Here is a 70,187-nt window from a genome sequence, read left to right on the forward strand (position 1 = left end):
ACTTTTCTTCAGTGTTCACCAAGGAGAGAGGCCATGTTTTTGAGGAAGAGAAGGGGTTACAGGCTAATAGGCTGGAGGAAGTAGATGTTCGGAGGGAGGATGTACTGGCAGTTGTGAATAAACTGAAGGTCGATAAGTCCCCTGGGCCTGATGAAATATATCCTAGGATTCTTTGGGAGGCAAGGGATGAGATTGCAGAGCCTTTGGCTTTGATCTTTGGGTCCTCACTGTCCACAGGGAGGGTGCCAGAGGACTGGAGAATGGCGAATGTTGTTCCTCTGTTTAAGAAAGGGAATAGAAATGACCCTGGTAATTATAGGCCGGTTAGTCTTACTTCGGTGGTTGGTAAATTGATGGAAAAGGTCCTTAGGGATGGGATTTACGACCATTTAGAAAGATGCGGATTAATCCGGGATAGTCAGCACGGATTCGTGAAGGGCAAGTCGTGCCTCACAAATTTGATTGAATTTTTTGAGGAGGTAACTAAGTGCGTTGATGAAGGTAGGGCAGTTGATGTCATATACATGGATTTTAGTAAGGCGTTTGATAAGGTCCCCCATGGTCGGCTTATGATGAAAGTAAGGAGGTGTGGGATAGAGGGAAAGTTGGCCGATTGGATAGGTAACTGGCTATCTGATCAAAGACAGAGGGTGGTGGTGGATGGAAAATTTTCGGACTGGAGGCAGGTTGCTAGCGGAGTGCCACAGGGGTCAGTCATTGGTCCTCTGCTATTTGTGATTTTTATTAATGACTTAGAGGAGGTGGCTGAAGGGTGGATCAGTAAATTTGCTGATGACACCAAGATTGGTGGAGGAGTGGATGAGGTGGAGGGCTGTTGTAGACTGCAAAGAGACATAGATAGGATGTAAAGCTGGGCTGAAAAATGGCAGATGGAGTTTAACCATGACAAATGTGTGGTGATTCATTTTGGTAGGACAAATTTAAATGTGGATTACAGGGTCAAAGGTAGGGTTCTGAAGACTGTGGAGGAACAGAGAGATCTTGGCGTCCATATCCACAGATCTCTGAAGGTTGCCACTCAAGTGGATAGAGCTGTGAAGAAGGCCTATAGTGTGTTAGCTTTTATTAACAGGGGGTTGGAGTTTAAGAGCCGGGGGTTATGCTGCACCTGTACAGGACCTTGGTGAGACCACATTTGGAATATTGTGTGCAGTTCTGGTCGCCTCACTATAAGAAGGATGTGGAAGCACTGGAAAGAGTGCAGAGATTTACCAGGATGCTGCCTGGTTTGGAGGGTAGGTCTTATGAGGAAAGGTTGAGGGAGCTAGGGCTGTTCTCTCTGGAGCAGAGGAGGTTGAGGGGAGACTTAATAGAGGTTTATAAAATGATGAAGGGGATAGATAGAGTGAACGTTCAAAGACTATTTCCTCGGGTGGATGGAGCTATTACAAGGGGGCATAACTATAGGGTTCATGGTGGGAGATATAGGAAGGATGTCCGAGGTAGGTTCTTTACTCGGAGAGTGGTTGGGGTGTGGAATGGACTGCCTGCAGTGATAGTGGAGTCAGACACTTTAGGAACATTTAAGCGGTTATTGGATAGGCACATGGAGCACACCAGGATGATAGGGAGTGGGATAGCTTGATCTTGGTTTCAGATAAAGCTCGGCACAACATCGTGGGCCGAGGGGCCTGTTCTGTCTGTACTGTTCTATGTTCTATGTTCTATGTTCTAACTCATCTGGGAGTGGGTCAAAATATTCTTTCCATATTTATCATTGGTTGCCAGGCTTTGCATCCCTCATCTTTTGCCCCCACCCTCGTCACATGCTTCAGTCCTCTAACTCTAGTGTTTTGAGCCTTCCCTCCCATTGTATCACCAACTCTTGTCCCTCAACCAACATCAAAAGGACAGATTTGCCTCATTGCCAGAAATTGCTGTGCGGAATTTGGTTCATCACTTTTCCCTGGGCGACACGGTGACACAATGGTTAGCACTGTTGCCTCACAGCGACAGGGACCCAGGTTCAATTCCCGGCTTGGGTCACTGTCTGTGTGGAGTTTCCACGTTCTCCCCGTGTCTGTGTGGGTTTCCTCCGGGTGCTCTGGTTTCCTCCCACACTTCAAAGATGTGCAGGTTAGGTGGATTGGTCATGCTAAGTTGCCCTTTACCATCCAAAGATGTGTGGTGGCACAGTGATCAGCATTGCTGCCTCACAGCACCAGGCACCCGGGTTCGATTCTCGGCCTTGGGTCACTGTCTGTGTGGAATCTGCACGTTCTCCCCATGTCCGTGTGGGTTTCCTCCAGGTGCTCCGGTTTCCTCCCACAGTCCAAAGATGTCAGGATAGGTGGATTGGCCATCTTAAATTGCCCCTTAATATCCCGGGATGTGTAGGTTAGAGAGATTAGTGGGGTAAATATGTGGGGTTGCAGGGATAGGGCCTGGGTAGGATTGTTGTTAGTGCAGATCCGATGGGCCGAATGGCCTCTTTCTGCACTGTAGGGATTCTATGATTCTATGACTTTGAAAGTAATTAATTGGCTGTGAAATACTTGAGTTGTCCCACGGTTGTGAAAGGTATTATACTAATTTATGCGCACCTTATCAAATGAACATAAGAACATAAGAAATAGGAGCAGGAGTAGGCCATCTAGCCCCTCGAGCCTGCCCCGCCATTCAATAAGATCATGGCTGATCTGACGTGGATCAGTACCACTTACCCGCCTGATCCCCATAACCCTTAATTCCCTTACCGATCAGGAATCCATCCATCCGCGCTTTAAACATATTCAGCGAGGTAGCCTCCACCACCTCAGTGGGCAGAGAATTCCAGAGATTCACCACCCTCTGGGAGAAGAAGTTCCTCCTCAACTCTGTCTTAAACCGACCCCCCTTTATTTTGAGGCTGTGTCCTCTAGTTTTAACTTCCTTACTAAGTGGAAAGAATCTCTCCGCCTCCACCCTATCCAGCCCCCGCATTATCTTATAAGTCTCCATAAGATCCCCCCTCATCCTTCTAAACTCCAACGAGTACAAACCCAATCTCCTCAGCCTCTCCTCATAATCCAAACCCCTCATCTCCGGTATCAACCTGGTGAACCTTCTCTGCACTCCCTCCAATGCCAATATATCCTTCCTCATATAAGGGGACCAATACTGCACACAGTATTCCAGCTGCGGCCTCACCAATGCCCTGTACAGGTGCATCAAGACATCCCTGCTTTTATATTCTATCCCCCTCGCAATATAGGCCAACATCCCAAATGCACAAAGAATTTGTTTTATTTCATGGTGATGGTCAGTGGGTCGATGTTTGGTATTGAAATTGTACAGAGAATCGGCAGCTATATCCACTGAGTACCCTACAAAGACAAAACGCTTGGACACTCCTGCTGCTGGTGTTAGAGTATCTGATAAAGCTGTGCGTGATGCAATAGTAATTTTGAGTCTGAGGAACAGCAGAGGAATTAGATATGAGGGGAAGTAGTAAAAATGAGAGACAAACATGCATCAGATTGATAGGATAGAACTGTCTTTCAGCAACCTCCCCATGTAGCCTCTTCCTTTTCATTCAAATTCATTTTTTTATTCATTCCTGGCACATGGACGTCGCTGGCTGGCCAGCATTTATTTGGTAGCAAAAGCCACACAAGCTTTCGGAGCCCCAAGCCCCTTCTTCAGGTGAGCATTTATTGCCCATCCCTAGTTGCCCTTGTTCAGAGGTCAGTTGAGAGTCAACCACATTGCTGTGGCTCTGGATCACAAGTCGGCCAGACCAGGTAAGGATGGCAAATTTCCTTCCCTAAAGGACATTAATGAACCAGATGGGTTTTTCCGACAATCGTTTCATGGCCATCAGTAGATTCTTAATTCCAGATTCTTTTTTTCACTCTATTCAATTTCCACCACCTGCCGTGGCGAGATTCGAACCCGGGTCCCCAGAACATTAGGTGAGTTTCTGGATGAATAGTTCAGCAGTAATACCACGAGGCTATCGTCTCCCCTCCCGTACAAGTAAATTTTTCTGCAAGAAATTCTTACTTTCCAAGTTATGTGCATTGCTTAATTAGACTTAGTGAAAGATTCCATTTTTATAGTCTAAATAACAACATTGAGTATTCAAGAATTGACAGTATCACCATGCAATTCATCTTAATAGTAATGGCATCACCAATTTTGCAGAACTATTACACACTTATTCCTGACTGTATTGATTCTAAAGCACGGGTTTCAAACACCTGCCCAAAATTTAATCCTCAAATCCTGACAATCCAGCCTTCAAACCCAGGTAAGTCTTCCCTACCTCTGATTGAACTTCTTAATGGATTGGAAGGTTTGTTTGCTTGATGGATGAATCTGTTCATCAAGACCTATTGCTGTCCGAAACTTTAAACGCTTGCAAGTTAATGGGAATAGAAACATGGCCGGAATTTCCCAGTCATTCCCAGCCCTGTCGCGAGCGAGGATGGAGAACTTGGCACTCAGCCACATCTCCGTTCACCGCAGCGGTGCCAGAAAATGCCGCAAGCGTGAAAATTCAGAAGATTCCGGCCATGATTTTAATGCCGGATCTTCATCCAAACACCGCCACCTGACTTCCCAAGTTAAGCAGCAGCAGACAATTGTTTGACCTGGAGGCTACCTGCAGACATGGGGGATTGGGTTTCAGAGTGCCTTCGTACCAGGAAGGTGGTACGAGTGGAGCAGGGGGAATCCACTGGGAAAGGGAATTGATTGATTTGGTTTATTATTGTTACATGTATGAGCATACAGTGAAAAGTATTGTTTCTTGCGCACTATACAGATAATCCATACCGTTCATAGAGAGGGAAAGAAGAGAGTGCAGAATGTAGCGTTACATAACTAGGATGTAGAGAAAGGTCAACTTAAGGTAAGTCCATTCAAAAGTCTGACAGCAGCAGGGAAGAAGCTGTTCTTGAGTCGGTTAGTACATGACCTCAGACTTTTATATCTTTTTCCCAAAGGAAGAAGGTGAAAGAGAGAATGTCCGGGGAGCGTGGGGTCCTTAATTATGCTGGCTGCTTTGCCGAGGCAGCGGGAAGTGTAGACAGAGTCAACGGATGGGAGGCTGGTTTGCGTGATGGATTGGACTACGTTCATGAACTTTTGTAGTTTCTTGCGGTCTCGGGCAGAGCAGGAGCCAGACCAAGCTGTGATACAAACAGAAAGAATGCTTTCTATGGTGCATCTGTAAAAGTTGGTGAGAGTTGTAGCTGACATGCCAAATTTCCTTAGTCTTCAGAGAAAGTAGAGAGTTGGTGGGCTTTCTTAAATATAGTGCCAACATGGAGGGACCAGGACAGGTTGTTGGTGATCTGGACACCTAAAAACCTGAAGCTCTCGACCCTTTCGACTTCATCCTCATTGATGTAGACAGGGGCATGTTCTCCACTACGCTTCCTAAAGTCGATAATAATCTCCTTTGTTTTGTTGATGTTGAGGGAGAGATTATTGTCGCCACGCCAGTTCACCAGATTCTCTGTCTCGTCATTGTTTGACATCCGACCCACTACGGTGGTGTCGTCAGCAAACTTGAAAGTCTAGTTGGAGGGGTATTTGTCCACACAGTCATAGGTATATAAGAAGTATAGTAGGGGGCTGAGCACACAGCCTTGTGGGGCACAGGTGTTGAGGATGATCATGGAGGAGTGGGGGGTGGATAAATGAGTGTTTTTCTGGTTGGCGATCAGTGACTAGTGGTGTGCCTCAGGGATCAGTGTTGGGACTGCAATTGTTTACGATTTACATAGATGATTTGGAGTTGGGGACCAAGTGTAGTGTGTCAAAATTCGCAGATGACACTAAGATGAGTGGCAGAGCAAAGTGTGCAGAAGACGCTGAAAGTCTGCAAAGGGATATAAATAGTCTAAGTGAATGGGCGAGGGTCTGGCAGATGGAGTACAATGTTGGTAAATGTGAGGTCATCCATTTTGGTAAGAATAACAGCAAAATGGACTATTATTTAAGTAGTAAAAAATTGCAGCATGCTGCTGTGCCGAGGGACCTGGGTTTGTGCAAGAATCACAAGGAGTTGGATTGCAGGTGCAGCAGATAATTAAGAAGGCAAATGGAATTTTGTCCTCCATTGATGGAGGGATGGGGCTTAAAAACAGGGAGGTTATGTTGCAGCTGTATAAGGTGCTGGTGAGGCCACACCTGGAGTACTGTGTACAGTTTTAGTCTCCTTACTTGAGAAAGGATATACAGGCACTGGAGGGGGTGCAGAGGAGATTCACTAGGTTGATTCTGGGGTAGAGAGGGTTGGCTTATGAGGAGAGACTGAGTAGACAGGGGCTATATTCATTGGAATTCAGAAGAATGAGGGGAGATCTTACAGAAACATATAAGATTATGTAGGCAATAGATAAGATAGAAACAGGGAAGTTGTTTCCACTGGCGGGTGAAACTAGAACTAGGGGGCATGGCCTCAAAATAAGGGGAAGCAGATTTAGGACTGAGTTGAGGAGGAACTTCTTCACACAAAGGGTTGTGAATCTGTGGAATTCCCTGCCCAGTGAAGCAGTTGAGGCTACCTCATTGAATGTTTTTAAGGCAAGGATAGATAAATGTTTGAACAGTAAAGGAATTAAGGGTTATGGTGAGCGGGTGGGTAAGTGGAGCTGAGTCCACGAAAAGATCAGCCATGATCTTATTGAATGGCAGAGCAGGCCCGAGGGACCAGATGGCCTACTCCTGCTCCTAGTTCTTATGTTCTTAGATGTTGTTGCCTGTCCTTACTGATTGTGGTCTGTGAGTTAGGAAGTTCAGGATCCAGTCACAGAGGGAGGAGCCGAGGCCCAGGCCACGGAGTTTGGAGCTGAGTTTTGTAGGAATAATGGTGTTGAAGGCTGAGCTGTAGTCAATAAATAAGAGTCTGACGTAGGTGTCCTTGTTATCTAGGTGTTCCAGGCTTGAGTGCAGGGCCAAGGAGATGGCGTCTGCTGTGGACCTGTTGCAGCAGTAGGCAAATTGTAGTGGATCCAGGTAGTCTGGGAGGCTGGAATTGATTTGTGCCATGACTAGCCTTTCGAAGCACTTCATAATGATGGATGTCAGAGCCACCGGCTGATAGTCATTAAGGCACGCTGCGTGGCTTTTCTTAGGTACTGGGATGATGGTTAACTTCGTGAAGCAGATAGGGATTTCAGATTGTTGTAAAGAGGGGTTGAAGATGTCTGCGAATCCCCTGCCAGCTGATCTGCGCAGGATCTGAGTGCTCATCCGGATACCCCATCCGGGCCAGTTGCTTTCCGTGGGTTGACCTTCAAGAAAGCTGCTCTGACATCTCGTGACCGTGCATTGGATTGCACAGGTGGCACAGTGGCAGCTCTGCTGCCTCACAGCGCCAGGGACCCGGGTTCAATTCCGGCCTCGGGTCACTGTCTGTGTGTCCGCAGCAAACTACCCAGCCTTCAGGAGAACAGTGACCAAGACACCACACAACCCTGCCACAGCAACCTCTGCAAGACGTGCCGGATCATCGACACAGATGCCATCATCTCACGTGAGAACACCATCCACCAGGTACACGGTACATACTCTTGCAACTCGGCCAACGTTGTCTACCTGATACGCTGCAAGAAAGGATGTCCCGAGGCATGGTACATTGGGGAAACTATGCAGACGCTGCGACAACGGATGAATGAACACCGCTCGACAATCACCAGGCAAGACTGTTCTCTTCCTGTTGGGGAGCACTTCAGCGGTCACGGGCATTCGGCCTCTGATATTCGGGTAAGCGTTCTCCAAGGCGGCCTTCGCGACACACGACAGCGCAGAATCGCTGAGCAGAAACTGATAGCCAAGTTCCGCACACACGCGGAAGGCCTCAACCGGGATATTGGGTTCATGTCACACTATTTGTAACTCCCACAGTTGCGTGGACCTGCAGAGTTTCACTGGCTGTCTTGTCTGGAGACAATACACATCTTTTTAGCCTGTCTTGATGCTCTCTCCACTCCCATCGTTTTGTTTCTTAAAGACTTGATTAGTTGTAAGTATTCGCATTCCAACCATTATTCATGTAAATTGAGTCTGTGTCTTTATAAACTCTGTTTGTGAACAGAATTCCCACTCACCTGAAGAAGGGGCTTAGAGCTTCGAAAGCTTGTGTGGCTTTTGCTACCAAATAAACCTGTTGGACTTTAACCTGGTGTTGTTAAACTTCTTACTGTGTGTGGAGTTTGCACATTCTGCCCGTGTCTGCGTGGGTTTCCTCCGGATGCTCTGGTTTCCTTCCACAGTCCAAAGATGTGCAGATTAGATGGATTGACCATGCTAAATTGCCTTAGTGTCAGGGGGATTAGCAGGGTAAATACGTGGGGTTACGAAGATCGGGCCTGGTTGGGATTGTTGTCAGTGCAGACTCGATGGGTTAAATGGCCTCCTTCTGCACTGTAGGGATTCTATGAACATAAGCTAATTATGCCAGCTGGTCTATTTTGATAAGCTTCCTTCCCAGTCTCATTACCTCCTCCCACCTTCACCCTACGCCCCTGTGTTGCTCTGGCCTTCATGCACGCATTAACCAACGGTCTCTGTGTTTCAATCCTTTCATGTGACCTCTTGGAGATAGGCATTCATGCGACTGCAATTGATCCACAGACATTAAATCATAAGCAAAGTGAAAAGATAGAGGAAAATTTAACGTTTTGGACCCAATCTTTTATCTTTCAAGAAACCCCTCCCAGATGCTGTTTCAATAAGAGGATCTTACATTTCTGCAGCAACTTTTAATTTAAAAAGCCGTAAGATAAAAGTTAAACATGGGGCTTTTTCCAAGTCTCATTATAATTTTAACTTGTCCATTTATTCACTACTTGCTACATTCTCTTCTCGTAGCAACATGCCAAAGTCTCTTACGTTTTATAGATTCCACTTAATCCATTCCTTCAAACTGCTGCGTTCTCCCTTGTTGAACTAAACACATTCTGAGCTCAGAAGATATATGGCTCCCCTCCTCTTCTTTGCCAAGTATATTACTTTGATCCCAGTCTATCTTCGAACCAGCCAGCTTGCAACACAGGTGTCAAATGTGATGAATGTATTTTCACTGTTAATAAAACAGCGCCAGGTTATTGCTTAAATAAATCAAGGGATATTTCACAAGACAATTTTTAAAAAAAATAGAATTCTAAAAGTGGCCAATTTACACTGTTTCATGGCAGATTTTATGTTTGGTGATATGGAAATGAGTTTGAGCAGAAAATTGAGCGACTAAATCCATTAGTGTAATTTGTGACGGGTTGTCAATTGGGCCGAAAATGAAAACTCTTGACCTAAATCTCAGCATTTCGATGATTTTAATATTTAAAATAAGTCATATTACATGCTACAGAGGGAGTGCAGCGAAGGATACCCTCTGTGAGACCTTGGTGTCCTCGTGCATCAGTTGCTGAAAGTAAGCGCGCAGGTACAGCAGGCAGTAAAGGAGGCAAATGATATAGAAACATAGAAAAAACGACAGCACAAAACAGGCCCTTCGGCCCTACAAGTTGTGCCGAACATATCCCTACCTTCTAGACCTACCTATAACCCTCCATCCTATTAAGTTCCATGTACTCATCCAGGAGTCTCTTAAAAGACCCTATTGAGTTTGCCTCCACCACCACTGACGGCAGCCGATTCCACTCACCCACCACCCTCTGTGTGAAAAACGTCCCCCTAACATTTCCCCTGTACCTACCCCCCAGCACCTTAAACCTGTGTCCTCTCGTAGCAGCCATTTCCACCCTGGGAAAAAGCCTCTGAGAGTCCGCCCGATCTATGCCTCTCAACATCTTATATACCTCTATTAGGTCTCCTCTCATCCTACGTCTCTCCAAGGAGAAAAGACCGAGCTCCCTCAGCCTATCCTCATAAGACATGCCACTCATCCTTGTAAATCTCCTCTGCACCCTTTCAATCTTTTCCACATCCTGTAATGAGGCGACCAGAACTGAAGACAGTACTCCAAGTGGGGTCTGACGAGGGTCTTATATAGCTGCATCATTATCCCCGGACTCCTGAACTCAATCCCTCGATTGATAAAGGCCAGCACACCATACGCCTTCTTAACCACCTCCTCCACCTGCAGGGCCGATTTTAGAGTCCTATGGACCCGGACCCCAAGGTCCTCCTGATCCTCTACAGTACTAAGAGTCTTTCCCTTTATATTGTACTCCTTTATCCCATTTCACCTGTTGGCCTTCATAGTGAGAGGACTTGAGTATAGGGATAGGGATAGTTAGCTGCAATTGTACAGGGCATTAGTGAGGCCACACCAGTTTCGGTGTCCTTATCCGAGGAAGGATGTCCTTGCTATAGAGGGAGTACAGTAAAGGTTTACCAGGCTAATTCCTGGGATGGCAAGTCTACCATATGAGGAGAGACTAAGTCAGTTAGGATTATATTCATTGGCGTTTAGAAGAGTGAGAGGGGATCTCATAGAAACTTATAAAATCTTAACAGGATTAGACAGGGTGGATTCAGAAAGAATGTTCTCAATGGTGGGGGGGGGGGGGGGGGGGAGTCCTGAACAAGGGGTCATAGTTTGAGGCTAAGGGGTAAACCTTTTAGGACTATGGGGAGGAGAAATTTCTTCACCCAGTGTGTGGTGAATGTGTGAAATTCAGTTGAGGTCAAAACGTTGCCTGATTTCGAGAAGAAATTAGATATAGCTCTTGGGGCTAAAGAAGGGATGAGGGGGGTGAAGAGGGGGAAGAGGGAGAGGGGGGAGGCAGGATCAGGATATTGAATTTGATGATCAGCCATGATCAAATTGAACAGTGGGGCAGGCTCAAAGAGCTGAATGGCCGCCTTCTGCTTTTATTTTCGATGTTGACCAAAGTCTATTCACTGGCCACTTAACTGCTGTGTCTTGAAGGCTCCTCATCACACCATTGTATGCTTTAACGTGGCCACTTAAAGTTTACTGAGTGCAGATATTTATGATAATGTGTCAGTCAGTCTTCCCTTGTTGGGTCGTTGCGAATGACCGATAGCCACACCCCGCCACATTACAGTCAACTCACCAGTAATTTTCCGACATGATTCTTCATGCAAGACAAGATGACTCATATAATAGTTTTGCATAATCAGTGGTGTCAGAGACAGTGCAGTTAAGCTCAGTTATCTGGGTATGAAACCTGATCCAAGACGATCATAAGAAAAACCTTATTTTAAAATATTGAATTTTAGATTGTACTGATTGGAAAATGTTTTGGATGAAAGCTTTCTGCACATGTTGCAGAATATAATATTCCATGTGGACATTTTGCTTGCTTGTTAAATGCAAGACTGCAAACAGCCTTTTATTTAAATTGGAGAAAGCCAATCATATTCAAATACATATCACTTCAGGGAATTAAAAATATCCATTCTGCATCTATATTTACCATATGCATTTTCCGATTAAGATTTGTCCTTGGCCAGCAGTCTTTTAAAAAAGATAAAAGCACAGAACTAATCACATCAGGGTTTTACGACCAAAGTGATGTATTTACAATGTGTTCTCCCTGCATGCGCCACAGTGGTTAGCGCTGCCCTTCCAGGGACCATATCCCTCTACTCCCATCCTATTCATGTATTTGTCAAGACGCCTCTTAAAAATCACTATCATATCATCTTCCACTACCTCTGCTGGCGGCGAGTTCCAGCACCCACCACCCTCTCTGCAAAAACTTACCTCATAAATCTCCTTTAAACCTTGCCCCTCACACCTTAAACCTGTGCCCCCTCATAATTGACTCTTCCACCCTGGGAAAAAGCTTCTGACTATCCACCCTGTCAATGCCTCTCAGTCTTGTAGACTTCCATCAGGTCGCCCCTCAATCTCCGCCGTTCCAGTGAGAACAAACCAAGTTTCTCCAACCTCTCCTCGTAGCTAATGCCCTCCATACCAGGCAACATCCTGGTAAATCTTTTCTGTACTCTCGCTAAAGCCTCCACGTCCTGATTCCAGGGATGGCGGGACTGATGTATGAGGAGAGATTGACTAGAGTAGGATTGTTTTTGTTGGAGTTCAGACGAATGAGGGTGGATCTCATCAAGACTTATAAAATTCTAACAGGACTAGACAGGGTAGATGCAGGGAGAATATTCCCGATGGTGGGGGGGTTCAGAATCAGGGGTCACAGCCTGAGGATTCTGGGTAGACCATTTAGGACAGAGGTGAGGAGACATTTAGAATCCTACAATGCAGAAAGAGGCCATTTGGCCCATCGAGTCTGCACCAACCACAATCCCACCCAGGCCCTATCCACATATCCCTACATATTTACCCACTAATCCCTCTAACCTATGCATCCCGGGACACTAAGCGGCAATTTAGAATGGCCAATCAACCTAGCCCGCACATCTTTGGACTGTGGGAGGAAACCGGAGCACCCGGAGGCAACCCACAGACACGGGGAGAATGTGCAAACTCCACACAGACAGCGACCCGAGCCGGGATTCGAATCCAGGTCCCTGGAGCTGTGAAGCAGCAGTGCTAACCACTGTGCTACCGTGCCGCCCCAAAGAGTGTTGAGTCTGTGGAATTCATTACCACGGGAAGTAGTTGATGCCAAAACATTGAATGTATTCAAGAGGGGGTCAGATGTAGCACTCGGGGCGAATGGGATCAAAGGTTATGGGAAAAACAGGTTTGGGCTTTTGAGTTGGACGATCAGCCATGATGGTAATGAATGGCGGAGTAGCTCGAAGGGCCAAATGGCCTCCTCCTGCTTCTATCTTCTATGTTTCTATGTAATTAATATTTGTACAAATTATGTTTCGGTCAAGATAAAATTTGAGACCTATCGCAAACAGCTGAGCAACAGTGAGACAGCAAGGATATCTTGCCATATCACTGGGAGAGTGCTCATGGTGATAAGTAATTGGGCAGCGGATGTGGACATACAAGAGACTTCATAAGAGATTTACAGCATGAAACAGGCCCTTCGGCTCAACTCATCCATGAAACAGAATCACAACTGAATTACAAGAAATCCATCTTCAAAATGTTCTGGAAAAATAAAGCAACGAAGCATGAATCAACATTCGCTGAACTGATCATGTTTTATTCACAAGTCTTTTACAAACATTTTTTATTAAAATTTCAAGTGGGATACTAGAACCGTTCATGGACAAACACGGCGGCACGATGGCACAGTGGTTAGCGCTGCTGCCTCAGCACCAGGGGCCTGAGTTTGATTCCAGCCTCAGGTAACTGTCTGTGCGGAGTTTGCACATTCTCCCCACGTCCGCGTGGGTTTCCTCCAGGTGCTCCGGTTTCCTCCCACAGTCCGAAAGATGATGTGGAATTGCCGGCGTTGGACTGGGGTAGGCACTGTAAGTGATGAAGGGGCAACGCTCCGAAAACTCGTGCTACCAAATAAACCTGTGGGACTTTAACTTGGTGTTGTGAGACTACTGACAGTCCAAAGATGCGGTTAGGTAGATTGGACATGACAAAGGATAGGGGATTGGGGACATGATAGGGGATTTTCACAGTAACTTCATTGCAGTGTTAATGTAAGCCTACTTGTGACTATTAAATAAACTTTACTTTAAAAAAAAGTTGCCCCTTGGTGTCAGGAGAATTAGCAGGAGTTACAGGGATAGAACCTGGGTGGGATTGTTGTCCGTGCAGGCTCGATGAGCCGAATGGCCTCTTTCTGTACTGTAAGGATTCTATGAAATTATGAGTTCTAATGAAAATTTATTGACCTGAAACCTCTCTCTCCTCACAGATGCTGTCAGACATGCTGAGTATTTCCAGCATTTTGCCTTTATTATAGGGAGAAACTTGAATTTATTATAGGACATTCCAATAAGAAGCTAAAGCTAATTTATTAGTGTCACAAGTAGACTTACATTAACACTGAAATGAAATTACTGTGAAAATCCCCTAGTTGCCACACTTTGACACCTGGTCGGGTACAGTGAGGGAGAATTTAGCATGGCCAATCCACCTAATGAGCATGTCTTTCGGACGGTGGGAGGAAACCGGAGCACCCGGAGGAAACCCACGCAGACACGGGGAGAACGTGCAAACTCCATACAGACAGTGACCCAAGCCAGGAATCGAATCCAGAGGTCCCTGGCGCTGTGAGGCAGCAGTGCTAACCACTGTGCTGAAAAATTCTATGAATGAAATTATTCTATGAATTGTCCTCAGCCCATCCATAACCAATATTCATTTGTATATGAAGAGTTACCATGTGGTGAAGTTGAACTGATGCCACCTGTAAAACTGTGACCCCAACATCAACCAGCACCTTCAGGAAAGGGATGATAATCAGCAAAAGCATTTCCCCATCTATGAACTCGTACCTCATTTTCAAAGTTAACTTTTAGATATTCTTTCCCCCTGGGAGTTTGAAATTGAAAGCTTTTTAATGTTACTCAACTTTAATATGTGCACATGGAAAGCCAAAATTCACTATACACTCCAAACTATGATGCGTCGATCCAGTCAGTCATACAACAAATGGAATCTATCAACTCTGAAAATAGAAAACGCATACTTTGTTATTTCCAAACACTTTTAATGGTTACCTTTGATGGCTAAAGATAGACAAATTGTTCACAGTACAAAAAGGTTACAAAACGTTAAATTACAGGGCTTAAAAATTAAAGGTTTTCAAAAGGATACAAGGCCGTTATCAACCTCTTTTATACTGTACATTTACATCATATTGGTTTAGAATCAGGAAGCAGTGAAGCCCTGCCACATAGATTATCAGGGATGGAACTAAAAAAATAGTATTAGCTACGACAACATGTACGAGTCAGTAGACTGAAAAGGGGGGGGGGAGGGGAGAAAAAAAAACATTTCTGCCTCTAAACTGCAAACACTACTCCTAGGCAAAGAACATGTTCTGGAGTGAACACTGCTATAGTTGTCTGTGTTTGTGATTTCCTATTTTATGCAAAATATTTTCAGATGGCTCTTATCGCTGCTCCATCTTAACCTTTGGTGGCTTGAGGAAACTCCTCTGTTTCTTTTCTTTCTTGCCCTTCTTATTCGCTTGGAAGTTTCTCCAGCTATCAACACGGCCGTCCCGGCTTTCCTGTGGTTAACACACACACACACACACAACGGTTAACACTTAAACTAAAATACAAATTGTGCAGGAATTGTTTTTTTCAAATGTCACTTCCTATTACGCCAGAAGATTGACTATCTCTCCTTATGCAGAGCTGGAGAAGCTACAATTCAGAGAAGTTATGATTCAGAGTGACCGCAATGATGACTGACGGGGGAGAAAAATGATAGAAACCCTCTGTCGTAGAGGTCTGTGGCTCCGTAGCCGAGATGCTGTGATGGGTTTCAGACACTGCATCCAATCAGTGCAAAACCTGGCACCTGGAGGACTAGGCAATGGCAAAATTCAACCAGTGTTTTAAATCGAGAGAAGGTACACTGTCCGTTCATTTTTGGGACCAGAGATTGGTTGCAGCTTCCAGCTCACGTTGCAAGCGCAAATCTTGAAGGTTGATCTTAGAGCAGCCGCAGTCTGCGTGTAATCACCGTGGTGGTATTCGTAGAATCCCTACAATGCAGGTGGAGGCCATTCAGCCCATCAAGCCTGCACCAACAACAGTCCCACCCAAGCCCTATGACCATAACCCCACTTATTTACATTGCTAATCCCTCTGACACTAAGGCACAATTTAGCATGGCCAATCAATCTAATCGGCACACAGGGAGAACGTGCAAACTCCACACAGCCAGTCAACCTCGGCCGGAACTGAGTTCGGGTTCCTGGCGCTGTGAGGCAGCAGTGCTAACCACTGTGTTGCTCTTCTTTCCAAAGCTTCTGACTTTTCTCACAGCACAATACTGATCTTCAGTAACTTACTGGCCCTGATATTCATTGCCCTCCACACACAGCGACAAGGGATCAGGAGTAAAAAGGTAAAATGTGCTGAATGCAAACCCAACTCGCCACTTTTACAGTGGTGAATATCGGAATGTCAAACATGGGAGGAGGAAGAACACTGAAGGCCAGGAGGAGCACGAGAACTCACCGTGGTCCCCTTAAAGAAGCTTTCTGCCTTTCCCAACCCCAATCGCAGGCCTCCCCACCCCTTGGGGGCAGTCCCCGGCTGTGGACTCCTACCACTGGTGTTCCCTCCTACCCTATGACCAGGCTATCCATTTGGCCTGCTGCTGAGCAGAAGACTGTGCAAGAAGACATTTGCTAGGTTTTGTCATTAGGTCCGGCTCGAGCTTGCTGGGTTCTTTGGCCATTTTCAGGCTCTCCCCCACAACTTCCCTCTCCATTCTGGGGCTCATGATCTCTGAAGCTCTTCCACCTCTGGCTGGGAAAAAAACTGAGAGATCCGAACAAAACGAGATCTTAAATCAACAACCTGTACATCATCACAAATATCAGATTCATCAGCATATGCTGTGGGGCAATGTGTTCAACCAATGGGCAGAAAAGCAAATCAAATGTCTGTCACCAGGGTAATTTATTGTATTCAGACCAAGTCACTACAGGGAAAAGACAATATACAGAGTCAGCATAATTCTTGTAAAAGACTCTGGATTCAACACTTCAATGTCATTTTCAAACTGTGCTAGCCCCGTTGTACCAAACTAATAACTCCCAGCATTTAAATTCACATTAAGTACTCTCTTCAGAAATGCGACCCTAGGTGATAATGACATAACATACTAATCCTGCTTAGGTATTTTTCATATTTCAAATAAACGTCAAATAAAAAAAATTGTTGGCCAACGTTGGCCTTTATTTCAAAGGGAATGGAGTATAAATATAGAGAAGTCTTGCTAAAACTATACAAGGCACTAGTTAGACCACACCTGGAATACTGTGAACAGTTTTGGTCCCCTTATCTATGGAAAGATATACTGGCATTGGAGGCAGTCCAGAGAACATTCACGAGGTTAATCCCGGGTATGGGGGGGATTTTCTTATGAGGGGAGTTGAGCAGGTTGGGCCTGTACTTATTGGAGTTTAGAAGAATGAGAGGCAACCTTATTGAGGCATTGCGGATTCTCAGGGGACTCAACAGAGTAGATGCAGAGGTTGTTTCCTCTTGTGAAAGAGTCTAGGACCAAAGGGGCATAATCCCAGAGTGAGGGGGTCACACATTTAAGATAGAGATGAGGACTTTCTTCTCTCAGAGCAGAGTGAATCTGTGGAATTCTTTACCGCAGAGAGCTGCAGAGGCTGGGTCATTATGCATGTTCAAGGCTGAGACAGACAGGTTTTTAATCAGTAAGGGATTCAAGGGTTATGGGGACAAGGCCGGAAAGTGGAGTGAAGGATTATATCAGATCGGCCTCGATCTCATGATGGGCCGAACAGCCAACTTCTGCTCCTAAGTCACATAGCCGCATTAAGCTTTACAGAAATTCTGGTACTTAAAATCAGATAAAAAATCTCTGTGGAGTCAAAGGAGTATTCAAGAGGGTGGGAGCAGGGCAATGATGAAAGATTTGGTTAAAAAAAGGAGCGGTCATAAAGCAGAGAGATTTAGGGAGGGAGTACCAGGTTGTGGAGCCTAGCTGGCCGTAGGCACGATGGCAATGTGAAGAGAGCAGAATTCCCCAAGATACCAGGGTTGGAGGGGCACAAAAGTCCAGGGTGGGGTTCGTTGGGTTGGAGAATGATGCAGAAATGGCAAGGAGTGAGTCATGAAGCAAAGGTTGAAAATTTTAAACTTGAAGCAATGAGCAGGCAGGTCCATTGTAGGCGAGGATGATGGACAAGTTGGGACATGGACAGCAGGATATTGTATGAGCTGAAATTTATGCAGGGTGAGGGCCCAGCCAGGAGGACATTGAAGCTGTTATGTCTGGAGGTGGCACGGGAACAAATGAGGGCTTTGGTAGCAAAGGGGCTGAGACAGGTGAGGCAATGAAGATGGAAGTTAGCAGAATGCAATGGGAGAGGATATGGGGACGGAAGGTCAGCTTGAGGTTGAATAGAATGTTGAGGCTGTAAACAGTCTGGGGAAGGTAGGTGAGTAAAAAACAGGCGACGAAGGCACAGTGACAATAATAACTTTCATTTACAATGTTTATTTCACAGTAACTTCATTGCAGTGTTAATGTAAGCCTTACTTGTGACTAATGAATAAACTTTTAAAAAAAAACTTTTTGGCACGGGCCAAAGATGAAGAATTTGGTTTTCCTACTGGAGGGGGGGGGGGAAATAAAATCACAGCTCATTCAGATACAGGACTAGTAATCTGAGTAGTCTGGAGAAGGAGAGCTGGATGTTGTTAATAAACACATGGAAGCCAATTCCTTATCTTTGGAAGGTTTGCCAAGGGGCAGCAGAAGGAAAGATTTTTGGAGCTCCCGAGGTAACAGTGCAGGAGTGGGAAGAGACACCGTTGTCGGATACGCTCTGATGATGATTGGATCTAGAAGAATGGAACTAAGCAAGTATTCCTTTCCACTCTAAACAATGCAATCAGATTCATTAGTGTAAGGATGTACGTAGCACAGTCAGTTCATTATGCTTTCACGCTGGAACTTCGGCTTAAAGCCCAAGTCAAAGCGATGGGATTAAAATCTCCTTTTATTGCCCACTGTAAACATCCCATGTGAAGTTCGCACATTATCCCCACGTTTGCGTGGGTTTCCTCCGGGTGCTCCGGTTTCCTCCCACAAGCCAAAGATGTGCAGGTTAGGTGGATTGGCCATGTTAAATTGCGCCCTTAGTGTCCAAGGATATGTAGGTTAAGTGCATTAGCGGGACAAATACTTGGGGCTATGGGGATAGGGCCTGGTTGGGATGCTCTGTTGGAAAGTCGGTGCAGACTCAATGAGCCGAATGGTCTCCTTCTGCACTGTAAGGATGCTATGATTCTAGTTGGGCCAAATGGCCATGTTTCTGTGCTGCATATCAAATGTAGCCTAGGCCATTTCTGGGAAGCTTTTGGAAGTGCAAGGCACCTCAGACAGAAGCACCTGGATTTCCAGATTTAATTGCAACATGTATAGGAGTTGTCCAATTTCCACATAAATAATGGGGAAGTGCAGTTAGCCTCACTGTTAATCCTATGGCCCAGTGAGATGTATTTCTGCATTTAGGTTTGCTTAGCATATAATAACTGTCATTTTAAAAAATTCATATGAGGAAATATTGCACTGAGATTTGGAGTGTATATTCCATAGCATTTTCTAATTAGAATTCACACTTCTTAGAATATTAGATACTAAATTTCAATCTAAAACAGATGATTTTTATGACTGTTTCAAGACATACTATGAAATTGACTATTCTGCATCACTCACTGGACATCTCAATGTCAAGGTAGTTAATAAAATAAATTGGCTTTCCAAAAAGAAACCATTTTCAATAAGACTGAAGAATCCTAACCATTGTTCATTGTTCCACAGGTCATTCAAAACATGACAAGAATTAGAAATTGGTAAATTAGAATTTTACAAACCTCAAAATTCTTCTGCCATTCTTTATCACGTTTTGCTTTCTCTTCCTGCTCAATCTCTTCCTCTCTTTGCCGTTTCCTGGATTGGGAAGAATGGACAGCATCAGAAAATGGGCCTCAAAATGGCTCAACGAGCATTCAGCCATTGAAATTTTGCATTTGTTTGCCTGGATTGGTGACAAAAAAAACCCCAGTGAATTAAGGGGTTCTCAAACTGCACAGCCTGGGATGCCCCCTTTACTTGTTGCCCTGGGATCGAGGAGTTGGTCTCGTATCTGGAGGTCCACAAAACCAACTTCCCCTTTACTAAACTATTATTAACTGCTGGCAAGCACAACATGGGCGATAACAGAGCTAAGCTTGGTTATGATTTGCACATCCCACACCTGGCCCCAACTCCCAAACCCGCAGCACGATATAAAAATGGTCTACCAACGCACACAGGCATAGCTCATAAATAAAGAGGGGCGTTTAGGTGAGGTGCTGACAGGTAGCTGAAGTCCAAACTACCTCACGCCAAGGAATTCAGATAACGAAGGGGGCAATTTGGGATTGGGAGGGTGGAAGAGGGTATCGGGAGAGGTTTGGAGAATAAACTACAATAGGTAAGTGGCCTTAAGAAAATAAAGCTACAGCAAAAGACTGAAAATTTGAATCAATTTTTGTACTAAATACATTTGAATTAACAAATAGTTAGAACAGCAAAGTGTAAATTAACAATTTGCATTTATAAAGCACCTTTAATATAGCAACACATCACAAGATGCTGCATAGAAGAGTTATTAAATAAAATTTGACACTGAGCCAAAGAGATTTTAGGCCAGATGACCAAAAATTTTATCATAATAGCTTCTTCAGAATATTTTAAAAGGAGGGGAGAGATAAAAGGGAGGAACTTTCTGAGATTCTGGGCCCTCGCAGCTGAAGGTACGGCCAATCCCAAGGTACGGCCAATCCCAAAAATCAGGGATGACCAAGAGACGAGAATCAGAAAAGCACAGCTATCTTCAAAGAATCCCTATAGTGCGGAAGGAGGCCTTTCGGCCCATCAAGTCTGCACCGACCACAATCCCACCCAGGATCTATTCTCGTAACTCCACACATTTACCCTGCTAATCCCCTGACATTAGGGTCAATTTAGCATGGCCAATCAACCTAACCCGAACATCTTTGGACTGTGGGAGAAAAGCCATGCAAACTCCACACAGACAGTGACCCGAGGCCAGAATTGAACCCGTGTCCCTGGTGCTGTGAGGCAGCGGTGCTAACCACTGTGCCATCCCGATCTTGGTGATATGGTTGTAGGAAGTTACAGAGATACAAGCAAGGTTATGGTGGGATTTGAAAACAAGGATGAGAATTTTGTTTTAAAAACAAAACGCTGTTGGACCAGCAGCCAAAATCTAACAGAGTATAGGGAATGATGGGCGAACGGGAGTTAGTGAAGTTTTTAAGTATTGAATAATTTAAATAACTTTGAATTAAGAGTCGATTATATACAGTTTCTTTTTCCCCAACAAAAATTGACTCCCCAGTTATAAACAGCATTGTTGGGGAGTTTGGGGGGGGGGGGGGGGGATGGATCACTGGGAAGAAATTAAAAGCAGAATGACTGGTACAATAGGTGTTAAGATAATTCCATATACCTCTCATGCATGTCCTTGGCTTCACGCTCCTTCCTTTTAATTTCTAGTTCAGCAAACAGCTTCATAGTTTGTTTGTGTACCAACTGCTTGAACTGGTAAGATTAAAGATAAGATTGATTCTGACATGACTCAGAGAGCAAGTGAACAATAACACATTGAGGTTACTACACACATGTTTTACAATCATGACATAAATAGCAACACCCTCCAGCTGACTTGAATCCGTGGTTAGAGAATTCAATCTACTTACAAAGGAGAAGTTCAAACAGAAAAAAAAAAATCCAAAATACTGCTTTTCTTTCAATGATGCATCAAATTACTGCTCAACGTTACAGCACCAATATCTGAAGCTCCTGCAATTCCAGGGATTTATTTACACAATATTATGACGCCTTTGAAGGGGACCAGGGAACGGTCCATGGCATCAACAGAATTCTACTTGTCCATTATGGGACTTCTTACTTCTCTTGCAGAACACTGATAAAAGTCCACTGCAGTGCTTTTTCAAAGTTAGGAATTGCCTCCCAGAGCAATATTTGCAGCAACTCCAATGCTTATACACAAAGATTCATAGTCCAGCACTTGTGAAATGTTAGTTTTTCTTCCGCGTTTAACGCAATGTTACCAAATACAAAAATCAAGGCAATATTCCTTTTCCGTAACCACTATTTACAGTAAGGTCTTGTTCTGGTACAACCCATTAAATACATGACCAACCAATGTACAAAGCGGTGGGTGAACGTCTTCATCTTACTTAACCACTTACACCAGTCGCGCACGCACGCGCACAGAGGGGCAATTTACCATGGCCAATCAACCTAACCTGCACATCTTTGGACTGTGGGAGGAAACCAATTCAGACATGGGGCGAACATGCAAACTACAGAGACAGACACTCAAGGCCGGAATTGAACCTGGGCCCCCGGAGTTGTATGGCAGCAGTGCTAACCACTGCACTGCTGTGCTGTTCTAGTGGGTGAAAGTCTTCAGTTGCTTTCTTTCTACCCCTGAAGTAAAAAAGTTGGGATTTTGAACCACTCAGTCGAACGTCCAGTGCAGAAAGGGTGCTGCACTGTTAGAGGTGCTGTCTTTCAGAGAAAACAGTGACATAAAGATGCTGAATCAGTGAACAGAGGTAGCTCCACCTCTGTACCCTGCCCCATCACCTCAACCCCCCCCCAACAATAGACCAGCTGATCATTTACTTATCAATACTGTTGGATCTTGCTGCCACGACAGCTCCTACAATTTCCCATATAACACTGACTGTACGTGAAAAGCCATTTAGCATTTGATCTTCCTGGAGCCAGAGAAGCCAACACGTGGCTCACGTGTCACTATTCCCAAAGCGTAGCTCCTTCACTCATATACAAATTGTCAGGATTTCTGGCTGCCCTTTTCATTAGCTGAATCGGCATGAGCATATGATTTTGATTGGGAAAGATACTGTCTACTTGAATATTCTGAAATCTATTCAAACAAGCAGGAGGTTTTAATAATTTCTTACAGATATGCAACCAGGACGTACCGATATCTCTACGAAATACCTGGAGTTTGAGTATACTAAAGGATGTTCGAACACTTCTTAAACATGGAGAAACCCCCGCTCTTCTCAAAATATTGGGACAGTCCAGAGGGACCCCTGCAAGTAGTGATATTCCCGTGAACACCCTACCCACTACCTACCGTCTTAACTTCCAAGTATCTAAAAGTTATTGGAATACAAGAGAAATTGCACGCAAGTCTGGAATAATTGTATTGGATGTATAATATTCAGGGCACTGTGTTCACGGTCTGTGTTTTATACAGGTGTGGATGTCTCAGGACCGACGCATCGCAATTTGAAAACTTCTGATGAGCAAAAGACAGACCAGGGCAGTTTTAAAGCTTTGAAGATTGAAAGAGGAGGAAGATGGAAAAGCACCACCAGTTAGCACTCTCACTGGCAATCCACCCCCGAACAAAACACTAAGATTACAAAAAAAAAAGGAGAAACACAATACGGCAACAAGGTAATGACAATAGGAGAATGTAAAGATGCTTCAGCTGATTTGGACAAGCCGAGTGTGTGGGCATATGCATGGCAGATGCAGTATAATGTGAATAAATGTGAGGTTATCCACTTTGGTAGCAATAATAAGACGACAAGTTATTACTTGAATGGGTACAATTTGAGACAGGGGGATACTCTGAGACCTTGGTGTCCTCGTGCATCAGTCACTGAAAGCAGGCACGCAGGTGCAGCAGGCAATAAAGGCGGCAAATACACGTTGGCCTTCATAGCAAGAGGATTTGAGGATAGGGATGTTTTGCTACAATTGTACAGGGCGTTGGTGAAGCCACACCTGGAGTATTGTGTGCAGTTTTGGTGTCCTTATCTGAGGAAGGATGTCCTTGCTGTCGAGGGAATACAGCAAAGGTTTACCAGGCTGATTCCTAGGATGGCAGGTCTGTCATACAAGGAGAGACTAAGTGGGTTAGGATTATATTCACTGGAGTTTAGAAGAGTGAGGGGGGATCTCACAGAAATTTATAAAATTCTAACAGGGTTAGGCAAGGTAGATTCAGAAAGAATGCTCCCCATGGTGGGGGGAGTCCAGAACTAGGGGTCATAGCTTGAGGATAAGGGGGTAAACCTTTTAGAACTGAGGTGAGGAGAAATTTCTTCACCCAGAGGGTGGCGAATGTGTGAAATTCACTCCCACAGAAAGTAGTTGAGGCCAAATATTGTCTGATTTCAAGAAGAAATTAGATATAGCTCTTAGAGCTAAAGGGACCAAGGGATATGGGGGGGGGGGGGGGGGGGGGGGGGGGGAGAGTGGGAAGAGTGGGGATCAGGATGTTGAATTCGATGATCACCCATGATCAAAATGAATGGTGGAGCAGGCTTTTAAAGGCCGAATGGCCTACTCTTCTTTCTAGTTTCTATGTTTCTAAAAGCGAATAAAAATAAAGCCACTCATGGTAAAATACCAGTCACTCTGAATTTCTTACGTATCTTTTACTCACATGATGAGTGCCACCACATCCATTTCGTAAAAATTTCTTCCAGTTGACTAAACTTTCGACACCATAACGGGCTTATTTATGCTTCCATTTTAAGTGAACACGCCTCATCTTTCACCAATCAATAAGTGTTGTTCACTGAAATCACATTCACTCTGAAAGCGAATGAGCAGCTGGGAGCAGGTTCGTGCACACACGGTAAGCTGCACAGTCAATGTACAATTTAAGAGGCTGTACAATGACGACGATCCTGGCAACACAATGAACAGCTACACTGGGAATGTTGGTTTGACGCATCAGAAACATCAAAGTCACGGATCCCATGGAATATGCTCTTTTAAAGCACCAAAATGAAGTGTTAGGTCAGGCGGTTATCCCCTGTCTCGCATCACAGTGACGCGCGTTGGGAAATCCTTCGGCAGGGTGTAAATTAAATTCACTTGAGCACTCGCCTCTTCAGATGACACAACATTTGGCAATAGGTCACTGGGCTAATACAAATATTTATCTCGCTGATTTGCTCATCATATTTTTGAGCTGTAACACTACAATGAGCAAAGCAATTGCATAAGATCTGCTAAAATGTGGGGAAGCCCATCCTCAAGAAACCTTTCAGGGTTATGAATTGGTATAGTGTACTTGAGAATTAAAAAGACTTTGAGTGGACTGACAAAATGTCTGCAGGACATTGTTCATTGTGGTTACACAAATGATTAAGTGCTTGCCATTGTCTTTATAAGTTTATTTATTATGCGGCAATGGCTGAAGAGGTAAAAAAGTTTATTTATTAGTGTCACAAGTAGTCTTACATTAACACTGCAATGAAGCTACTGTGAAACTCCCCTAGTTGCCACACTCCGGCGCCTGTTGGGGTACACGGAGGGAGAATTTAGCATGGCCAATGCACCTAGTCAGCACGCCTTTCAGACTGTGGGAGGAAACCGGAGCACCCGGAGGAAACCCACGCAGACAACATGGAGACTCTGTGCAGACAGTGACCAATGCCGGGAATCAAACCCGGGTCCCTGACATAAAGGCAGCAATGCTAAACACCGTGCCACTCTGCTGCCCTAAACGATTTTCATAATAACTTCATTGCAGTGTGAATGTAAGCTACTTGTGACACTAATAAATAAACTTAACATGTCCAACTGATTTCAGAATTCTGCTGGGACTTCCATATCTGGCTGGTTCAGTTTGGTGACAACATTTGAATTGAAGGTTGGGAATCAGGCCTGGTACTGGGTTTAGGTGCATTTGTCTAACCCTGTTTCAGTTGTGCTTGCAATGAGAAACACGCGTGATATACCATCTAATAGCTTATCTCTTGTTTTAGAGCCCTCTCTTCATAATTCTACTGCCACTGGTGAGATGGCAGCACTGCATCGGGCTTCAGTGATGAGGAGCTCCCTTGATCACCTAATAAGTAAAGACATCACTTTGGGTGGCTCAAAGCCTCAGACCAAAAGATTGTGGGTTTACCCTGGGGTTTATGTTGACTAACTGATCACGTGAAAACTGTCGGGAAAAAGATACCGAAGTCTGAGATGACATACCAACTGACTCAAGAACAGCTTCTTCCCTGCTGCCATCAGACTTTGAACGGATCTACCTTATAGAACATAGAACAGTACAGCACAGAACAGGGCCTTCGGCCCACGATGTTGTGCCGAGCTTTATCTGAAACCAAGATCAAGCTATCCCACTCCCTATCATCCTGGTGTGCTCCATGTGCCTATCCAATAACCGCTTAAATGTTCCTAAAGTGTCTGACTCCACTATCACTGCAGGCAGTCCATTCCACACCCCAACCACTCTCTGCGTAAAGAACCTACCTCTGATATCCTTCCTATATCTCCCACCATGAACCCTATAGTTATGCCCCTTTGTAATAGCTCCATCCACCCGAGGAAATAGTCTTTGAACGTTCACTCTATCTATCCCCTTCATCATTTTATAAACCTCTATTAAGTCTCCCCTCACCCTCCTCCGCTCCAGAGAGAACAGCCCTAGCTCCCTCATAAGACCTACCCTCCAAACCAGGCAGCATCCTGGTAAATCTCCTCTGCACTCTTTCCAGCGCTTCCACATCCTTCTTATAGTGAGGTGACCAGAACTGCACACAATATTCCAAATGTGGTCTCACCAAGGTCCTGGACAGTTGCAGCATAACCCCACGGCTCTTAAACTCAAACCCCCTGTTAATAAAAGCTAACACACTATAGGCCTTCTTCACAGCTCTATCCACTTGAGTGGCAACCTGTAGAGATCTGTGGATATGGACCCCAAGATCTCTGTTCCTCCACAGTCTTCAGAACCCTACCTTTGACCCTGTAATCCACATTTAAATTAGTCCTACCAAAATGAATCACCTCACATTTATCAGGGTTAAACTCCATTTGCCATTTTTCAGCCCAGCTTTGCATCCTATTTATGTCTCTTTGCAGCCTACAACAGCCCTCCACCTCATCCACTACTCCACCAATCTTGGTGTCATCAGCAAATTTACTGATCCACCCTTCAGCCCCCTCCTCTAAGTCATTAATAAAAATCACAAAGAGCAGAGGACCAAGCACTGATCCCAGCGGCACTCCGCTAGCAACCTGCCTCCAATCCGAAAATTTTCCATCCACCACCACCCTCTGTCTTCGATCAGACAGCCAGTTACCTATCCAATCGGCCAACTTTCCCTCTATCCCACACCTCCACACTTTCATCATAAGCCGACCATGGGGGACCTTATCAAACGCCTTACTAAAATCCATGTATATGACATCAACTGCCCTACCTTCATCAACACACTTAGTTACCTCCTCAAAAAATTCTATCAAATTTGTGATGCACGACTTGCCCTTCACGAATCCGTGCTGACTATCCCGGATTAATCCGCATCTTTCTAAATGGTCGTAAATCCCATCCCTAAGGACCTTTTCCATCAATTTACCAACCACCGAAGTAAGACTAACCGGTCTATAATTACCAGGGTCATTTCTATTCCCTTTCTTAAACAGAGGAACAACATTCACCAGTCTTCTGGCACCATCCCCGTGGACAGCGAGGACCCAAAGATCAAAGCCAAAGGCTCTGCAATCTCATCCCTTGCCTTCCAAAGAATCCTAGGATACATTTCATCAGGCCCAGGGGACTTATCGACCTTCAGTTTATTCACAACTGCCAGGACATCCTCCCTCCGAACATCTATTTCCTCCAGCCTATTAGCCTGTAACACCTTCTCTTCCTCAAAAACATGGCCCCTCTCCTTGGTGAACACTGAAGAAAAGTATTCATTCATCACCTCGCCTATCTCTACTGACTCCATACACAAGTTCCCACTACTGTCCTTGACCGGCCCTAACCTCACCCTGGTCATTCTTTTATTCCTCACATAAGAGTAAAAAGCCTTGGGGTTTTCCTTGATCCGACCCGCCAAGGACTTCTCGTGTCCCCTCCTAGCTCTCCTAAGCCCCTTTTTCAGCTCATTCCTTGCTAACTTGTAACCCTCAATCGAGCCATCTGAACCTTGTTTCCTCATCCCTACATAAGCTTCCCTCTTCCTTTTCACAAGACATTCCACCTCTTTCGTGAACCATGGTTCCCTCACTCGGCCATTTCCTCCCTGCCTGACAGGGACATACCTATCAAGGACATCCAGTATTTGTTCCTTGAAAAAGTTCCACTTTTCATTAGTTCCTTTCTCTGACAGTTTCTGTTCCCAACTTATGCCCCCTAATTCTTGCCTAATCGCATCATAATTACCTCTCCCCCAATTGTAAGCCTTGCCCTGCCGTACGGCCCTATCCCTCTCCATTGCAATAACAAAAGACACCGAATTGTGGTCACTATCTCCAAAGTGCTCTCCCACAACCAAATCTAACACTTGGCCCGGTTCATTTCCCAGTACCAAATCCAATGTGGCCATAGAACAGAGAAGTGGGTTTGTCTCAGGTATGATAACCTCCATGATTGAATATAACATCAACAATCACTCTCTGAACCCAGGAGGAAAAAAATAAACAGGAGGGGGAAAAAAACACAAGAAATTAGGCGGGGTGGGGGGGGGGGGGGGGGGGGGGGAGGTTAAATGTTTTAAATATATAGCAAGTCAGGCAGCAATGAATGCTGTACAAAGTCAAAAGTGGAAGTCAAAAGGCAATACCAAATGTGGGGGTGGCACAGTGGTTAGCACTGCTGTCTCACAGCGCCAGAGACCCGGGTTCGATTCCCGGCTTGGGTCACTGTCTGTGTGGAGTTTCCACATTCTTCCCGTGTCTGCGTGGGTGTCCTCCGGGTGCTCCAGTTTCCTTCCACATTCTGAAAAACGTAGTTAGATGCATTGACCCGAACAAGCACCAGACTGTGACAACTACGGGAACTTCACAGTAACTTTATTGCAGTGTTAATGTAAGCCTTACTTGTGACTAATAAATAAACTTTTAACTCAAGTGCGAAAGAACTCGAAAACTGTACACTCAAATGTGATGTGGAGTTGCCGGCGTTGGACTGGGGTAGACACAATAAGTAGTCTCACAACACCATGTTCAAGTCCGACAGGTTTATTTGGTAGCAAATGTGATGACACAACAAGTTCTAATACTGCATAACTACTTTATGATTGACTATTTATTTACTTAAAATTATGGCTTTACTATTGGTAAGTAGAAGACTAGTGAACTCCACATGGAGTTCTCATATAGATTAATAACCTAACCACTTTCCAGTTTCATATTTTGATCTATTTGGTGACATACTGCATTAGTCCACAGGATCACAGACTGCATGGGGTGTTGCTTTCTACAGTGCAGCTGCGCAGTCTGGGAGAAATGTTTCCTGAAGCAAGAAAGAAGGGAAGTTAACAAGCACCTATTTATTGCATTTCCGGGCAATTGGCTGGTAGAAATGATGGAAGTTTACAACTCTCACTTCCCCAATCAACTTTGTTGAAAAACAGGAAACAAAGAGAGAGCTGAAGGACAAAAAAAAAAGAAATCACTTTAAAAACACTACTCCTGTCCCCCGCATAAACCCACCACTGAGCACAAGCCCGGTGTTTTCCTAAGCAACATCTGTGGATTAACTGTGGAAGACATCAATATCAGAATAATATACTTCTGTTTGCCAACATGCTCAGATAACTGATCGGAGGTTGCTTCACGGAGCTTTAGTCAAAAACAAATAGTGGTTTTGATCCAAGCCCTGGAGAGGAAGATGACAACCTTCACAAGTTCCAACATGGCTAATGGCCATTAGCAAGGTGATTGAGTGCCATTCCAAAAGATTACACAATCGAGCACCGTGGTTTTTGAAGGTAGCAGCAGAAAAGGAACACAAAATGCCACACAACGTTCTGCGTGAGGTACAGTTCTAAATCTGTTACAACTTGTATCTCTGTTTTTTTGTTCTGGATCCCTCAACTACAGAAAGCAGCCTGCTTCAATCTATCCGATATCATCCTTTGTTTTCATTTGTATCACACGATGCCACAATCTGCATTGTTTTAATGAAAGAAAGACGCACTTTTTAAAGTATTTCCTAATCTGCATTTTATCATTTCAGTGAATCTATTTGTGTTTTATAGAACATTACAGCGCAGTACAGGCCCTTCGGCCCTCGATGTTGCGCCGACCTGTGAAACCAATCTAAAGCCCATCTAACCTACACTATTCCAATATCATCCATATGTTTATCAAATGACCATTTAAATGCCCTTAATGTTGGCGAGTCCATCACTGTTGCAGGCAGGGCATTCCACACCCTTACTACTCTCTGAGTAAAGAATCTACCTCTGACATCTGCCCTATATCTAACACCCCTCAATTTAAAGCTATGCCCCCTCGTGCTAGCCATCATCATCCGAGGAAAAAGGCTCTCACTGTCCACCCTATCTAATCCTCTGATCATCTTATATGCCTCTATTAAGTCACCTCTTAACCTTCTTCTCTCTAACGAAAACAGCCTCAAGTCCCTCAGCCTTTCCTCATAAGACCATCCAACCATACCAGGCAACATCCTGGTAAATCTCCTCTGCACCCTTTCCAATGCTTCCACATCCTTCCTATAATGCGGCAACCAGAACTGTACGCAATACTTCAAGTGCGGCCGCACCAGAGTTTTGTACAGCTGCAACATGACCTCATGGCTCTGAAACTCAATCCCTCTACCAATAAAAGCTAACACACCGTACGCCTTCTTAACAATCCTATCAACCTGGGTGCCAACTTTCAGGGATCTATGTACATGGACACCGAGATCTCTCTGCTCATCCACACTACCAAATATCTTACCATTAGCCCAGTACTCTGTATTCCGGTTACTCCTTCCAAAGTGAATCACCTCACACTTTTCCGCATTAAACTCCATTTGCCACCTCTCAGCCCAGTTTTGCAGCTTATCTATGTCCCTCTGTAACCTGCAACATCCTTCTGCACTGTCCACAACTCCACCAACTTTAGTGTCATCCGCAAAGTTACTAACCCATCCTTCTACACCCTCATCCAGGTCATTTATAAAAATGACAAACAGCAGTGGCCCCAAAACAGATCCTTGCGGTACACCACTAGTAACTGAACTCCAGGATGAACATTTCCCATCAACCACCACCCTCTGTCTTCTTACAGCTAGCCAATTCCTGATCCAAACCACTAAATCACCCTCAATCCCATGCCTCCGTATCTTCTGCAATAGCTTACCATGGAGAACCTTATCAAACGCTTTACTGAAATCCATATTCACCACATCAACTGCTTTACCCTTATCCACCTCTTTGGTCACCTTCTCAAATAACTCAATAAGGTTTGTGAGGCACGACCTACCCTTCACAAAACCATGTTGACTATCCCTAATCAAATTATTCCTTTCTAGATGATTATAAATCCTATCTCATATAATCCTTTCCAAAACTTTGCCCACAACAGAAGTAAGGCTCACCGGTCTATAATTACCAGGGTTGTCTCTACTCCCCTTCTTGAACACGGGGACAACATTTGCTATCCTCCAGTCTTCTGGCACTATTCCTGTAGACAATGACGACATAAAGATCAAAGCCAAAGGCTCTGCAATCTCCTCTCTAGCCTCCCAGAGAATCCTAGAATAAATCCCACCCGGCCCAGGGGACTTATCTATTTTCACACTTTCCAGAATTGCTAACATCTCCTCCTTATGAACCTCAGTCCCGTCTAGTCTAATAGCCTGTATCTCAGTATTCTCCTCGACAACATTGTCTTTTTCTGACGAAAGATATTCATTTAGTGCCTCTCCTATCTCTTCGGACTCCACACACAACTTCCCACTACTGTCCTTGACTGGCCCTAATCTTACCCTAGTCATTCTTTTATTCCCGACATACCTATAGAAAGCTTTAGGGTTTTCCTTGATCCTACCTGCCAAAGACTTCTCATGTCCCCTCCTGGCTCTTCTTAGTTCTCTCTTTAGGTCCTTCCTGGCTAACTTGTAACTTTCAAGCGCCCTAACTGAGCCTTCACGTCTCATCTTTACATAAGTCTCCTTCTTCCTCTTCACAAGAGATTCAACTTCTTTAGTAAACCACAGTTCCCTCGCTCGACCACTTCCTCCCTGCCTGACAGGTACATACTTATCAAGGACACGCAATAGCTGTTGCTTGAACAAGCTCCACAAAAGTCTCAAGATCCTTCCTATTAATTGAAGCCCAATAGTGCACATGGTATTTTAACTGAATTCTTTTTTATTTCACATAGATCCGTCATTACCTCTTGGATTTTATATTCTGTACGTCTTGTGCTAATACATTGAATTCTATTTCCTTTCTGTTAAAATAAACATCCCCATCAACCTGGACATGCTTTTTTTAAAAAAAACTTATACAACATCGCACCTTAAAGTAGCTTAAAAACAATTTCAATATACTAACAGAAGTTGTTGCTCATGCTGACGTGAAGATAAAGTGTAGATCAGCACATGGGTATTCATTACAGAGAAAGGACAAAATGTGTATTATACTACAGAAATGTAATAGCATACGCCAAGTTGGCAGACTGTCAGCCAGTACATCAAATAGACCCCTGATTCCACACACAGAGGGTTCCTGGACTCTCCTGGATAGGCTTAAAGTAGCTCCTGTTCACGCTGACCTGCGCCAGTGCAGCTTCAGGCATTACAAGCTGAGATTTTGCAGCAAGTTACCTACATTCGCCTTTTATGGACAAACAGGGAAGCAACTTGCTTTCCGCTTTTTGAATTAAACCTCTTATGTGCTTTTAGATAAACATGCATAAAACTTTTTTCAATAAAATGTTTCAACTTACACTTTTTTTTATTTATATGTTTTTACAAAGATACAAAATTGAATCTCACATTCTATATTTTACAAAGTTTCATGACACTTTTTGTTGGGAGTCATATTTCATCTAAACATATTAAAAAGTTCTAAAATTAGTTTCAGAAAACAAAGCATTCTTTTTAAAAAAAAAATGCAAACCATTTCAGTGAAAATCCAAGCTCGGTCTTTTCACAAATGGGAATGCAGAATTGAACTGCAGAGAAAATAATTTGGGCTACCATTAACTGTCTGTCCCAGTGATAAATGGTTAGAAATAAATGCTTGCTACAATGTGCTGCTCTCTGGCGAGCTCTCCAGAAGCCCATTAGGGTGCAGCTACTGCAACATCAGCTGCCAAGTGTTCAATCTTTTTTAGTGCCCAATTTTATTTCTTAAACACTACCAACACTTAAGCATTTTCCCCGGCTAAAATGCAAGACACGCACTCTTGTGAGGCTCACCTCTGAAAACGTTGCCGGCCACCATAACTTAAATCTCTTACCATTTCGGGATCATCCTCTTCCACAATGCAAGCCTTTCCTTCTTTCTTTAATGCTTTTCTTTTCTCTTTCATCTAAAATAATAACAAGTACACTTTTGAAGGAGTCACTTATAAAGACCATACTTGTTTCATAGAATCGCTACAGTGCAGAAGGAGGCCATTCGGCTCATCAAGTCGGCAACGACCACAATCCCACCCAGGCCCTATCCCCGTAATCCCACATATTTACCCCACTAATCCCTCTAATTTACACATCCCAGGACCCTAAGGGGCAATTCAGCATCGCCAAACAACCTAACCCCGCACATCTTTGGGACTGTGGGAGGAAACCGGAGCACCCGGAGGAAACCCACGCAGACATGGGGAGAATGTGCAAACTCCACACAGACAATGACCCGAGGTTGGAATTGAACCCGGGTCCCTGGAGCTGTGAGGCAGCAGTGCTAACCACTGTTGCCATCATGCTGTTGCGGAATATACTACAGATGACAGATTTGTGAATTATATATTCTACATTCCCAGAATTTAGTGGTAAATGTGTAGCAAACATACGGTACAATATTAATCTAAAAAATTAGGAATTACCTGTTTTAATACTCTGTTTGCACTGACTTAGCAGATCTAGACCATGGTAACAACAGCAGTGCTACCAGTGTCTTCACCAGACTAGGCAGAAGGGCAACAAAAAGTCATCCAGGGTTAATTTGACCCATTATAGTACTCCAGTAACATCTGCTGAGAACAGTCTATTGTGGATACTGGATGGCACATACAATATGCACCATGATTGAACAGCAGACAGTCAGTAAGGCCAAACTACCCGATTATCAGCCAAACCTGCTAGAAGGGAGGGAGGCCAGACAGGCACAGTATTAGTTTTGGCTGTGATGGGCTCCCCAGTTAAATAGCCCAATGACCTGAGTGGTCCAAGCTTATGTACTACATTTTTTATAGAGCAAAATGCGCCACGGCATTGTACAAAAATGGGGGACGGGGAAGGGAAAGAAGAATAAATGGTATAGAAGAGGGGCACAAGGAAAACGGATTAAAAGCCTGCTTGGGGAAGCTGATTTCTAAGGTTTTAAAAGATAGGAAAAGAGGTACCAAGACAGAGAGAGAGGGGCTCAGAAAGGAAATATTAAAAAGGCAGAGATGCAGTAATGGCTGAAGAGGTAAAAGAGTTTATTCATTAGTGTCACAAGTAGGCTTACATTAACACTGCAATGAAGTTACTGTGAAAATCCCCCTAGTCGCCACACTCCGCACCTGTTTGGGTACACTGAGGGAGAATTTAGCACGGCCAACGCATTTAACCAGCACGTCTTTCAGACTGTGGGAGGAAACTCACGCAGACACGGGGAGAACGTGCAGACTCCGCACAGACAGCAACCCAAGCCGGGAATCGAACCCAGGTCCCTGGCGCTGAGAGGCAGCAGTGCTAACTACTGTGCCGCCCACAGGTAGTCATGGGTGCCAAGGGAAGACAATGAATGCACAGTAGGCCAGATGGAAGAGTTGTGGGAGTGGTTGGGGGCAGCTGCAAACACAGAGCGGATAAGGACAAGATTTCTGAACTCGCCCCGTTGATGGATAGAGGAGGCCAAGTAAGTAATAGGTGAGCAGACTAATGCCAAATAGGAATTTAAAATTTCCACCTGAGCAAAGTGCCAGGTGGTTGTTACGCAGCTTTCAGAAGAGGAAAAATAAGGACAAGGGAAGCAGAGGAGGGAAGAAATCACAAAACTCATTCAGAAACATTGACCTGGGTAGTTTGGCCTTTCTGTCACTGCAATCTCAGAATCCAGAGAATTCCCATCATCCAGTTTGTGGTAGTTACAAAGGAGTAGCAAGTTAAACAAATACACAGATAGACCAGTGATATTTCAAAAGAAACGTTGAATGTTAATAAGTATAATTCGCTTGGCAAGAACACATTTGGTAGGAGCAAAATACAAAATTTTTTATGGATGAGGCAAGGCAATATGAACATATTTCTCAGTTAACTGTAATTATGATGTAGCGGCTGGATTGGTCATCGCTGAAAGGAAATTAAAAATGTATACACATTTCTTTGGATACTAAGAATTTTATGAGGTAATTTTTGGGCATATATCTGCTCTAGTGTCTTTATTTGGTTGCTTTATAATAATTGTAAACCAGATTCGCACAGCAACTGGTGCCCACTGGTGTCCACAGCTGGGATCAGCACCTACAAGAAACCCAGGAGGAAAAGAAGGGGAAAATAGTTGTCTATCGTGGGAACAAATGTAAATGCAATAATTATAGACAAGGCAAGGTTTATGAGATATTTATACAGGTGTGAGTCAGGGTTAAATCAAGTGGTAAACTGATGGCCAGTTAAAACTAACTAGACTCAATGCACACTTCTGTGCCAGATTGAAAGGGATGTGATCACTGCTACTTGGACCACCAAACAGAAGGGAACTGGCTCCACGTTCCATCAAGGTTTGACATTTAAATGTGCCAAAACTGAGAGAGATGAATTTCAGTTCCCAGCTGGGTCGTTAAATGGGCATCTCCGTCACAGGAAGTAAAAATAGAACCTAACATCCTACTCTACAACTTTTGACAGCTTAATCGCAGAGTAGCTTCAAGAACTCGGTAAAAGACTCTGTGTGGCTTAAGGTGGTATCGGGCTCAGTGAGAAAACAGTTAAAGGTTTGGTCAGAGTGAGGAAAGTTCCACAGGTCTACCAAGCCCAATCGGCCACCAAAGGTTTGGCTTTCAAAGTTTTAAACAGATGTTTGCGAATTCACAAGTTAAAAAGAAAAAATTGAATTGGTTTCAAGGTCAACAATTTGGAAGCCATCAAATAATCTGATATTTCTGACAGCCCCGAGAAAAGCAATGTAACTGAAGTACTGCCAGATAATGTTGCCAGCTTGAATTTGTCTCACCAAACTTTGTACACGGTGCAACAGAGCTATCTAGGGGCAGAACGGAGTACTGTTGGCTGCTGAAATAAGAAAGGAATGGCACAAGAAGTTCTAGTCACCGGTACACCACTATTTTCCTTTTTGTTTCCTTCTCATCTCGTACACATGCTGATCCCTGCTGCAGGCAGCTCTGTGGGTACCAGTTAAATGGTTAGTCTTCAGTGGGCAATCTGGACTGCAGGTACCAGCAGATTATTTGATAGTGGAGAACCATCATCCCCAAGCCTGATCCCATTCTCCCCCAATTGGAGCATGTTTTACATATCTAACAGACAAGGCTTTCCTCCCCCTTCTGAAACTAGACACTCTTTTGCTTGCCTCTGTTGTTTTAATCTTCTTTGACATTTGAAAAGAGATGCAGTTTTTATAAAGATTGAGTCACAAAATCTAAAACAGGGAGACCGATTGTGAAGTAAAAACAACTGAGCCATGGCAGCATAAACGTCAACGTTTAATGAGATTATACAGTGGAAAATCATCAATCTGACATTCAAATATCTAAAGAAAAGGAGCAATAAATCACATTTATAGCCAAGTTTTTGGTTTCAACTGTGTTATATGTTAATAGTTGAGAAGGCGGGCCTTCATGGTAATCTCAGCCGGTATGGGAATTGAACCCACACTGTTGGCATCACTCTGCATCATGAACCAGCCATCCAGCCAACTGAGCTAATCTCGGCGCTGTCCCTTGCCTGAGGTGTGATGATCCTCAGGGTAAATCACCACCAATCAGCTCTCCCCCTCAAAGGGGAGAGCAGTTTATGGTCATCTGGCCTCTTTTAAGGGTTTATGTTAATGGTAAATCAATATATCATGGCAAATATTAGGCAGCACATTTTGAACCTTCTAATCCCTAGTCTCATTTTAATTGAAATTAGCATGTGTGCAAAAAAATCTCCTATACAATTCTAGTAAAATTGCTCAACTCTAACCTGGTCTGGTCTACATGTGGCTCCAGAGCCACGTCAATGTGGTTGACTCTCAACTGCCCTCTGAAATGGCCCAGCAAGCCACTCAGTTGTATCAGCATTTCAAGGAGGCAGCTCACCACCACCTTCTCAAGGGTAACTATGGATGGGCATCAAATGCTGGCCAGCCAGCAGCGCCCATGTCCCACGAATGTTAAAAAAAAAGCTGAAGTTTTCATTTGGACATTCATTATTTAGCATTTTAGTCAGTTGGCTTCAGGTCAAACTAGTTAAATATCAACCCAGAAAAGCAAGAAGATTGGGATATACTGAATATAAATCAAAGAACAAGATGTTAGAATATTTACCCACATTTTAAAATCCACTGTATTCAGTGACATATATATCAAACCTGTGCCCCATTATTCTAAACATATAGATAAAGAAGTTTACCTTAAGTGAATGGCAATGGAGGTTAGACTATCCCAATATTGATATTAGGTTAAATAATTGGTACATGAAAAAAACTGCACTAAAGTCTGCATGTTCTAATGTGTTTCCTGTACAACAATTTTAATTGATCAGCTCAGAGTACTTCCATCATTCACATTACCAGATATGAGACAACCAGCTTGTTATTTAATGTTGTACAACTCTAGATGTTTTAATTCAGTTATAGGATGTGGGCATAACTGGCTAGGCCAAGATACATTGCCCATCCCTAATTGCCCTCAAGAAGGTGGTGGTGAGCTGCCTTCTCAAACCACTGCCGTCCCTGTAGTGTAGGTACAACCTGTGCTGTTAGGGAAGGGGTTCCAGGATTTTCTCTCCGCGACAGTGAAGGAATGGCGATATACTTCCAAGTCAGGATGGTGAGTGGCTTGGAGGGGAACTTTCTGGTGGGGAACTTTCTGGTGGTGATGTTCCCATGTGTCTGCTGTCCTTGTTCTAATTGGTAGCGGTAATGGGTTTGGAAGATGCTAAGGAGCCTTGGTGAGTTTCTGCAGTGCATCTTGTAGATGGCACACACTGATGCCACTGTTCATTGTTGATGGAAAGTGAGTACCTGTGGATGGGTCGTCAAATCAAATGGGCTGCTTTGTCCTGATTGAAATCCAACTTCTTGAGTGCTGTTGGAGCTGCACTCCTTCACAGTCCTGACTTCTGCCTTGCAGATTGTGGACAGGCTTTGGGGAGTCAGGTGGTGAGTTACTCGCCACAGGATTCTTCGCCTCTGACCTGCTCTTGTAGCCACAGTAGTCATATGCCTAGTCCAGTTCAGTTTTTGGTCAATAGTAACCCCCCAATGACATTGAATGCCAAGGAGCAACCGTTAGATTCTCTCTTGTTGGAGATGGTCACTGCCTGGCATTTGTGTGGTACGAATGTTATTTGCCACTTGTAAGCCCAAGCCTGGATATTGTCCAGGTCTTGCTGCATTTGAACTTATACTGCTTCAGTATCTGAGGAGTTGGGAATGTGAACAAAACACCCCCACTTATGACCTTATGATGGAAGAAAAATGATTGATGAAGCAGCTGAAGATGGTTGGACTGACGACAGTACCTTGAGGAACTCCTGCAGTGATGTCCTGGAACCGAGATAACTGACCTTGTACAGGGCATACCTGGGCAACTTTCCACATTGCTGGGTAGATGCCAGTGTTCTAAGTGTACTGGAACAGCTTGGCTAAGGGCATGACAAGTTCTGGAGCACAAGTCTACAGTACTATTGCCAGAATATTGTCAGGGCCCATAGCCTTTGCAGTATCCAGTGTGTTCAGCCATTTCTTGATAACTTGTGGAATGAATTAGAATGGCTGAAGACTGACATCTAGGATGCTGGGGAAACCCCGGAGGTCCAATCGGCACTTCTGGCTGAAGGTTGCTGCAAATGCTTCAACCTTATCTTTTGCACAGATGTGCTGTGTTCCTCCATCATTGAGGATGAAGATATTTGTGGAGCCTCCTCCTCCAGCAAATTGTTTAATTCTCCACCACCATTCACCACTGGATGTGGTAGGGCTTCGGAGCATAGATCAAAATTGTTGGTTGTGGAATCACTTAGCTCTATTACTTGCTGCTTGTGCTGTTTGGCATACAAGTAGTCCTATGCTGTAGTTTCACCAGGTTGACACTTCTTTGTTCTTTGGATGGTCACATGAGCAGTCTGGGAATGGAGGGATACAAACGGATGGTCTAGTTGGACCAAGGAGCGGCACAGGCTTGGAGGGCCGAAGGGCCTGTTTCCTGTGCTGTACTGTTCTTTGTTCTTCATTTAGGTATGTCTGATGGTGCTCCTGACATACCCTCCTGCACTCTTCACTGAACCAGGCTGATCCCCTGGCTTGGTTGTAATGGTAAAATGAGGGATATGCTGGGCCATGGGGTTTCAGATTGCGGTCAGGTACAATTCTGCAGCTGCTGATGATCCACAGCGCCTAATGGATGTCCAGTCTTGAGTTGCTAGATCTGTTCTTTGGCACGTGGTAGTGCCACAAAAATGATGGTGGGTATCCTCAAATGTGAAGATGGTACTTTACCTCCACAAGTACTGTGCAATGGTCACTCAAGGACAGATGTAGGCAGGTTGGTGAGGATGAGGTCAACTGTATTTTTTCCTCTTTTCAGTTCTCTCGCCAGCTGCCATGGACCCAGTCTAGCAGCTTCCTTTAGGACCCAGCCAGCTCAGTCTGTATTGGTGCTACCAAGCCACTCTTGGTAACGGACATTAAAGTCCCCACCCAGAGTACATTCTTAGCCTTGCCCCCTTCAAGTAGTGTTCAGCTGAGGGGAACAGTATGTGGTAATCAACAGGAGGTTTTCTGTTCCACATCTGACGTAATGCCCTTGGGCTTCATGGAGTCCAGAGTTGATGTGGAGGACTCAAAAGGCAACCCCCTCCTGACTATCTACCAATGTCGTCACCGTTGCTGGTTATGTCCTGTCTCACTGGCAAAAATACCCATATGGCTGACTTAACCAGGGATGGTAATGGTAGCATCAGGGACATTATCTATAAGGTATGAGTCAGTGAATATGCCTATGTCCGACTTGGCTAGTCTATGGGCTAGCTCTCCCAATTTTGGCACAAGCCAGATGTTAGTAAGGAGGACTTAGCAGGGTCAACAGGGCTGGGTTTGGCATTGTCGTTTCTGGTGCCGAGGTCAATAACAGGTGAACTGTTCAGTTTCATTCCCTTTTATTGATTTTGTAGTGGCTTATCAGGCTATTTCAGAGGGCATTTAAAAATCAACCACATTTGTGGAGCCTCCTCCTCCATGAGTTGTCATGAGTCTGGAGTCACCTGTAGGCCAGACCACGAGGACAGCAGATTTCCTTTCTTAAAGAACACTGGTGAACCAGGTGGGTTTTTGCAAATATCAACACTGGTTTCACGGTCGTCATGAGACTTTTAGTTCCAGATTTTTATTGCATTCATTGAACTCTACCGTCTGTCAGGGTGGGATTCAAGCTCAGGTCTCTGGATTATTAGTCCAGTGACAATATCACCCCCCCCCCAGGAAGGATGAATTCCACAACCACTGTGGGACTTTACTCACAGAATAGGGGAGACAGAGCCAGCCCTATGCACAATGAGTAACATCTTTGGCGCATACTCAGGTAAGTGCGATTACAAAGCTTTAATAACAATTACATCTATTAACAGATTGGCTGAAGCTGAAGAGCAATATTTCTGACACTTCTGGGAAATGGGGTAAAGGATTTGTAAAAAAACAATTTCCTTGCCTATGTCAGATTGCAATCAAAATATATGGTAAGACCATAAGAAATAGGAACAGGAATAGACCATTCGGCCCATCGAGCCTGTTCCGCCATTCAATAGGATCATGGCTGATCTGACATTCCTCACAACCACTTTCCTGCCCTCTCCCCGTAACCCTGGATTCCCTCTCTGATCAAAAAACTATCTCAGCACAAAACCAAGGAGGGATAAAAGGTGCTGCACAACAGAAGAAGCTCTCTCTCTCTCTGACCCCACGAACGGGCAACAACAACGGTGACCGTCGCCAGCAACGACCAGCACGAGGAGAACCACCACACCCGAGAAGAAAGGAAGACCAGAGCCAGAGTGCCAGATCAGACCAAAGGACCAGAATACACAGAGGACGAGAGACCAGCGCACAGATAAAGGCCAATATCTGCCTGGGTACTTCCCAGTCACGCAAAGTTAAGTCAAGGTCTAGTCTTGGACGTGAACTTTAGTATTTCTGTAAGATAACTTATTGTTGCTTGGGTGGGTGACAATTGTGTGTTTAAATAAATATTGTTGTATTAACATGAAGTCTACTCGCAATTCTTTGTCCACCATATAAGGGTTAAAACAGTGTGCGGCAGGCACAACACAAGCTAGAATTTACCCAGAATATAAAACCAAGAGCTAAGAAACCTGATGCAATAAGTTGTTGAAATACAGTGGAGTATGATCGTGGGCAGTTCAAACAAGGGTCAAGAATATTGTGCAAAGCAACTCCGTAAGAAAAGCATAAATAACAAGACTATAAGAATTTGAATTTAAATGCTTGGAAGAAGACATCATAAGTGAAAGAGAGAGAAAGGGCTACACCATGAAAAGAAAGAAAGGTTAAATGGTTTCGGATTTGAAATATTTCTCTGTTAATTGACTTCAGATATTAGCAGAGGCAACAAAGATTATTTTGTTTTAATTTTTTTTAATGCAAAATGACTAATTGTAATTTAGAGAATGGCCTATCCTAGTGGATGATTGCACCATGTGGTATGGCATTGGAGAAGAGAGATCAGCAAGGCCCCAGGTTTGAATTCTGATGTATATTGAGATTTGCCAAGCTCATATAAGATGTAACTATTAGCATCCCTAGGATAAGGAAAGAGGCAAATGGAAACCAGCCAAGCAGTCCACAGCTGATCACTATCCAGCAGGCATCATCAGGCGGCAGGGAGAAGGTGCTAGGCTCAGCTGCAATTGACCCATTTGAACAGTCTGCACTCACTCACCATGTGGACTGTCACACAAAAAAGGCACTTGGGCCAAACACACAGTGCAAGAATCCACAGATCTATCCTGAGCACATTGAGGGTGGAAGGGAATGAGAAGAAAGGCTGAAGTGAATGGCATAATGCTTAAATAAATTCCACTTCAATGGTTCAGTGTGGAATTTTTAAAAGAAAAACATTAGATAGGTATTTGAGGCAAAAAACATTCATAACAAATTTAGTCTCTGCATCCTCAAAATACCATCTGTGTTCCATATTTAACAAGTGTTTACTGCAGGAGCATTTCCAGCTCTTTGGGAGTCAAGACACAGATGATCCCTCTTGGGCAGCTAAACAAATAAAACATGTTGATGGTGCAAGGACTTGAATTCTCTCCCTTTTTAAGGGATTCTCTATTTATGAATCTGCACCATCAAAACACTGTCTCCAACTAAAGATAACAGTTCCATTAATTGCCTTTTTCTGGGTGACCTGTAATCGCCGTACACATTTTTAATACATCTTTTGTTTGAATCAGCTGAATACCGATATGGACTATTGCAGGAGGTTAGATTAGGTGCTAATACACTACAACACTGCAGTTTCTTGTGGTACCATCTAATGGCAAGTCCAAAATGATATTTTTTACATTACTCAGAATATGCTACTTAAATCACGCAGGACAGTTGGTTTTTCTTACTTGCAACCATGTTAATAGAACATTCCATACTTTTAATTCACTGAATATAGGCTTCATCAATAAAATGACTGCAAGGCTAATAGAAACTTAGTGAATTCATAATGCATTGTAAATATCTGTTCATATCAGCATGAAGGTGCAATAGAAACAAAATTGGAAGAAAAATGAGTGGGGTGAAGGGAGATTCAGTCCGCACCGCGATCCAATTCTTCTATCCTCAAACACACTTGCAAGCAAAGCGGTTTGTAAGTATTGTTGCCAAAGAAGTAATGTGTGTCATTCAGAATCAAGCCCAAGTGAGCAAAATTAATGCTTACATTGTGTTCTATTGTTTCCCTTGCTGCCTGTATCACATCGATAGCACGTTTCTTCTGTTCTGGCTCCAATAACATCTTGTAAGCTTTGTCAACAGCTATCGAGAAGCGAGAAAAGTTAGCATTTAGTTTTGCCTATGACAAATGAATCAATTCCAAAACAAAAACATTCCCAGCTCCACAGGTAGCCTACTGGGTAATGACAACATCAATGTGCACTGAGCCACACAGGCAAGGAGGCCCAGATTTGAGACATAATCTGTGTCTAATTAGTTGGTCTCACTTGGAGCAGTGACTGGGGTGTTTTGACACTACTGCCTTCTTTCTCTCCTGATGTGCTGAGTAGCACGGTGGCACAGTGATTAGCACTGCTGCCTCACAGCGCCAGGGACCCGGGTTCGATTCCCGACTTGGGTCACTGTGCGCACAGTTTGCACATTCTCTCCGTGTCTGCGTGGGTTTCCTCCGGGTGCTCCAGTTTCCTCCCACAGTCTGAAAGACGTGCTGGTTAGTTAGGTGCATTGACCCGAACAGGCTCCGAAATGTGGCGACTAGGGGCATTTCACAGTAACTTCATTGCAGTATTAATGTAAGCCTTACTTGTGACTAATTTAAAAAATAAAAACTTTAAACTAGATCTGAAAACATTCCCACCAATAGCCATTGCTCACCTGCAATAGGGTTAAAGGAAGAGAAGCAGGAGGAGGTTTGTGTGGAGCATGCACACTGGCATGGACTAGTTGGGTCCAACGGCCTGTTACTGAGCTGTAGTTTTTACACAGTTCTATGTAGATGGTGCCTTTATCAACTAGGTCATCACAGAAACTGACTTCCTTATTTTTCTCATCTCATGTGAATTTTTTCCTTTCCCTGTTTCTCCTTTGTTGAATGCATTGCTTCCTCATTGGGTTCTGGGTCATTTAAAGACAGGTATTCTTCAAACATCCATTATTTATGCATCAACACTAGCAGTGTGGCAGGCTGCTGAAAACTGCAGAGGACCATAACCAAGTTCAATTACTGCCCTCACCTTAACACCCATGCTCATACATTTGCAGCAAGTGCTGCTGGACAGCCTGGCACAAGGACATCAAGTACTATACTCCAAAGATGTGCGGGGTTAGGTGGAGTGGCCACGCTAACTTGCTCCTTAGTGTCAGGGGGACTAGCAGGGCAAATACATGGGGTTACGGGGATAGGGGCTGGGTGGGATTGTGGTCAGTGCAGGCTCGATGGGCCGAATGGCCTCTTTCTGCACTGTAGGGGTTCTATGATTCAAAGTGAGATCGACTTGATCAATGCTTGCATTCAATTACATTTTAAACCATATGGAATATTACCAGAAGGAGCATTTTAAATTAATTTGCTGGCATGTTTTCCAAACCTATATTATAAAAATCCACGGATATCGATTTAGATCTTGTTACTACCATGATTGCATTGACTCACCTTCAAAAGCCTTTTGTGCTCTTTCAGGATCATCTTGATTTTTATCCGGATGGACCAAGATTGACAGCTAGAATTATAAAGGAAATTATTTATGATGCATGCATAATTCAAGATATTAGAATATTACAGAAATTGTTAGTGTTACGATTTTCAGACGATACACACATTGCGAAGAAAGACTTCAATTCCTTCTTGACAAGAGCATTCTTAATGTTTTTCCTTTCTACTCTGCATCTTTTTTCCTGCATTAAAGTCTTGTTATTTTCCAGTTCCTAATTTACTCTCCATTTGCTCCATACCTTTCAGCATTCAAATCTGAAATGTTAAAGTCCTTCCTCATTCTTTCCCCTTTCTACATTTCAATCTCCGTTTTTCTGAAAGGATCCAAAACATTCCATAACTGACTTAAGGCTGGGGAAAAAAAAAGCCTTGGCTCGGGTCTGCGAGCAGCACATGCTGAAATGGAAACATGCACAGTAGACTTGCCGCACAAATAAAACTTGTGTTGACGGAGCACTAAGCATTGCACTTAAATGCCAACCCACGGCAAGGATCAAAACGTGACACCACGTAAATGATTAATCCGACTACTGATCCCGATAAATCAGCCAGCAAGTACACGGCCTGATACAGTACTGGAGTTCTCCACACCAGGGAGGTCCCTAATCTAATGCCTGATTTGTGCCAAATTGGCTGTTGTGAGCTGGAATTGCACTGTGGCAATAGAAAAGGTCTCAAGTGTGTTCAGATTAGGATTGTAGTTGTTTCTTTAAAAAAAAAAATCAGCCAGAGTTCTTGCACCTGATCACTATTCAGTGACCACTGCCTGAAAGTACATACGTGTGGACGCTGGGTGAGGGTAACCTGACGATACTCACTGTCTGGGCTCACAGCTGAAGAATGGCCACTTGGGCGAGGTACCGAAGGGCTGCTTGCACCCAGAGAACCATACCCCAACGTGAGTCAGCACCTTGAGGAAGGGAGAGAATTTGGAAAAAAAAAGTGTCGATTTTCACAGGCTAGTAAAGGATATGCTATGTCTAGTGCATGATATGGCCCCAGTGAATTAAAATAAAAAACATGGCCAAATTTCTTCAGTATGATTAAATTACTTTTAATTCAATAAATGATAGAAAGTTCTTTTTTTTTTTCCCCCCCCACAACAAAAAAAGCAACAATCAGCATTAGAAATGTCAATTCCTGTTAAGTGAATATCTTGTTTGCCCACAAAGATCTCCCTAAAGAGTGTGATGAAATGTTAGTAAGGATTACCTGCCACACATTTTCTGCTGAAAGTGTTGACTCACGCTGGTGCGCGCTGCCACAGGCGCTAGCAGCTCTCCAGTACCTCACCAATGGCACGCGCAGGACGAGGCATCTTCAGGCCATTCTACATGGGAGCCATCACTGTCAAGCCCAATGGTGATCTCACCCTGACGTTCTCACACATGTGCACTCTCTGACAGGATCGCTAAAGCCCCAACTACTGCCCAGGCTGAGAGTGGAACCTGCATTCTTCTGATCCAAATGGATCAGTAGCACCCAGACTTTATCAAAGGGGCCATCGGTTGGGTGGGAGGTGATGGGGTGTGGGAGTCGGAGTTGGTGGTCGGAGAGCAGGGAGAGTTTTGTCATTTCTATTAGCTTGACTTAACTTGTATGGTAAATAATTGACTAATCATGCAACATATTATTACAGACAATAACTGCAGAATTTGGGGTCTAACCAAGGCAAGATTTGGAAAAAAAATGTATTCACTTAACAAGAATTCTCAACCAAAATAACATTCAGTTAATAAAATGTAATGTATGTAGATAAAAACTGTTTTGGAATTTTCAATTTTTATTCACTCACTTAAATGACATCGACTGTACCTAAGGTCTTTGCTACCTTAGCCTGTAGTATGGCAAACAGAGATGTGTCTACCTGTCTGAACCGCTTTTTCAGCTCTTCATCTGTTGCTTCAGGGTCTATCTGCAATACCTGTGTAATAAAACACACATACGGCAACTACTATTTGGTTTTTAGCAGGCACCATTCGGAAAGTGCTATAATAGAGCGAGCTATTATCTCAATGTAGTCCAAAAGCAAGCATGTTCCAAAGACATCATCATTAACATATATATACATAACTTACAGAATGGATTCTAATGAATGAAATGAATGTGAAAACAAAAGCAATCAATAGCTTATCGCTGGATACATCTTTTTTTAAAAAAAGTTTTCATTGGGTCACAATTCACTAAGATCCACCAAACCAGAATGAGGAGGAGGAATCTTTAGCGTAATTTACATCTAGCACAAATCAAACTCCTGCGATCTCTGATGCGGACTTTTTTTTGAAATCGCATTGGAATTGGATCCTGCCCACAAACTGGATGCTCCCAGTCTGAATTAATGAGCACTGAGTTTTGTTAGTTGTACCCACCTGCAAACCTTCAACAAGACTCTTCAGATTTTTGTTTTTCGTGAGGATGTGTTTTAGTAAAGCTATTATGGGAGGTACGGTGGCACAGTGGTTAACACTGCTGCCTCACAGTGCCAGGGACCCGGGTACGATTCCAGCCTTGGGTGTCTGTGTGGAGTTTGCACCTTCTTCCTGTGTCTGCGTGGGTTTCCTCCGGTTGCTCTGCTTTCCTCCCACACTCCAAAGATGTGCAGGTTAGGTGGATTGGCCATGCTAAATTGTCCCTTAGCATCTCAAAATGTATAAATTAGGGGGATTAGAGCGATAAATACACGGGGTTACGGGGATAGGAGCTGGGTGGGATTGTCAGTGCAGGTTCAATGGGCCGAATGGCCTCCTTCTGCACTGTAGTGATTCAATGATTATAGGCATCTTGCCAAAAAGAAGATAATCCAGAACTAAAGAGGGCACAAAGATGAAACAAGTAAATGATTTCAAGTCACTTTCAATGATTTAAAAATCAGACACTAGACGAGACATTGATTTAAGAAGCTTATTTTTGTGATTATTTCATTTTCAGCTGTAGTAATAAAACAGCACCAGGTTATCACTTAAATATATTAACTCTTTTGAACGCAAGGGAAAAAATAAACAGTTACATTCTAATATTCTATTGCATTGGTTCATGGAAAATGTAGCTTTGTGATATGCAGGTTAGTTTGAGCATAAAATTGAACCATAACTTAACTTTGGAAGGCTACAATTTGAATGAAATTGTGCCTGGGTTCCCAACCGTGTCAAAGCAGAAACTCAACTACTTCATACAAACAATAACAACTTGTATTCATATAGCACCTTTAACATAACAAAATGTCCCACCACACTTCACAGGTGCACGCTCACGCAAATAAATTGACGCCGAGACAAGGAGGAGACATCAGAACAAATCTTTGGTCAAAGAGGTTTTACTGAATGTCTTAAATGGAGAAAAACAGACAAAGATAATTCCAAAGCTGAAAGCTAAGCCACCAATAACGAAGTGGTGGAAATCACGAATAAACCAAAGGCCAGATTGATGAATCATGGAGTTTTCAGTGGATTGTAGGTCTCGCTGCTATGCCATCAAAGGATTTCAATGAAGAGATAAACATTTAAAATTTGAGGCATTGCTCGGCAGGAAGCCCATACAAGTTGGCGAGCACAGGAGTGAATGGATTAATGGGATTTTAATATGGTTAAAGGCAGCAAAACCCGGAAAGAGCTGAAATTTACAACAAGTGGAAAATGGTGGGAGGAGCGGGGGAGAGAATTGGCAGCAGCTAGGAGAGCATTGGAAGAGTCAAGTCTGGAGGTAATAGCAGCATGGATGAGATTTTCATCATTGGAAGAGTCAAGTCTGGAAGTAATATCATCATCGGTGGAAGGGTTGAGGAAGGGACAGAGACAACAATGATGAAATTCATCATCAATGTGCCAGCTCAGTCTTTACATCACTGAGGAAAAGACAAAGGGTAATCTGGACTCGAAATGTCAGCTCTTTTCTCTCCCTACAGATGCTGGCAGACCTGCTGAGATTTTCCAGCATTTTCTCTTTTGGGTTGAGGAAAAGAGTATTTGAGGACTAGGATTTCAAACCCAAGACAAGGTCATGATTTACTCGGCAGCAGTGATGCTCATGCTCCTGCATGCTTCTGAGACTTGGGCAACCTAAAGCAGGTACCTCAAAGCATTAGAGAAGTTCCATCAATGGCACCTTTGCAAAATTCACTTAATGTAATGACAGGAAAGGCGGTCCAACTCCAGTGTCCTTTTCCAAGTCAACATGCCCAGCATTGAGGCACGAATCACTCAAAACCGCTGAGCAGGACATGTCACTCATATGCCTAATGCCAGACTCCTGAAGCAACTGCACTACGTGGAATTTGATTGCAGCAGGAGACTCCCAGGAGAACAGCAGAAATTATTTAAGGATGTCCTCCAAACATCCCTGCAGCAGTCAAACATCTTCACTGTCTTATGGGAGTCCCCTGGTTTTTGCCTAACCAAAATGGTGCGGGTTCATTCAGGAAGGCACCGAACACAACGAGAGACTTTGTCCGGAACACACAGAGATATAGTCAAGGAGGACATGCACAAACATCAAAACAACTAATCCACTCGACTGTCAAGCATCACCTGACCCACATGCATTGGAGTTTGCAGATCAGGTATTGAACTTATCAGGCAGAGTGGAAGGAAATCATCCCCAATCCCAAGGGTCTACCTAAGGAGAAGGATGGGACATCAGAAGTAGCAGTTTTCTTTGTGACAGAGTTGGTATAAGGTTCGGAGTTCATGGTCGAATAGGATGCTGAGATCATGTAAATCTGGTACAACCTGGGATGTAGGCCAGGAAGAAGGCCGGATTCTTGGGCTCATGAAGCGAGTTTCTGACAGTATCAAAGTCAATGGCTTGGGACTTCCCAAAGTTTAAATGGAGGAATTTTATGCTCACCCAGAATTGGATTGTGAACAAGGAGTGCAGCACAAGGCGGAGGGGCTCAGACAGGAGATAGTGGTGATGTAGAGTTGGGTGTCGTTGGGGTGCATGTGGAACCCAGTGCTGTGTTTTCAGATGATGTCATGAGGGACAGCACGTAGATGAAAAATAGAAGGTGGCCAAGGATTCCCGAGGCAATGGAATCAGGGAAGAGAATCCACAGCAGGAGGCTCTGTGGCTACAATCAGATAGTTAGAAATGCAACCAGACACGGGCAGTCCCACTCAGCCAGATAACAGTTTCAAAAAGTCATATTGGATTCAAAATTTTTAACTCCGTTTCACTCTCCACAAATGCTGCCAGCTTCTGCGGAACTCTGTTTTTATAAGAGATGTTGGAGGAGAGTAGTGTTAATGTGGTCAACCATGTCAACAGATACAAAGATATTGAGAAGGATGAGGAAAGATAGTCAGTCACGTAAGATGTCAGGAATTCAATCATACTTCAACAGTAAAAATAAACTACAAAAGTTGGAAAGAGACGTACTTCAAATGGATTTAGATTGATGTAGGTGGATCCCGGTCTCGTCAGTCTTTCGATTTGCTGTTTTGGGGTCAGGACAGAGTCCCTCTTTTCAATCTGCTTAACCTGCAAGAGCATAAAGGTTGCAATTAGCCAACATGATTTTAAAATTATGAATTTGCCGATACGACAAAGTAAATTGATTAAGGAATTGATAAACAGTGGCTATCCCTGCTGCCCTCACAGCGCCAGGGACCCAGGTTCAATTCCGGCCTCGCGTCACTGTCTGTGTGGAGTTTGCACGTTCTTCCCCGTGTCTGCGTGGGTTTCCTCTGGGTGCTCGGATTTCCTCCCACAGACCAAAGATGCGAGGGTTATGTTAACTGGCCATGCTAAATTGACCCGGGGGATTAGCAGGGTAAATATGTGGGGTTACACGAATAGAGCCTGGGTGGGATTGCGGTCGGTGCAGACTCGATGGACCGAATGGCCTCCTTCTGCATTGTAGGGATTATATGATTCTATGAAAACATTAGCAATCGCAGCCACCTTTGAAAATGTATACCGACAAACAACTTACATCTACATAGTGCCATTAATGCACTAAAATATCCCAAAGTACTTTGCAGGAGAGATACCAAACAAAGTTTGGCACGGAGCCACAGAAACATTAAGACAAATTACTAAAAACTTAATCAAAGAGGTAAGTTTTAAGCAGCATCTCAGGCAACTAAGGGGCCTTGGCAGCTCAAAGCACAGCCATCAGTGTGGAGAAATTAAAATCAGGGATACACAAGAACAGCACCAATATCTTGGGAGGGTTGTAAAGCTGAAGGAGATTAGAGATAGGGAGAGGCAGAGTAAGGATTTGACTGCAAGAAACTACAAAAGGTCGTGAATGTAGCCCAGTCCATCACGCAAACCAGCCTCCCATCCATTGACACTGTTTACACTTCCCGCTGCTTTGGAAAAGCAGCCAGCATAATCAAGGACCCCACGCAACCCGGACATTCTCTCTTCCACCTTCTTTCGTCGGGAAAAAGATACAAAAGTCTGAGATCACGTACCAACCGACTCAAGAACAGTTTCTTCCCTGCTGCCATCAGACTTTTGAATGAACCTACCTCGTACTAAGTTGATCTTTCTCTACACTCTAGCTATGACTGTAACACTACATTCTGGACTCTCTCGTTTCCTTCTCTATGAATGGTATGCTTTGTCTGTAAAGCTCGCAAGAAAAAATACTTTTCACTATATATTAATATATGTGTATTAATAAATCAAATCAAATTAAAATCAAATTGAATTCAAGGATGAGAATTTTAAAATCGGGGTGATGCTTAACTGGGAGCCAACGTTGGTTAGCGAACACAGAGCTGCCGGCGGTACAGGGCTTGGTGTAAGTTAGCTCACGGGCAGAGTTTTAGATGACCTCAAGCATAGGGAGGGAAGAAATAATGTGAGAGGGCAGCAGGGGTGCACTTGAACAGTCAAGACTAGAGGCAACAAAGGCATTTGTACAAAATAGATGCAGTGACATTAACAAGACAATCAGTTTGAAATACTACAACACAAACAGCATATGTACAAAAAAACATAAGGACAAGTGAGAAGGGAATAAACAGAAAATGAAGCACATTCAACAAGTGTAACTTGCCAATGCTGAAGCAACAACACAACGTAACAGGCTGAGTGAGCTAAGAAGTTCAAAATAGGCAACATTATCACATTGTCGTGGTGGACCTTACTGAGTTTGAGCCAGTACCAGGAGCTAAAGCTAAAAAAAGTTGCTTTATCCATCATCAGGAAGCTTAATTACTGTGCTGAGGTTTTAACTAATTTTGTATTGTGATTGGATACACTGAAATTAGATATAATTTCTAAATAAATATCTAAACCGAAGATAGAGTATGAAAGGAGAGAAGTGTTGCTGCAATTGTATAAGGTGTTGGTGAGACCACACCTGGAGTATTGTGTCCAGTTTTGGTCTCCTTATTTGAGGAAGGATGTAGTGGCATTGGAGGCAGTTCAGAGGAGGTTCACCAGATTGATTCCAGGGATGAGGGGGTTGACGTATGAGGAGAGATTAAGCAGTTTGGGCTTGTACTCGCTGGAGTTTAGGAGGGTGAGGGGGGATCTGATCGAGGTATATAGAATACCAAAACGGATTGATAAATTAAACGTAGACCAAATGTTTCCCCTTGTGGGGCAATCGAGAACAAGAGGTCACAGGTATAAGTTGAGAGGCAGTAGATTTAAAACTGAGATGAGGAGGAACTACTTCTCGCAGAGGGTGGTGAATTTGTGAAACTCGCTGCCCCATAGCGCGGTGGCGTCTGAATTGCTAAATGGTTTCAAGATGGAGACCGACATATTTCTAATAGAAAAAAAGGATAAGGGGATATGGGGAACAGGTGGGGAGGTGGATTTGAGACCAAGGAGAGATCAGCCATGCTCTGATTGAATGGCGGAGCAGGCTCAAAGGGCTGAATTTGCCTATTTCTGCTCCTAATTCCACTGTTCCCTATCACTGTATGCCATATCTAGGGATTAAAATCAGAGTTACTAATACCCACCAATAAATTCCCAAATTTATCTTGGATAGTTAATCAGGGAAAACATTTCTCTCTTAAATTTGAAGGGAAAAAAACCTCGATATTTTCATTTCTTTAACAATAATGAGGTTAAGAGAGAAGCACGTGAAGCATTCATGATGTGTATGTTTCACACTATAGGAGCTATTGCGGGATTTTTAGGTGTGGCTATATAGTTAATGCACAACAGCATAAAGCAAATGATCTAACATACCATGTGCCTTCTATCCTCGACAGACAGCCCTACACAGAATTGGACCTGTATCACTGATCTCCAAAATATCAACTCTCCGTTGAAGGTGAACTTGATCCGAGTCTTAACATGTAAACAAGCTTACCCGACAGGAACACAGAGCTACCTACATAAGTTGCTGCTGTTTTGCAAGCCATGCAGCCAACTAATCTTCCGATGTCTACAAGTTTATTTGTTTATTAGTGTCACAAGTAAGGCTTACATTAACAATGCAATGAAGTTACTGTGAAAATCCCCCAGTTGCCAATCTCCAGCGCCTGTTCAGGTACACTGAGGGAGAATTTAACATGGCCAATGCACCTAACCAGCACATCTTTCGGACTGTGGGAGGAAACCCACGCAAACAACGAGAGAATGTGCAAACTCCGCACAGACAGTGACCCAAGCCGGGAACCAAATCCGGGTCTCTGGTGCTGAGAGACAGCATTGCTAACTACTGTGCCATCCTGAGCTCCTTGTTGTTTATGATCAAAAAATTCCACCACACCACTATGTCGTGTTTGCTTCACCCTTGTATTAGTATTACACAGAGCACTGACCATGCATAAGAGATCAGTTAACACTAACTTGGGTTCTTTATTCATCAGTCAGAACATTGAATACAGGAGTTGGGACGTCTTGTTGAAGTTGTACAAGACATTGGTAAGGCCACACTTGGAATACTGTGTGCAATTTTGGTCACCCTATTATAGAAAGGATATTATTAAACTAGAAAGAGTGCAGAAAACATTTACTAGGAGGCTACCGGGACTTGATGGATTGAGTTATAAGGAGAGGCTGGATAGACTGGGGCTTTTTTTTCTGGAGCGTAGGAGGCTGAGGGGTGACCTAACCCTAATGAGGGGCAGAGATCAGCTAGATAGTCAATATCTTTTCCCAAAGATAGGGGAGTCTAAAACTAGAGGGCATAGGTTTAAGGTGAGAGGAGAGAGATACAAAAGTGTCCAGAGGGGCAATTTTTTCACAGAGAGAGTGGTGAGTATCTGGAACAAGCTGCCAGAGGTAGTAGTAGAGGCGGGTACAATTTTGTCTTTTAAGAAGCATTTAGATAGTTACATGGGTAAGATGAATATAGAGGGATATGGGCCAAATGTGAGCAATTGGGATTAGCTTAGGGGTTTTAAAAAAAAAAGGCGGCATGGACAAGTTGGGCCGAAGGGCCTGTTTCCATGCTGTAAATCTCTATGACTGGCTACATATATGCAACTACAGGTCTTCTCTGGACAAGGGCTCTCTTTGGATAGAGACACAGAGTCATATGGAAAGCACATCATTTCCTTTACAATATTGTGCATTAACAACACAGCCACACCTCTTAATGGAATTCTACAACATGAGCCATGGATTTACGACCATTTAGAAAGATGCAGCTTAATCCGGGATAGTCAGCACGGATTTGTGAAGGGCAAGTCTTGCCTCACAAATTTGATAGAATTTTTTGAGGAGGTAACTAAGTGTGTAGATGAAGGTAGTGCAGTTGATGTCATATACATGGATTTTAGTAAGGCGTTTGATAAAGTTGCATATCCACTCCTCGGTAAGAAAGAAATCAGAATAAGGTAGACCATTTTGATTTTTTGGGATCAGATTTGGGTCCTAAGGACGGCAGTGGGAATTTGTGCATGGAGTCAGAAGAGATAGGAGAGGTGATGAATGAATACTTTTCATCGGTATTCACCAAGGAGAGGGGCCATGTTTTTGAGGAAGAGAAGGTGTCACAGGCTGATAGGCTGGAGGAAGTAGATGTTCGGAGGGAAGATGTACTAGCAATTTTGAATAAACTGAAAGTTGATAAGTCCCCTGGGCCTGATGAAATATATCCTAGGATTCTTTGGGAGGCAAGGGATGAGATAGCAGAGCCTTTGGCATTGATCTTTGCGTCCTCACTGTCCACGGGGGTGGTGCCAGAGGACTGGAGAGTGGCGAATGTAGTTCCTCTGTTTAAGAAAGGGAATAGAAATGACCCTGGTAATTATAGGCCGGTTAGTCTTACTTCGGTGGTCGGTAAGTTGATGGAAAAGGTCCTTAGGGATAGGATTTACGACCATTTAGAAAGATGCAGCTTAATCCGGGATAGTCAGCACGGATTTGTGAAGGGCAAGTCTTGCCTCACAAATTTGATAGAATTTTTTGAGAAGGTAACTAAGTGTGTAGATGAAGGTAGTGCAGTTGATGTCATATACATGGATTTTAGTAAGGCGTTTGATAAAGTCCCCCACGGTCGGCTTATGAAGAAAGTAAGGATGTGTGGGATAGAGGGAAGTTTGGCCGATTGGATAGGTAACTGGCTATCTAACAGAATGTGGAGATGCCAGCGTTGGACTGGGGTAAACACAGTAAGAAGTTTAACAACACCAGGTTAACACTCACCTGAAGAAGGGGCTTAGAGCTCCGAAAGCTTGTGTGGCTTTTGCTACCAAATAAACCTGTTGGACTTTAACCTGGCGTTGTTAAACTTCTTACCGTATCTAACAGAAGACAGAGGGTGGTGGTGGATGGAAAATTTTCGGACTGGAAACCGGTTACCAGCGGAGTGCCACAGGGATCAGTGCTTGGTCCTCTGCTATTTGTAATTTTTATAAATGACTTGGAGGAGGGGGCTGAAGGGTGGATCAGTAAATTTGCTGATGACACCAAGATTGGTGGAGTAGTGGATGAGGTGGAGGGCTGTTGTAGGCTGCAAAGAGATATAGATAGGATGCAGAGCTGGGCTGAAAAATGGCAAATGGAGTTTAACCCTGACAAATGCGAGGTGATTCATTTTGGTAGGACAAATTTAAATGTGGATTACAGGGTCAAAGGTAGGGTTCTGAAGAATGTGGAGGAACAGAGAGATCTTGGGGTTCATATCCATAGATCTCTGAAGGTTGCCACTCAAGTGGATAGAGCCGTGAAGAAGGCCTATAGTGTGTTGGCGTTCATTAACAGGGGGTTGGAGTTTAAGAGCCGTGTGGTTATGCTGCAACTGTACAGGACCTTGGTGAGACCGCATTTGGAATATTGTGTGCAGTTCTGGTCACCTCACTACAAGAAGGATGTGGAGACACTGGAAAGAGTGCAAAGGAGATTTACCAGGATGCTGCCTGGTTTGGAGGGTAGGTCTTATGAGGAAAGGTTGAGGGAACTTGGGCTTTTCTCTTTGGAGCGGAGGAGGTTGAGAGGAGACTTGATAGAGGTTTATAAGATGATGAGGGGGATAGATAGAGTGAACGTTCAAAGACTCTTTCCTCGGGTGGATGGAGCTATTACAAGGGGGCATAACTATAGGGTTCATGGTGGGAGATATAGGAAGGATGTCCGAGGTAGGTTCTTCACGCAGACAGTGGTTGGGGTGTGGAATGGACTGCCTGCAGGGATAATGGAGTCAGAAACTTTAGGAACATTTAAGAAGCTATTGGATAGGCACATGGAGTACTTCGGGATGATAGGGAGGAAATAGCTTGATCTGGGTTTCACACAATGCTCGGCACAACATCGTGGGCCGAAGGGCCTGTTCTGTGCTGTACTGTTCTATGTTCTATTGTAAGGACTTCACACTACACAGTGCGATCAAGATTCATCTTTCATTCCTGTGTCAGTCATCACTGGACATCATACCCTAAAGTATTTGTTTGACTAAAACAGCATCAAGCTGTGCCTTGAGTCAATAAAAACTGTGCTACTTCTAAACAATGGGATGATACACCATCACTAACATTTCTAAGCTTCTCAAAAAATCTCGTCACAGCAGAATTTGTGACCTACCCAAACTCCAACACGCAGGTGGTTAAAAACTGAATAGGTTTAACTCCGCCACAAATTGGGACATTTGAACAACAGTCTCAAATTCATAAGGATACCATCCGGTTGGAGGAGTGGGTTTACAAATTTATGAAAATAAATAATACTCTAATCAATGTTCACACAGGGGAAACCGCTTCCAACCAGCTTTATGACTAAAACTCCAAATCAACAGAACCCTTCCCATAAAAACAATAATTTGTATTCCTCTGACTAAATTCTGATTGACCCGAAATTTGGGTCTTCCTCTTCAATATCATGTTAGCCTACAAAGAATCAGCAGACCGACTCACTGTAGGTGTCAAATAGTACATAATAAATGGTCAATTTCACAAAGGGACAACTGAACTGCTATTTTTAACTGACAACTGGCCTGTTATTACGAGAACAGATGCATATTGATCCATCAACTGATTAATCCATCTATGAAATCAACAAGGTTTTAATGCAACAATCTGATTGCTGAAGCCTTGATAACATAACTCAACAATAGCATTCTTAGTTTAAGAGTCAGAAAGTTCCAGAGTGAAGCCCTAACGTCAGGAATTGAGTACATAATCTAGTAGATATTTAAAGTCCAGTGCAAAGAGAAGGACACTGTCGAAGGTGCCATCTTTCACTTCAGAAGTTAAACTTAGGCTCTGTCTACCTGTTCGGCTGGAAGGTCCAGTGCACTATTCAAAGAGAAACAAAAGTTTTTGCCTTTGTCCAGGCCACCATCCGACAAGAACAGAGTAATTCGTCATTCATCTTCTTCACAGTTTTCAAATTGACTGCTGTATTTGCCTTCACAAGAATGCAAACTGGTCAAAATAAGTCAGTGATTGTGAAGCCTTAAGGGCATGATGAGAATGTGGTATGGTGTTACACAAGTGCACCTTTTTATTATTGTAGGCGTAGCACGAGGACTGCAAGATATTAAATGCCAAAAGTTCAGTCATTTCAATCAACTGTGTGCTGGTAGGAATCTCGCCTTCTGGTAGAAATCAGAGCTGCCACTTATAATTAAAAAGAAATGGCTGTTTCCCACTCGACAGATGCTGCTATCCCCCCTGAGTATAATCAGCATTTTCTGTTATTTCAGATTTCCAGCATCCACAGTATTTTGCATCTGTCATTTAGAATGTTCACAACAGCTTTCAAATAAATTCTGGAGACTGCAACTAGTCAATTTGCTGTATTTGCTATTTTGTTACTTGCTTAAGTTACAAGTCAGAAGGTGGAGGATTCGAGTCCCACTCCAGGACTTAAATCAACAGCCATACAATTACAACAGTGTAGGAAGACCACATTGTCAGACATTCCTTTCTAAATCATCCATTGATTTAACCCTACTCACACCAGAAAAACTTGCATTAATAGAGCACTTTTCACAGCCACTGCATAACTAATTAAGTACTCTTTTAAAAAGTGTCATAATGTAGGAAACGAGGCAATTTGAACATGGCAAGTTCCCACAAATGACAGATCAGATCATCTGTTTTTGCAATGTTGATTGAGGGAGAAACATTGGTTGGGACACCAGGGACAAACTCCCACGCTCTTCTTCAAAATTGGGGTTGCAGCGGAGATAAAATCATTGACATCCAGGTAAGGCGGCTTGGGTTAGATGTTTGCTCCAGAAACACAGCATCCACTGGCAGTGTGGCACCCCCTCAGGAGTGCACTGGGAAGTGCCAGCTCTGATTTTTGGTGTGGGGTTGTGCTGGAGTGAAATTTGAACCCAGAACCTTGTGTCTCAGGAGTGTTTATCCACTGATCCCCAGCTGCTGCACTGCTTGCCACCTTACAAAAGGCAGGAGATTAGTCCGTCAGGTTGCACTGGTAAGCTGCCAAGGTTTTAAATCCCAGCCATGGGCAAAGGCTGAGGCTTTGCTCTTCCCTCCATTCCCCAATGCAACCTGTAGGCCTCAGGCTGCAGCCGCCTTTTCCTAAAGAGGCTCTTGGCGCCCAGAGCTGGCAGCCGCCCACCCCGCGCTTCCCCCCCTTCCCCCTGTACCCCGCTCTCCCCGGCCGGCTGCCTTTACCTCGGTGAGAAAGAGTTTAAAAGCCTCCTCTCCGCCGGAATCCACCCCAGCGGCTAGGCTGCCTGACGCCGCTCCGCTCTGAGTCGCCATTTTGCTTGCCCCCCTCCCCCCACAGCCCTGGAGCCCCGCCCCCCGCCGCTCCGTACACCACGTGACCCGCGTCTCCTCCTCCTCCTCCTCCGCCGCCGCCGCCGGCCTGCGGGTGGCGCTGTAGCAGCCCCGGGATGATTGACAGCTGTCCAGGGATGGCTCCGCCCAGTCCAGTCCAGCCCAGCCCAGCCCTGCCATGCTGCTGCCTTTATCCAGGGCAAGTCACATCAGCTTCCAACCTCCCCCAGCGAAGAAAATGCATGCAACCCAGTGCAAGTAAATGATCCAATAGCACATCTGCATGAAACAAAATAGTGGGAAGCCTTGTTTCCTACATTATGACACTTTTTTAAAGAGATTTTTTTACTTTTCCAATCAAATCAAATCCAATTCAGAGTCTCAACAAGTTGAGACATTTCAGATCCAGGCTGACAAGACAGGGCGAGCGACCAAACCACCCTGTCCTGGGCCTGATCTACATGAGCCAAGCTGATTGGAGAAGGGGGAGGTTCCTCCTCCAAGACTTGAGCTCATTTGCACCTTAGCCAAAAGGCCGAGATGCCGCTTTAAAAAATTGCTTCATATGAAACATATGAAGCTTCAGTGTAACCTAATGACCTCAACCAAGTGCGGCTGACCATGGGCTGCCGACCATACTACACTTGATCTTAGCCAAAAGGCCGACTTAATTAGTTATGGAGTCCGTGGACCATGTCTACGTTCTGTGTTTTAGGCTGCACACCCTTTTTGGTTTCCTCAAACACCTTTTACTGATGTTTTGTTTGCACTTCAGTCCCACGCTCCTGATATACGGACACCTGGTGTGGAGAGGGGTGGGTCGGGATGCCGACCTCCTTGTGAACCTGCTCCTGGGCCTGGCGAGACGCGCCATCAATAGGTCCAGGCAGCGGGTGATCGACGGGGCCGTCCATCCTGACTGTCTGCCCCTCTACCGCGGCTACATTCGCGGCTAGGTGTTTCTGGAGAGGGAGCATGCGGTGTCCACGGGCGTGGTTGACGCCTTCCGCGACCGCTGGGCACTGCAGGGGCTGGGGTGTATTATCGACCCCGATAATCACCTTTTGGTTTGATGTTTTAAGTTTCCTTTCGACTTTGTTTTTGGTTTGGGCTGTTCCCCCTTTCTTTTGGGGAGCTGCCCCTTTTACTTTGTCCCTAAGTTAATTTGAGTTCGTTTACTTGGTTGGTGTCGAAAGAAATACTTAATTAGTTATACCATTAAATGTGCGGATTAGGTGGATTAGCCATGCTAAATTGACCCTAGTATCAGGGGAATTAGCAGGGTAAGTCATGGGGTTACGGGAATAGGGTTTGGGTGGGATTGTGGTCATTGCAGACTTGATGGGCCGAATGGCCTCCTCCTGCGCAGGAGGGATTCTATGATTCTAAACATAGACATAAACACGGGGCAACGCGGTGGCACAGTGGTTAGCACTACTGCCTCACAGCACCAGGGAGCTGGGTTCAATTCTGGCCTCGGGTGACTGTGTGGAGTTTGCACATTCTCCCTATGTCTGCATGGGTTTCCTCCAGGTGCTCCGGTTTCCTCCCACGCTCCAAAAATGTGCGGGTCAGATGGCTTGGCCATGCTAAAGTGCCCCTTCGTGTCAGGGGAACCAGCTAGGGTAAAATGCATGGGGTTATGGGGATAGGGCCTGGGTGAGATTCTAGCCAGTGCAAACTTGATGGGCCAAATGGCCTCCTCCTGCACTGTAGGATTCTATGATTCTAATCCCTGCAGGGCAGAAGGATGCCATTCAGCCCATCGCAGCCGCACCAACTCTCTGAAAGAGCATCCCATCCTTAGTAATCCCATGAATTTACCATGCCTAACCTGCACATCTTTGGACACCAATGGGCAATTTAGCATGGGCAATCCATCTAACCCGCATATTTTTGGACTGTGGAAGGAAACCAGAGCACCCGAAGGAAACTCATGCACGCATGGGAAGAATGTGAAAACTCCACACAGACAGTTACCCGAGGCGAGAATCGAACCCAGGTGTCCGGCACTGTGAGGCAGCAGTGCTAACCACTGTGCCACCATGCTGCTGACAATTGTTAGTTCTAACCTTTGCAAAGAAAATGCATGAAGCCCAGTGGAAATAAATGACCCATTAGTACATCTGGATGAATAAAAATAGTTGGAAATAAACGACGCCATTAAACAGAATCCTTGCAGTGCAGAAGGAGGCCATTCTGCCCATTGAGTCCACACCAACTCTCTGAAAGAGCATCTTACCCAGGCGCACTGCATCCCATCCTAGTAACCCTATGAATTTACAATGCTTAATCCACCTAACCAACACATCTTAGGACTCCAATGGGCAATTTAGCATGGCCAATCCACCTAACCTGTATATATTTGAACACTAAGAGGCAATTTAGCATGGCCAATTCACCTAACCTACACATCTTTGGGCACTAAGAGGTAATTCAGCATGGCCAATCAGCCTAACCCGCACATCTTTGGACTGTGGGAGGAAACCAGAGCACCCAGAGGAAATCCACACAGACACAGGAAGAACGTGCAAACTCCACACAGTCAGTGACCCAAGGCTGGAATCAAACCCGGGTTCCTGGCTCTGTGAGGCAGCAGTGCTGACCACTGTACCACCCTTTACATCTATCATCTCCATATGAACAACAAATATAAACAACCTATCAAACTTTTTCTTTATTCTTTCATAGGGTTGTGGGCATCTCTGGCAAGGCCAGCATTTGATGCTCCTTTAACTGAATGGCTGACGAGACCCAGAGGGCAATGAAGAGTCAACTTCATTGCTGTGGAGTTGAATGGCACAATGCAATTGAGACTACAATCAGATCAGCCATGATTTTATTGAAAGGCACAGCAGACTCAAAGGACTAAATGGTCTTACTCCTGTTCTCTCGCCCTATGTTCCTGTGGATCTGGCGTCACATGTAGACCCGATCAGGTAAGGACAGGAGATCCTTCCCAAAAGGGCAAACCTCAGCTTATTTGAAGTTATGCTGCCCATGTCCTCACTCACTGCCCGAAAGGGTGGTAGAGGCGGGAAGCCTCGCATCATTTAAAAAGCATTTAGATGAGCACTTGAAACGCCATAGCATACCAGGCTACGGACCAAGTGGTGGAAAATGGGATTAGGATATCTTGATGGCTGGTGCAGACAGGATGGGCCGAAGGGCCCATCTTTCTGTGTTGTAAAACTCTATGAGTGGAACTTTACCGGCACGTCTGCCCGAGGTTTGTATGATCCCGCCCAAGGCCAACAGAGAATGCCGTTCTCCGAACCTCGCCCACCCCCGGAATCGGGGGTGGGCATGCCAGTAAAATTCCGGCCTATGACTATATAACTACTTGTCAGTCTGTGTGTACAACCACTCCCCACGATTTCGGCATGCCGTCAAGGGCTGACAGAATGGACTTGGACTTTGGTTTGGTAGCCTTCATGGTTGAATAGCCTGCTTGGCACATATACTCGGACAAGGTATCCTTGTAAAGCCGTACCCCAACAAGGTTCAACGACATCAGCACAGGAAGGGATACAAATAAATTGGAACATCCAATAAAGAATGAAAAACTTGCATTTCTATCACACTATTCACAACCTGAAGACATCCCAAATAACTTTACAGCCAACTACGTACTACAGTTTGAAGTGTAGTTGCCATTGTAATGTTGGAAATGTACAATTTCCCCCCAACCTAATAAAAAATCTCAATTTGTGAAAATAAATGTGCCCTGTGTATTTAACCATAGGGGTGCGGATTCAGTTAAACACTAGATTTGCACCTCAGGTATCCTGATCCAAATTCACTCCTGGCTGATGGACCAAAAGTTTCAAATGTGTCCCACATGAAATGTGTTTGGCAGTCTCAGTCCAAGTCCAACGGGGTATGCATCCACAAGGAAGACTGATAATATCACAGAAGGAAATCATAGGAGGGTCGATGTAGAAAATGTATCAAACCGGTTTATTTCAGAGCACTCCGTTTTTTATTTCTTCGTGCAAAATGGCAGTCGGTGTAAAGGCCAGCATTTATTGCCCATCCCTAATTGCCCCGGAGAAAGGGATGGCGGGTGCCTTGCTGTAGCTACTGCAGTCCTTGTGGTGAAGGCAGACCCACAGCTAGTGGGAAGTTTGAGTCAGCATTGATAAAGGAAGAGTGATACAGTTCCAAGTCAGGATAGAAACATAGAAGATAGGAGCAGGAGGAGGCCATTCGGCCCTGCTCTGCCATTCATCGCCACCATGGCTGATCGTCCAACTCAATAGCCTAATCCTGCTTTCTCCCCATAACCTTTGACCCCATTCGCCCCAAGTGCTATATCCAGCCGCCTCTTGACTGCATTCAATGTTTTGGCATCAACTACTTCCTGTGGTAATGAATTCCACAGGCTCACCACTCTTTGGGTGAAGAAATGTCTCCTCATCTCAGTCCTAAATGATCTATCCCAAATCCTCAGACTGTGACCCACAGGATGGTGTGTGACTGGCGGGTAATGGTGAAGCACAGCTTTGGGGTAGAGGAGAGGAATCTTTACTGGGTATTTAACTGTGCTACACTTTACCTATAAGTGCTTTATGCTTATACTGAGTGCCTGAATGGAAAATGTTTAATCCCATAGCAGTACGTCTTCTAAAAAGCATTTAGATAGTTACATGGGTAGGATGGGTATAGAGGGATATGGGCCAAATGCAGGCAATTGGGATTAGCTTAGGGGTTTAAAAAAAAGGGCAACATGGGCAAGTTGGGCCGAAGGGCCTGTTTCCATGCTGTAAATCTCTATGATTCTATGACTTTCCCTCGTTCATTCCCTCGTTGAAATGAACAGAAAATGTCAGAGAAAAGTTTCTTTTTTCAGATACTTCAAGGTTCATAAATAACCATTTCAAAACAAATTATATAGCTCAAGAATAAGCCCTTACTTGTGTCGACATGGTCATATCTGGAGAAAACTGCACTATCAGAAAAAGATACTGTATTTCTTGGCACTGGAGTTTATTACAACTTGACCAACCGTTAATGTTTTATACAGTGCTCACCGAAATTTGGGAAGAGAATTCCACTGATTAAGTCAAACCAACTTTCGATGAAGGAATTTGATTCTTGGTCAATGATACCTGGAACAACCATCCCGTGATGTAAGTGAGGGAGCGGCTGCATTTCCGTGAGCTCTGACGCTATTCATCTTTTAACCCTTTTATTTATCCAAATGCACAACCCATCATTATTTAATCCTAAAGTGTGTGTACTATGGGGACGGCACGGTAGCACAGTGTTTAGCACTGCTGCCTCTCACAGCGCCAGGGACCCGGGTTCGATCCCCAGCTTGGGTCACTGCCTGTGCGGAGTCTGCACGTTCTCCCCGTGTCTGTGCGGGTTTCCTCCGGGTGCTCCGGTTTCCTCCCACACTCCGAAACACACGCCGGTTTGGGTGCATTGGCCGTGCTAAATTCTCCCTCAGTGTACCTGAACAGGCGCCGGAGTGTGGTGACTAGGGGATTTTCATAGTAACTTCATTGCAGTGTTAATGTAAGCCTACATGTGACACTGATAAATAAACTTTAAATGTTATGTACTCCGTACTATGTTCCTGGAAGATCCTGGTTAAAGTTGTGCTGATGGGGAGCCAAGTTAAGTCAAGAAAATTGTCATTTGAGACGGTCAGCGGTGCCAGCGTGAGACGGAATTCACCGGAGCAGAATGTGCTGGCGAGTGGGCTCACGCTCTGGTGATGCCGCCGGCATCAAGATGGTGACAGCCATTGAGAGTAACGTTGTGGAGAACAGCCTCGGCTCCCTGGCACAGATTATTGGTGCTCACATGGATGGACTACAAATATCCGTAAGAAAATGAGTGAAGCGGAGAAGAGAATCCTGTCGGGCTGGAGGCAAGTGGCAAAAAGGACAGTGAGCTGGCTACAAAATCCTGGGATTTCTGGGTGGACACATTGCAAGGGTGCTCATTTCTAATCGTGACATTTCAATCCATACTGCATGTGTGTGTGTGCATGTGCGTGTCTGCATGTGTCTGTGTGCATGTGTGTGTGTGGCTGCATGTGTGTGTATGTGTGTGCTGCATGTGTGTGTGCATGTGTGTATCTGCATGTGTGTGTGTCTGCATGTATCTATATGTGTGTGTCTGCATGTGTGTGTCTGTCTGCATATGTGTATGTGTCTGCATGTGTCTGTATGTGTGTGTCTGCATATCATAGAATTACAGAATAATACAGTACAGAAGAGGCCCTTCAGCCCATCGAGTCTGCACCGACGCATAAAATGCCCTGACCTGCCCACCTAATCCCACTTGTCAGCACTTGGCCCATAGCCTTGAATGTTATGGCGTGCCAAGTGCTCATCCAGGTACTTTTTAAAGGATGTGAGTCATCCCGCCTCCACCACCCTCCCAGGCAGCTCATTCCAGACCGTCACCACTCTCTGAGTAAAAAGGTTTTTCCTCAAATCCCCCCTAAACCTCCCTCCTATTTGTGTGTGTGTCTGCATGTGTCTGTACGTGTATGTGTCTGCATGTGTGTGTGTGTGTGTGTCTGTGTCTGAGCTCTGGTGTGTCTAAGCTCTTGTGCGGGCAGGGTCAGGCTGGAAAGGAATTCTCCTTCCTCTCCCCCACCATGGTCAAACACCCAGCAACAAGGTTTGACAGTTGGATATGAACCAGTTGGAGGGCTGATGACACTTGTGGAATTTTACTCAGCAAGGAGTCAATGTTTTCAATGGAGCAAAAATAGAAAATAGAAAACATAGAATCATAGAATAGTTGCAGCAGAAAAGGAAACCATTCTGCCCATTATGTCCACACCGGTTCTCTCCAAGTGATCCAATCCCCCATATAGTCCTGAGATTATTTTTCTGCAGCTGTTTATCCAATTCCTCTTAGAAAGCCACGATTGAATCGGTCTCCACCACTCGATGCCGCTTTGTTTCTTGCCCACTGCAAAAAGGATAGAATTGAGACACACTCTTAAAATCTCAAAGAATTGCATCTACACATCTCCCAAGCACACGGAGAGCGAAGGTTCATTTTGAGGAAGTGGTTTATGGAGGATGATCGTCGTCAGTCTGCCTGTGGAATTTGTAAAAGATAGGGTCCACGAACAATGGGGAAACTGTGCAGGGAATATGGATTTATAACAGACAACAGCAGAAATGACTTGCTAATGTAACTAAGTTATAAGTTTATTTATTAGTCACAAGTAGGCTTACATTTACACTGCAATGAAGTTACTGTGAAAATCCCCCAGTCGTCACACTCTGGTGCCTGTTCGGGTACACTGAGGGAGAATTTAGCATGGCCAATGCACCCTAACCAACACGTCTTTCAGACTGAGAGAGGAAACTGGAGCACCCAGAGGAAACCCACACAGACACGGAGAGAAGGTGCAGACTCCCCACAGACAGTGACCCACGCCGGGAATCGGACCCGGGTCCCTGACACTGTGAGGCAGCAATGTCTGCCACCGTGCCACCGTGCCACCCCACAGCCAGCCAGCAAGGGAGAAATGTGAAAATTAAAATCTGAGACATTGCTAGTAGCTTACAGTACATCCAGCCTCACGTACGTCTAATATCTCTGTCAGGTTCCTGGAATCCTTTCTTGAATCCCTCGGTCTCGGTGGGCCGCGGAACCCAAGTTTCAAAAACCTACGTTCTCAGAAAGGAAATCGTCCAATTCAGTGGGTTCCAGAAACTGAGCCTGTTCCAGAAACAATCGGAGGAATCTTATCAATAAAGCCAGGGCCGAAGTGTTGGTTTGGCGCCAATGTGACCTTGTCCTGGAGATAAATTGTTTAGATTTTGCATATTCCAAGATAATGTAGGGAAGAAAAGTATACAAAGATGTCAGATATCATTTAGATGGTTATCGTTTTCACTTTCCTGTGGACATTGATTTCTTACGGAGCCATATTTCCAAGAGCACTAGTCACCCACCTACATCTCAACCAATTTTTTTTATTCATTTGTGGGACATGGGCGTTGCTGGCTGGCCAGCATTTATTGCCCATCCCTAGTTGCCCTTGTCCAGGGGGCAATTGAGAGTCAACTACACTGCTGTGGCTCTGGAGTCACATGTAGGCCCGACCAGGTAAGGATGGCAGATTTCCTTCCCTAAAGGACATTAGTGAACGAGATGGGTTCATCTGGAAGTGGCCATTTCCACCCCATGAGACTGGTCAGTGAGTGTTTTCAGATGCACTCAGGTGCATTGCGTGCCACAGCACACAAAAGCCAGAACCAACTGTACAGCAAATAAACTCCAGAACGGTGGAGAGATTCCTGTGCATTGTACAGTACTTTGTAATTCCCTAAAGAGGAATCTGATGAAAAGTCAGTAACCTAAATGTTAAATTTGTTTCTCTCTCCACAGATGTTGCCTGACTTGCTGAGTATTTCCAGCATTCTCTGTATCTATTCCACACGAGGAACATTTGGATAGGTTATGTGCACCGACTTGGAGGTGAAAGTGCTGCCTAACTGTGGGATCCATTCTCTCCTTAGAATAGACGCAGGCATAACTGGTCCAAAGTCGTTTATTGATTCTCATTAACATAACAGAAACGAGAGAGACTGATTTACTGGAGTAAGAAGAGAGAGAAGTGAGAGAGTGAGAGGGTGGGCCCAGAAAGCCGGTCCCAATACAGACTTGAACTTGATCAGGATTCAACACAGTTGAATACACATAGCTGTATCGAGCATTATAACTTTTCGGTTATCTGTGTTATGAAAGAGCTGGGTACAAGCAGTCTGCAACTTTCAAAAACAATTCGCAGCTGTGACCGTGAAAACTTGTTTATGACAAAAACCATTTCTGCTAACATTGCATCTTCAAATGTGGCCAATTTCTAAGTTCATCCCAGGATTCACAGCTGAGTCTTAAAATGAGGTCAAGTTAGCTGTAAAGCTGAGCATAATTAGTTATATAGGCAGAAATATCTTAAAATAAAGCCTTTTAACTAAAGCAAACCATACAAAGGATCCCACACTAACTTAACAATAATTGGGTAGTGGCTTTAAGGTCTTATGGTCGAGATGTTAAGCTGAGGCTCTGTCTCTATGATGGTGGAAATAAATAAATGGCACAGTGGTTAGCACTGCTGCCTCACAGCGCCAGGAACCTGGGTTCGATTCCCGGCTCGGGTCACTGTCTATGTAGAGTTTGCACATTCTCCCCCTGTCTGTGTGGGTTTCCTCTGGGTGCTCCGGTTTCCTCCCATAGTCCGAAAAACGTTCTGGTTAGGTACATTGGCCATGCTAAATTCTTCCTCAGTGTACCCAAACATGCGGCAGAATGTGGCGAGTAGGGGATTTTCACAATAACTTCATTGCAGTACTAATGTAAGCCTACTTGTGACACTAATAATTCAACTTCAAAAGAGCAGGAAGTAATCTCAGTGACTTGGCCAACATTCCTCCCTCAACCAAAACACCAAAAACAAGCTGAACTCTTCACTGACTTATTTTACAGCTATGGGGCATGATGCATGCTTAGTTACTGTACTGTGTGGACCACAGTACAATTATCTGGATTCCCATAAGGTATGAGTGAGCAGTGGTCTTGAAGGTGAGCAGTTAGACAGCCAAACCACACTCGAGAAGTCAGACTAACTATAAGCAATGCCATGGTGGAGTTCCACCAGGAACACAAATAAACCCAACACCTAAAAGCATTGGTGCATTGGGAATGGCACTCTTAAGATGCAGCTCAAGCCTTAGTTGATATTCAGTCACTTCTTGCCTGACCACTTGATGGTGCTGTATACATTGGAAGAGTAAGAAGTTTCACAACACCAGGTTAAAGTCCAACAGGTTTATTTGGAATCACGAGCTTTCGGAGCGCTGCTCCTTCATCAGGTGGGTGCCCAAAAGCTCGTGATTCCAAGTAAACCTGTTGGACTTTAATCTGGTGTTGTGAGACTTCTTACTGTGCCCAACCCAGTCCAACGCCGGCATCTCTACATCACATATTGGAAGAAGCAGGTCGAATCAGTACACACGCAAACACCTCAAACTGATAGTATCAATTTTCAATGTTAATATACATCCCATATTTGAAAAAGAAACACATTTGGAATTTTGAATTAGCCTGCACAGATCCTAAGTTGCACATGCAGTTTCAATTGTTCATTATTGGATCAAATTTTGTAAAAAGCTCCAGACTCACACAAAACACAATGAAGCAATTTCATTATGATTACATGTCCTGTATAACGATTTCTCGATTACAGTAGTTTTGCAAGGAGCACAGTTGCAAACTATCTAATATGTGCAGGCAATTTCCTTTCTCCTCACTTGAAGATGCTGGCTCATACTGGTTTCTCTTTCATAGAATCCTTACAGTGCAGAAAGAGGCCATTCAGCCCATTGAGTCTGTACCAACCACAATCCCACCCAGGCCCGATCCCCACAACCCCTAGCTTTTACCCAAGCTCGTCCCTCTGACACTAAGGGGTAATTTAGTATGGCCAATCCACCTAACCCGCACGTCTTTAGACTGTGGGAGGAAACCGGAGCACCCGGAGGAAAACCATGCAGACACGAGGAGAATGTGCAGACTCCACACAGACAGTGACCCAAGACGGGAATCGAACGCGGATCCCTGGCGCTGTGAGGCAGCAGTGCTAACCACTGTGCTGCCCAATCAGGTATGAGGGCTCTGGTTAGTGTGTGGTCATCCATAGATCAGGATCCTGAGGTCAATGATTACTCTAGTTGTTGTTAGTGTGTCTTCACCTCCAGACTGTTTTTTTTTAACCCTTTTGGGGAACAGTGGGGGAAGTGGTGGGAGGATTTCTGAGCTGATTCTCAGCCTGTTCAACCACATTGAATGTTCCTTCCCTGGCCAACAAGTCCTGGCATTAGACTCGAACCCGGAGCTTCTGATCCAGAGGTAGGTGTGCTACCACTATGCCACATTACTCTAGTTCAAAGAAAATCTGGAAATCCAGGGGAAAAAAGCAGGAAAAGTACAACCAAAATCAGATTAATATTAAGGTAGGATCCTTCATCAGAAGGTTTTTTTTTTAAAATTTGATTTATTATTGTCACATGTATTAGTATACAGTGAAAAATGTTGTTTCTTGTGCACTATACAGACAAAGCATACCATTCATAGAGAAGGAAAGGAGAGAGTGCAGAATGTAGTGTTACAGTCACAGCTAGGGTGTAGAGAAAGATCAACTTAATGCAAGGTAGGTACATTCAAAAGTCTGCTAGCAGCCAGGAAGAAGCTGTTATTGAGTCAGTTAATGATAGGGCATTGGGGAGAGTTACAGAACAAAGAGATCTAGGGATACATGTTCATAGCTCCTTGAAAGTGGAATCACAGGTGGACAGAGTGGTGAAGAAGGCATTCGGCATGCTTGGTTTCATCGGTCAGAACATTGAATACAGGAGATGGGACGTCTTGTTGAAGTTGGACAAGACATTGGTAAGGCCACGCTTGGAATACTGTGTGCAGTTCTGGTCACCCTATTATAGAAAGGATATTATTATACTAGAAAGAGTGCAGAAAAGATTTACTAGGATGCTACCAGGACTTGATGATTTGAGTTATAAGGAGAGGCTGGATAGACTGGGACTTTTTTCTCTGGAGCGTAGGAGGCTGAGGGGTGACCTTATTGAGGTCTATAAAATAATGAGGGGCGCAGATCAGCTAGATGGTCAATATCTTTTCCCAAAGGTAGGGGAGTCTAAAACTAGAGGGCATAGGTTTAAGGTGAGAGGGGAGAGATACAAAAGTGTTCAGAGGGGCAATTTTTTCACACAGAGGGTGGTGAGTGTCTGGAATGAGCTGCCAGAGGTAGTAGTAGAGGTCGGTATAATTTTGTCTTTTAAAAAGCATTTAGATAGTTACATGGGTACGATGGGTATAGAGGG

General features: G+C 44.3%; 1 protein-coding gene across 3 annotated transcripts; it reads right to left on the minus strand.

The window, feature by feature from the left end:
- Positions 1-12,999: 12,999 nt before the first annotated feature.
- On the minus strand, positions 13,000-58,320 carry dnajc8 (DnaJ (Hsp40) homolog, subfamily C, member 8). Of its 3 annotated transcripts, none has more exons than XR_013496634.1 (10): positions 58,198-58,320; positions 49,568-49,669; positions 46,062-46,118; positions 44,135-44,201; positions 42,689-42,783; positions 32,831-32,902; positions 21,030-21,121; positions 19,387-19,462; positions 14,281-15,020; positions 13,000-13,240 (listed from the first exon to the last, which is right to left on the minus strand). XR_013496634.1 is itself a non-coding variant. In XM_078206742.1 (9 exons), exons 1-9 carry the CDS (start codon positions 58,285-58,287, stop codon positions 14,901-14,903), a joined length of 771 nt encoding a protein of 256 aa, XP_078062868.1. In that variant the 5' UTR covers positions 58,288-58,320; the 3' UTR covers positions 13,001-14,900. The 3 variants fall into 3 exon arrangements, 1 of the variants encoding a protein (XP_078062868.1); XR_013496633.1 differs by having other exon boundaries at positions 13,002-13,126; positions 14,078-15,020; XM_078206742.1 differs by having other exon boundaries at positions 13,001-15,020.
- Positions 58,321-70,187: the final 11,867 nt, after the last annotated feature.

Source organism: Mustelus asterias, unplaced genomic scaffold (assembly GCF_964213995.1).
Source record: "Mustelus asterias unplaced genomic scaffold, sMusAst1.hap1.1 HAP1_SCAFFOLD_1748, whole genome shotgun sequence".
Classification (NCBI taxonomy): domain Eukaryota; kingdom Metazoa; phylum Chordata; class Chondrichthyes; order Carcharhiniformes; family Triakidae; genus Mustelus; species Mustelus asterias.

Bases quoted from the DNA above. Each gene is read 5' to 3' on its own strand.
- dnajc8 (XM_078206742.1), bottom strand. From the start codon at position 58,287: ATGGCGACTCAGAGCGGAGCGGCGTCAGGCAGCCTAGCCGCTGGGGTG. The intron at 46,119-49,567 runs GTACGTCTCTTT...TTTATTACACAG, and splicing joins TCAATCTAAATCCATTTGAA to GTATTGCAGATAGACCCTGA. The intron at 21,122-32,830 runs GTAAGAGATTTA...TAATCTTACCAG, and splicing joins AAGAGGATGATCCCGAAATG to TTCAAGCAGTTGGTACACAA.